Source organism: Delphinapterus leucas, chromosome 3 (genome assembly GCF_059928025.1).
Source record: "Delphinapterus leucas isolate spDelLeu-1000000601 "Yukka" chromosome 3, BTC_Dleu_Yukka2, whole genome shotgun sequence".
Classification (NCBI taxonomy): Eukaryota; Metazoa; Chordata; class Mammalia; order Artiodactyla; family Monodontidae; genus Delphinapterus; species Delphinapterus leucas.
Window position 1 is genome coordinate 161,809,368 of NC_143131.1, and position 72,089 is coordinate 161,881,456.

A 72,089-nucleotide genomic window follows, 5' to 3' on the forward strand; every position below is an offset into this window, starting at 1 on the left:
ACTGAGCAGGTTGAATATGTCACACAAGTAAGCAAGTTTTGCGACCCATTCTGTGTCACTGAAATGTGCTGCCAGTGGTGACTGTTTTTCTAAAAATCTCTGGAGCAGCTCTCATAACTCAAAAACTCTGGCCAGTGATCTACCTTTAGGAGCCATCTCACTTCTGTGTATAAGAGAAGACGTGTGTGCTCTGCATCCATCTCCTCACAGAGCTACATGAAGAGACGTGAGTTAAGGGCATGTACTTTAATGTGGTTGATGATTTTAATCATATCCTGAAAAACGTTGTTAAGTCCAGGTGACATTTTTCAGCTAGCCAGCATTTCTCTATGGATGACACAGTGCGTAGACTCACATTCAGAAGCGAACTCTTTGACCCAGGTAGTGAAACCAGGAAGCCATCCAGTCATGGCAGCTGCTCCGTCCGTGCATATACCAACACAAAATGACCAATTCAGTTTTCCTGATATGTAATCATTCAAAGACTTGAATAGTTCTGCAGCTGTGGTGTTGGTTAGCAACAAAAGTGCACATAACATATCCTGATGCACATCCTCCTGAAAAATATATTGCACAAAAACAAGTATTATTGCCTTGTTGTCAACATCAGTAGACCTGTCAACCTGGATTGGGTACCACGGTGACTCATTAACCCTAACAATTGTGCCTCAATATCCTCTGCTATTTCATCAATTCGTCTAGTTATGGTGCTAGCTGAAAGAGGAACACGTGCCACCTTTCGAACTGCAGGGTCTCCTAAAAGTTCACAACAAATGTCCTTAGCAGCAGGCAGGATCAACTCTTCACCGATAGTAAAAGACTTCTCAGCTTTAGCAATGCAGTTAGCCACTAAGAATGATCTCTCAGTGTAGGCACATTTGATGAAGTGGTGGCCTTCAATAATTGCTTCTGTTCTTCGTGTTCACATTTTTTTCTCTTGAAAAACCCCAAAGGCTTGTCTTTTAATGCAGGGTGCTTGGTCTTCATTTGGCAAAGCAGTTTTGAAGGTTTCATGGCTTCGCTGCATAGCCAGTCGCCACATATTATACAAAGTGGGCTTGGAGAATGTGAATCACCTGTTGCAATGAACCCATAATTTAAGTAGGACTCCTGGTATTTTCTTTTAAATGCAGCTTTCTTTTTGTTGGCGTCTTAGAGTCTTCTGCTGTCCCATCATTGGGTCTTTCCCCCTTTTCAAAGAAGCTCTCCAGTGACATTTGTTTTTTACTCATTTTGGCTAGGGTTAGCTTGTGGGCTTACCAAAACATGACTGAGACAAGTGTACAGTGTGGGAAAGAGGCGCGGATGGAAGTGGTAAACAAAATAATGGGCGGGCCATGCGCGGACTAAAATGTGTCCTATTCTGACTTAAAGTCTGCCAGCAGATGCAGCTGTACAATTGAAGTACATCAACTCACTTGCCACTATAAAGCCTGCCACCAGATGCAGCTTAATTGTCACTTGCCACTCACTGATAGGGTTTTGATATGAGTCTGCAAGCAATTGACTTATTATGGTCTCTGTGCAGTCAAACCTCTCTGTTAATGATAATCTGTATTTGCAGCCATCCCCCAGCGCTAGCATCACTCCCTCAGCTCCACCTCGGATCATCAGGCATTAGATTCTCATAAGGAGCACGCAAGTTATATCCCTCACATGCGCAGTTCACAGTAGGGTTCGCGGTCCTATAAAAATCTAATGCTACCGCTGATCTAACAGAAGGCGGAGCTCAGGTGGTAATGCAAGCGATGGGGAGCGGCTGTAAATACAGATGAAGCTTTGCTTGCTTGCCTGCCACTCACCTCCTGCCATTTGGCCCAGCTCCTAACAGGCACGGACCACTACCGGTCCGTGGCCTGGGGTTTGGGGACCCCTGGTGTAGAGGATGACTGGTTGAGGATAATTCCAAAGCTTTTCAAGCCAGATAAATGGACTAATTAGGATATTTCTGGACTCACTGTTCGGTATTGATGTCATGCATTTAAGTGACATTGGCCAGTCCCAGAGGAGTGACTAGGATGGTGATAGATACATCACATAACTGAATGGGCTGAGAATATTTAACTTGGAAAAGAGAAATTTGTACATGATGACTGTACACAAGGTTTGACACACATGTGAAAGAGGGCTCGATTACAGAACTTTCTTTTGTGTAGCTATGGAGGGGAGAACTCAAACCATGAAGAGAAAATACAGGAAGGTGTATTTTTGTTTCTTATGGGAGTCATTATAGAGGGGAATGATAATTGGAACAGTAATAATGAGTGTAGTGAGAGAAAGTTAGAAGGTCAAGAATAAAGTTATGGGCATATTTGACAACTTGAAAATATTGGATCCCAATGGTTGTCTTTCCCCACAAATCTACATCAATAAATAACTCCCAACATGGTTCCATAAATATTCAAGATATTTATGGAGGGCCTACTATATGCCAGGTAGTGTTCCAGGCATTGGTGAATACAGCTATGAACTGCCATATGAATTTCCCTAAAATAAGCTCTGGCTGTGTCATACTCCTGCTCAAAAACTGTCAAAGGTTTTTATTAACCACTAAATGAAGTTTACTCTCCTGATATGATATTAAGTCCCTTTTTCACCTGTTCCAACCTGCCTTTCCAGTCTGTTCTCTCCAACTCTCCACTAAACTGGATCAAGTTATTTAACCTCTAGTTCCTTAATTGTAAAATGGAGGTACAATATACTTCAGTTTGTTGTCATGAGGATCAAATGAATAGATATAAACTGCTCAGAACAGTGCCTGTACAACATAAGCACTGCATAAGTGTTTGCTTTTTTTATTGTCAAATGACATGAGCAAGTCAGGGAAAATAATTTACTTCTGGAAAACCCAGTAGATTTAACAAGGGTAGAAATAATTCTGACATTTGAGTAAAGGCTGTCCCTTTTATCAACCTTTGTTGGTAGACCCTATTTCTGGGAGCAGCAAGTATTCAATCAGATTTTTTAAAAAACAGCTTTACTGAGGTATAATTGACATACAAAATTTCAGATATTGAAATGTAAAGTTTGAAAACTTCTGACAAACGTATACACAAATCAAATCTTCCTAACAATCAAGATAGAAAATACATCCATTACCCACAAGTTTCTGTGTGCTACTTTGTAATCCCTCCTACCACTCCCCTAGGCAACTACTGATCTGCTTTCTATCACTATACACTAGTCAACTAATATGTTTAATGAGCAACTGATGGTGGTATTTATTAAATATTTGACTGATAGTAGGAAAAACAACATAAAAGGTAGTTTCTACTGGTAGAAAAAAACAAACTAATAAAGGTAGCTTTTAAACATGAAGGTAACAGAGTTTTTGTATGAAGAAATTAAGTTACTAATAAAAGAGATGAGTTGTGATGCTACCTAGTAATTGGTGATGTTACTAACATCTTTATATGGCTTTCATATTTCATTCATTCGTCAACAGGGGTTGATTGGTTGTTTATTTGTGTCAGGGACTGGAAAGCGGTACACTTGTGGTGGGGAGAACATTGATATTGTGCTGTCCAATATATTAGTCACCAGCCATGTATGGCTGTCTTAACTTAAAATTTTAGTTCCTCAGTTGCACTAGCCACATTTTAAGCTCTCAAGCACCCCTCACATGGCTAGTGGCTACCATATTGGACAGTGTGGTTACAGAAATTAGCATCATTGCTCAAAGTTCTATTCTACAGAGCTAATTTAGAAGATTCTTGAGGTATATTATCTACAGGGGAGGTGAGGAAGGTCTAAGCTGAAGCAATGGCAATGAAATGGAGAGGAGGGATCTCTCTGAGATACTTAATGTGATGCAGAGTGAAGACAGGGGGATTCATTTAGGATGTCTTCTAGGTTTCTCCTTGGAGTAAATAGGTAGATGATTAGAACCATTCACCAACAAAGTAAATATAGAAGCAGCAGCAGGATTTGGGAAAAGGGGATGAAATCAGATTTGTACGCAATGAGTGAGAGGCAGCCATGGACTGGCCATTGGTCTGAGAAGCTTCTGGATCTCAGAATGTGATCTGTGGGGATTCTGGGTAGAGACAGAGGTCCAAGGAAGAAGCAGTAGCCAGGGGTAGGAGTCAGAGACATGCACTTGGTTGAGGGCTTTCAGAGAAATTAGGCTGCATGTGGTAAGAGGCTAGCATCAGGTCCTGGGAAGCACCCTGGGAAGAGCAGGGTTTTCAAACTGTGAGTGGCTCATGAAATCAACAGGTCTCCACCAGCATTAAAAATAATAGTATAGTAAATATTAATACGGTTTGCATATTGAGTAAAGATCTTTTCCTGAAACTTTTGTTATGAATATATTTACATACATATATGTATACTAGGTTGCAAGGTAAAACATATTTCTGAGTTGTGATTAGTTTGAATATCACCAATTTATAAAATGAGCACCACAGACTATAAGTTACATGCTGCTAGTGCCTGGCATGTAGCAGACACTCAGTAAACACACTGTATGAAGGAATTAACCAACAGGTCAGAGAAGTAAGAGGAAACCCAGGACAAGGGTGACTCAGAAGCTAACCTCTTGCTACCTGAAACATTATCCAAACTCAGCAGAAAAACCGCTGGGGATATTACAATCTATACATGATGAGATCACTTTTGCTCTTGGTGAGTGAGAGTTAACCCTGGGGGAGGCCAGTGGAGACATCAGGGAGGCTACTGAACCTCAGGATGTGATCTAGGAGCAGTCTGGGCATTACATGTATTTAAGATGTTTTCCCACCAAATGCAACAGATATGTGACAACTTGAAGCTCATGCCTGCTAAGGAATGAATGCACAGGCAAAAGACGCTGTGCAACAAAATATAAGGATAATAGATATTGTAGTAGTGCTGAACAGGAAAGGTTCAGAAAATTCAGGTTAGGGTACACAGAAGATGGTAGGTTAAATAGAACCATTACAGTGAAACTCCAGTTTTGCAAAATTAATGAGACTGGTAGACAACAAATAAGTAGTTTCTGATTTCTGTATGTAATTTTCATGGTTTTTGTACGGCACCTTAATAACAAAAAGGAATGTGATATGTCTGAGGCATCATTATCCATCAGATCTGTCTACTTAGAACTGTTAGGGTCTCGCTGATTCACTGGAGAAAAATCACTTCTGGAATTTAAAAAATAAAATTTCCAATTTTGTTGAAAAACATCTTTTAAATCACTTAAAAAATATATTTGGCTCTACTTCTTTAAAAAAATTTTGTTTTTTTTTTCCTGATGTGGTTATTCATAGGGCAAGGGGATGGAGGGAGGAGTTCCAAACGGAAGAAGGAAAAATTCAGTCCATTTGACTCGTTCACCTCAGAGGAAGTTAGGTCTTTTGCAAAAATAAAACATCCATCCTGAAGCCTTCCCCTTAGGCCTCTCCTGGCGACACTCAGAAGTGATGAATTTAGGTCAGGTCATTTCATTGATACACAAAGCCATGTAAACAAACTCCTCCTCCTCGCGGGCTTTTGAGCAGGGTGCAAGAGAGCACTGAGTTCAGATTAACTAAACTTCTAATCAGTGTTCATGGGGTAATCAGTGACCCCACTGCAATGACGTTCAGTGGGACAGGGCCTGGCTCGGGAAGGGGCTGGCGAAGTGCAGCGCTGGGGGCATGGTGGGAACGCCGGCAGGAGAGATTTACCTATCAGAGCTGCCGTTTAGACCCCGTTACGAACTAAGGGCACCGCTGACTTCACTTGAGTGAGGACAGTCATTCCTGGAAAACTACCCCTCGTCCCATCAGCAGAGTCATCTCGCACCTGCCTTGAACGACGATGACTGCTACGGCCGGAAGCTCACAAGCCCACAAGCCCACTTCCGACTTCCTGGGCAAGGCCGGAAGTGGCTTTGGTTGTAACCAGAACCCAGCGCCGTAAAGTAAGATGGCAGCAATCTCTTTGAGGCGATTGTCCAATCTCCGTTTTATTTCTAGCACTTCCTTACTCACCAGGGATTCTCGACTTCCATTACCCACCCTAGTTTTTCTCAGCACAACCCTCTCATATTTCAATGTCATTTATCAGTAGTGGAGGATGGGCCGGAGGCAACGTCAGGTGAGCGTCAGCGCCGTGAGGCACCATTTTGTACGGAAACCGAAGGCCGGGCGGGGATGAGTGCTGGGGGAATCCAGATGTGGCCTGGTTAGCGGGCGAGCGTGAGGGGGAGGGGCGAGAGGGCAGGAGGGCGTTGCTACAGGATGATGTATTTCCGTTTCCTCGCGGCCTTGTTGTACTTGGTTGGACAGGCTTGTTGCGGGAGGGCGGGGGAAGATTGTTGGCAGTGGAGAAGGTCCGCGCAAGGGAAGGTAAACTGAGGTAATGCCGAGAAGAGGGGTGCCTTTGCGCCCGGCTGCGTAGGAGGTCTGGGGCTAGGGTCCTTGGGATTTAGGAAGAGCGGGGTTGGAGATGGGAGGCTCGGATTGTCCACAGGGTTAGAGAGAGAAGAGGAGGTGGGGTGGGGCTGGGGGTTACAAGGTGATTTGCAAAGCTGGGTGGGGGTGGAATGGGGCGGCCAGAACAGAAGCGGGGAGGGTTGGAGGAGACGGTGGAGAGGATGAGAGTGCGGAGGGAAGTCTGGAAGGCGCTGGTGGGGGAGGGGCTGGGGCCCGAGAGCCTGGAACGCGGGAAAGAAGTTGAGGGGGTTGGTCGGAATGTGGGGGTGTGGGAGGAAGGGAGCCGGGTTCTTCGGAGGCTGGGGGGTTGGAAGGGGCTGGTGGCCGACGTTCGAATGCTGACCATGTACTTGGCCTTTGTTTCCCCAGCAACTCCCCAGAGACTCTCATCCAGCAGCCTCTGCTCAGGCCCAGCCTTCTCTCTCCAGTTGCCACCACAGCCTGGAGGCGCCTGCCTCCGCCCTCCCGAATGGTGCTCCTCCTCGCAGGCCTCGGCCCAGGATCCAGGCCCCCTTTGCCTCCTGCCTCGGAGCTGTTGCTCCGGGTCTCTTCTGGTGGACTCCCCGTGACGGGGAGGGAAGGACTTTTGCACATACAAGGCTATAGCTCTTGGGACCCCACCGGCAACTTGAATCTCGGCCTCTAACCGAGTGTGAGGTTCTTCCTGTGCCCTCTTTTTCCACCCTTTGAGAAGAGAAACGCTTCTTCTTGCCACCCAGAGCCCAGGAAGCCCCAAGCTGGGGCCCTGGTCCCAGCATGTCAGTCCTCTTTTTTGTATAGGGCTGTGCCCTCTCCCCATCAGCATGGCTGAACTCAGGCAGGTTCCAGGGGGGCGGGAGACCCCGCAGGGGGAGCTTCGGCCTGAGGTTGTAGAGGATGAAGTCCCACGGAGCCCAGTTGCAGAGGAGCCTGGAGGAGGTGGAAGCAACAGCAGTGAAGCCAAATTGTCCCCAAGAGAAGAAGAAGAACTGGATCCTAGAATACAGGTCAGAAGACTGAGGTGGGGGAGAGATAGGGAGATTAGATTCCAGCTTTTCTGAAAAGCTGTCAGATAAATGAGGGGTTAGACTTACTCTTTTCCCAGCGCACGGGCAGGAAAGGAAAACAAGTTTGTCAACAAATCTTTGCAGTATAGTGTGACAAACGCGAAAAGAGTTGTGTGCGGTGTGAGTACAGAGAAAGGCCCGGCCTGAGTGCCTGGGGTGTGTTGCTGAAGGCTTCACTGATGAAGTGAAGTGACAAATTGGCAATAGATGCAGGAAGCACACTTTAGGTCAGTAGAGAGTAGAACTGTTGTTTCTTTTCCAAATAAGCAAAGGGGCTGTTGGCTCAGAGATGTAGCATGAGTGGGATGTGAGAGAAGATGGCTTTGAGATCGGGAGGCAGTTTTGAATCTTTTCCTCTCTCCTGCTTTCTCATCAGTGCCTCCCAGGGACATTCATATTTGTGAGAGGTGAGACCTTTCATGTCTTATAAAGGTGGCATCAGGCTTAGGCCTGTAAGGAAATCTGATGTGTTCAGAACGTTGTATCAATTGCAGTCAGTCCTTAATAATACAGATTTCTGGCTCTGAGGATGCTGGGTCAGTCAAATGAATGGAAGAGCTGATTTGTTGCCTTGGAGCATTTACAGGCTACTTGGTAGAAGGGCAGAACTTTGTGAAGGAGACCTCAGAGCAGTGGGGGAGGAGGACAGGCACCATGTGTAGTAGATGCATGGCCAAATGAGGCTGGATCTCAGTGTTTCTGGGCAGTGGCAGGGAAGGGCTTCCTGGAGAAGCTGTTTGGACAGGTGAGGGCCAGGTGCTCCTGTGTGTTTGGGGCCTGAGTCTGCCATTTGGTATGGTAGCATCTCCAGGATTCTGATGCGGAGGTGACTCACACCTCTGTAGGTGAGCAAGAGCGTCCTGGGGCTCTCATTCCTGGGCTTCTCTGTCAACAGACCTTTATTAGATTACTTCAGTGAGTCAAGGAGATTTCAAAGCTGGTCCTAGCATCTTTCCTGCTCTCTCTTGGTGGGGTTTCCCAGGATGTGTGTGGAGAAACCGTGTCTGTGCTTATAGTGGAGCAGTAATGAGCCATTTGTTTACTGACATGAGTTAGTAATTTATTTCTGCTGTGTTTTATGGGCACTGTATTGAGAACAGCTCAATTTCTCGTGCTAGTTCTATATAGATTTGTTGTCCACTGAGGAAACAAGTTGTGAAGAAAGCATTGGGCTGAGATTCAAGCAGCCTCTGGCCGGATGATTTGTGATTTTCATGTAAGTTATGTAACCTTACCAAGCCTCAGTTTCTTCATCTGTAAAGTGAAGGGTTGGTCTAGCTGATTTGCTCAGCTCATTTCTGCTCTGCTCTGACATAGTGCTATGATTCTTTTCTTTCACAAACTCTTTTGCCTGTCTTTTTTTTTTTTTTTTGCCTGTCTTTGATGAAAGTTCATAGGTTGTGCTTTGAGAAAGAGACCTCTGTCTGTTTGTCAGGGAGGAGGGCGTGGTTGTCGTCCTTCATACACCCCTCTGCAACATTCCTTGCCCCCTTCCAGAGGAGAATCCACTGCAGTTTCTTTGCTCGGTCGCTCCTGTGTATTTTTCCATTGCCTACACAGGCAAAGGTGGTAGTATGAAAAGGCAGCTTTCATGTTGTGCTGTCCAGTAAAGTAGCCACTAGTTGCTTGTGGATACTTAAATCAACTAGGAATAAATAAAAAGTAAAAATGCAGCTCCCCAGGTGCTGTTGGCAGTTGCAGATGTAGAACATTTCCATCATCATAGACGGTTCTGTTGTATGAGCTCTGTGAGGGTTGGAGACTACTGAGCAGCAGTAAGATTCACCTCGCCTTCAGTGAGCTTGCAGTGTTACTGGAGCAAGAGGGGCAGGCGGACCTTAGTCTCTCTTGCTAAACTGGAGGGCACATTGTGGAATGTTGTGGGCTACGTAGGGAGGCAAGGTCATGTTGTAGAGGCCTCCCTCGCTGATGAAGCTGGGCCAGTGCTCTGACCTCAGTAGGCATTCAACATATTCTTGCCATGTGGGAGAGGCAGCTTGGTGTGAGGGGTACCTTTCATGGAGGAGGCCGGTGGCATTCAGACCTTCTGGGTTTGGGCTCTTCTGGATGAGAAAGACATTGGGGTATGTGTCTTTTGAGTTTCTTTTTAGTGTTGACAGTGTACAAGATCATGTTATCCTGATACTATATTTCAGCACTTTGAATGGATCAGTGCATTCAGTCCATCAGAGCCTACCAGGGAACTTTAAAAGCACCCATTCCTGAGCTGTGCCCAGATATGTGAATTCTCCTTCTGGGTGGGGCGAGAAGTGCTTCTAATTGTGGCCTGTGAGAGTCCACTGATCCAAGGATATCCCAAAGGTGGAGACCCTATTCAGGTATTTTCTCAACTACCAGAAATGGTCCCTTAGGGCAAGGCTCTTTCTGATGTGGGGGGTGGGGAGTCTTGGCAGGCAGGCAGCTTGTGCCTCCTTGTCTGGTGGGATCCTTCTGGAAGTTGGAGGGAAGCCAGGTAGAGGCCAGCTCTAGGCCTGCGTGGAGTGTGCTGCCCCCCAGGGAAGTCCACTGGATGTGTCTCTGTGTCTTGACCTCAGCATACTTCTCTGAGGCCTCCAGGCTGGTCCTCAGCTTTCTGAGAGAGACAGAGTCCCAGTGGCAGGAAGGAATAAGGGAGGGTTGTACTAAGATGGGCCTGGGTCTCCTCTCCTATGACTTTTCTCAGCCCCCTTTATGATGGCACATTCTTTCCTCAGGTAAGTAGATGTGTTCACTCACCTGCTTCTCCTCAGAGTGACTTTGCAACCTCTGCGTCATCTGACGTGTCAGTTTAGCTTTCTCTGGGCAGTCATTTTTACCTTATTTCTGAGTCTTTGGGTCATGTATCACCCTGGCCCTGCTGATGACTGTGGGCTTGAGTGTTTTTCTTTTTAATTGAGATATAGTTGATTTATAATCTTATGTAAGTTCCAGGTGTACAACATAGTGATTCACAGTTTATGAGATTATACTCCATTTTGGGCTTGAGTGTTTTAATCGCTTGCACAAGTTGGGCAGGAACATCTGTAGCCCAAGCACCCGTGCCTTTGACTCAGTGGCCTGGCATCGTGGGAATGCGCCCGGTGTGCTCTGAGGAGGTCGCCCTCCCTGCTGGCTGCAGGCTCACTGATGGATGATGTACGCTGACTCAGACTTCATCCTTCTTGAATTCCATTTCAGCCGGGCGCCAGGAGTCCCCTGGTGGAGCAGGCCAAATGGAATGTGTTGCCAGCGGCCCAAAACAGAGCCCTGGCTGCTTGTTGGCTTCCTGCTCTGCTTTGCCCTGGGTCTGCCTCAGCCGGACTGCCCCCATCCCCCACCCCCTTGCCCACCTTGCCCTCCAGCCTGCTCTGCTCCCCAGTCGCTTTGTCCTGCTAGAAAGAGCTTTGTGACTCCGCGGGGCAGACCTCAGAGTCAACAGGAGGCCTTTTTTTAAATTGCTGGAGGTGCTTCCTGGATATGAGTTTCTGTATAGAAAGACATGCCTGCTTCTGTGGGCCAATAGCCAGAGCCTTTCACATTCCTGGATTTGTTATATGTTTCTTTCTTTGTGTTCTACCTTATACTGTAATTAGAGCACATAACTTGGTTTCTTAGATTCTTACTTGCTGACTCAAATTTTTTAGGGCTTGAGATGGGGTATAGAAATAGAAGGACTAAAGGGGGATCACACACTGGGTTGTTGGAAGGGCCAAATGAGGTGTGAGAGCAGTGATGGCAGTGTCGCTCACTACCAAGTGCAGGTTGTGTCTGGGCCATGGGCAGCAAGCAGACACCATGCTGGCTACTGCTGGCCTGTCCATGGGCTGCAGGGCTCCTGGAGGAGGATCCTGTAGCCGAGCATCAGGCATCTCTCTGGGTATTTCTCCTCCTCAGGAGTGTCATTGGCTCACTGGACCCCAGGAACTTGACCAAGGGGAGGGGAGGATACTCAAGGTCAGCACCCTCCCTGCTCTCTGCCACTGAAAGGCCTGGGTGGCTTGCTTCTTTTGCCAGCCCTGGGACCAGTGAGGCGTTCAAGCCAGCGTGTCTGGTGACTTCTTCCTGAGCCTCTCTCTCCCTCCCTCCCACAGGATCTACCTGGGGTCCTGTCACCACTGCCCAAGCAGGCCTAGAGGCCTCCTGAACCATGCGTTCTTCTCTAATCTTGACCTTAATTGTCCACGAAGCCCTAATGATTTTGCATCCTGTATTTCCCTGGGGTCTGCCCTCTCCTCTCCCACCTGGAGAACTACAGACAGCCTCCACTTTTGTCTCCCTGGCCCCTCCAAGCTTTCCCTACATTGCCTATCTCTGCCTTCCTAAACCACCAGGTGGCATTAGTCTCTGAGGGGTTCCCGCTGCCACTGGGAGAAGCCCTAGTATCCTGTCCTTGTGCCACAGCCCCTCTGGCTTCTCACCCAATAATCTGCCTTCCCTGGGCACCTGCTCTCCTTTTGATTCCCAGCCTCTACCATGCCCACCCCTCACCTGGCTCCTCACACCACTGAGGGCCTGTTGCTTACTTATTGGGCCGGAGCTGCCACCTCTTTGTGTTCTGAATCCTCAGGTCTCATGGTGATGAACTGTGATAAGTGTGTAGTAAAAGTATGCTGAGTGAGTGGCCCAGCGGGTTTGTCCTTTCTGGGACAGAGACCGTTAGCTCTGAAGGAGACTCCTGGCTGGAGTACGAGGAGGAGGTGGTGCAGTCTAATGGAGAGAGCACAGGCTTGTTGCCACTTTGCTGTGTGCATAGGAGTTTTCCATACTCTGAACCTCAATTTTCTCATCTTTAAAATGGGGGTTTAGAGGTGGAATTGTGAGGATTACAGGAGGCTATATATTATTCTGTCTGACAGGAGGCATTTGACAATGACCTCCTGCTGCATTTCTTCACTTCCCTGGTTGGCTGGGCTTTCCCTCTGTGTACTGTGCTCCTGCCCTGCCTGGTTCATGTGAGGCTGCTTACTTCCACTGCTCTAACTTTCTGCCCCTCTTTGGCAGGAGGAGCTGGAGCATCTGAACCAGGCCAGCGAGGAGATCAACCAGGTGGAGCTGCAGCTGGATGTGAGTGTTGCTCCTTTTCCTCACACTCCTGGGCTGTTTTCATCATTTTCCCTCCTCTTTCAGTACAGTGGCAGGGGAAGAGGCATGTATGGAAAACAAGAGGGGCTGGGACCCACACGTATGCCTCCCTCTGCCCATGTCCTTATCCTTTTGCCAGGAGGCCAGGACCACCTACCGGAGGATCCTGCAGGAGTCAGCAAGGAAGCTCAACACGCAGGGCTCCCACCTGGGGAGCTGCATCGAGAAGGCCCGGCCCTACTATGAAGCTCGGCGGCTGGCTAAGGAGGTATGACCCACATTCTGAGGTAGGGGCCGCATGCAGAGCCTGGCCCTGTACTCTTCTATCTCTGTATGGGGTGTGAGATAGATCACCATTCTTTTCCTCTTCTGTTCCCCTTGGTTCATGTCTCTCTTTTCTTTGTTTGCTCCTCCACTCCTTTACCCATTTCCTTCTTTTTAAATTTTTCTTTGCACAATTGCACAAATAATGTGGGCTCACTATTGGAAGGCTGTAATTGTAACCTGTAACTATAAAACAAGGTAGAAGAAGAAAACCGATATTTCCCCAAATCCAACCACGTGCATGTTTCATGATTTTTGTACCTGGGATTTGTTTAGTCAAGTATGGTAAGGTGACAGACACAGAGACAGCTGCCTTCAAAGAAGAATTTATGACTTAACAGTTCCTAAGAGAAAAGGACCTGCCACATGGGCTCTGAGTGGGTGAGGAGGCAGAAAATGTGAGGGGAAAGCTTGGCTTAGAGCTTTTATTGTAGAGCGTTTATTGTGGTTTTCATGGGAAGGAATGGGTAGGGCAGGGTAGGCAACTTTGAGCCAATTAAAGATTGGCTAGTTTGAATAATTGAGGCAGGTTCTGGGCTATAGGGGTGGTCTCTAGTTTTCTGGTCCTGGCCCTTCAGTGATTTAGGGCAGGGGAAATACTGGCTTGCTGTGTGATAGATGGGTTTTGGATTGGTTGATTTGCATATGAAAAGTGTGCTCACATTCCTAGGAGTGTGTCTCTAGGAATTAGCCAGCCCTAGGAGAGCCAGCAAGGCCTCCAAGATATCAAAGCATCATAAAACATAGAAAATAAAAAACGTGATTAATATAGCACAAATAATTCCTTAAATTTTTTTTGTATATATCCTGCCAATATAGGATCACATATGTACAATTTTTATTCCTTTATTATATTAGGACGTGGTTCCATGTCAAGAAATACCCATACTTGCCATTATTTTTAAGGGCTTCTTAATATTTCTTTATATTAGATGTACTATTATTCGTTTAACCAGTTCTCTGTAACTGAAAACTTAGGTTTGTTTCCATTTTTTTGTTTGGTAAATATGGTTGTGATGATATCTCCAAGCACTTGTCTGGTTATTTCATTCAGTTTACCTGCTGGACTGGAGTTGATGGTCTCAACCATCAACTAACCACCTTCCAACTAAAGGTTGTGGATTTTTCTTTGTTCTCCCTAGGGCAAAAGGCCAGCAGCCTTCGAGACTGCTGGATTTTACACACTCACCCTCCACTGGCAGTATCCTTCTTTTTCTACATATATTTCTTCTCTGAGCTATATCCTTGCAACATATTCTTCATAGAATTTTACTTCCTCAGCATTTATTCTTAGTGCAGTTTCGGAAGTGAAGCCAACATTGCAGTGGGCCTTCCTCCTTCTCTTGTCCTTGCCCAGGGCGGGTCTCCATGGGCAGCCAGGGGTCCTTTGAGGCTCCCTATCCTGATGGTCCTTTCCCCCCAGGCCCAGCAGGAGACACAGAAGGCAGCACTGCGGTATGAGCGGGCTGTGAGCATGCACAACGCTGCCCGGGAGATGGTGTTTGTGGCTGAGCAGGGCGTCATGGCTGACAAGAACCGGCTGGACCCCACGTGGCAGGAGATGCTCAACCACGCCACCTGCAAGGTGAGCCAGGCAGTGCCAGTAGGTCCCTCCTGCCAGTTCCTGTACTTCCTTTCCTTTCCCTGCATCCTGTCACCTTCCTTAGTCCTTTCTCTCCTCCACTCCAGACTTCCCTCCGTTTTGATTCTGTTTCAGGCAAAATCTGGTCCTTGCTCTCTGCCCTGTTTGGCCTCCAGTGTGTCCCATATACACTTCCTTCTGACTTAGAATGTCTTTCTGGGTTCTTCTTGAACCTTTGCCTCCAGATGTGGGACTAACCCAAATAGTTCATTCCTGCTGATTGCTCTGGATTCAACACTCTTTTGTTATGTTTAGCTGTGACCCCTTGCTTCTATTTGCTGAATGTTCTCCCTTTCTTGCTTTTGAGCTCTGCCAGTGTACCTTGGTTTTTGAAGTACGATTTGTGTATTATTTCCAAGCTACTCTATGGCTACCAGGGAGTGGGAGGATCCCTGGCATCAGCTCTAGTCTGCCACCTTCACCTTGTAAAGGGCAAGTGTCTTAGTCTATTAGGGCTGTTACAATAAAATAACAGACTGGGTGGTTTAAACAACAGATGTTTATTTTTCACAGTTCTGGAGGCTAGGAAGTTCAAGATCAAGGCATAGGCAGATTTGGTGTCTGCAGCGGGCCTGCTTCCTGGTTCCCAGATGGCCAGCTGTCTTTTCACTGTGTTCTCACATGGCCGAAGGGGCTAGGGAGCTCTCCAAGGCCTTTTTTATAAGAAAACTAATTCCATCTGTGAGAGCTCCCACCTCTTGACCTAATCATCTCTCAGAGGGCCCACCTTCAGGGTTAGGATTTCAACATAAGAATTTTGGGGGGGTAGAAACATTTAGTCTGTAGCAGTACGTGTCAGCTCCTGAGGAGTAGTCATGTCTTGAGGTTCTTTGTGTGCTCCTTAGTCCAGGCCCATGGCCTCATGCAGAGCAGGAGCTCCACTTCCACTCTGGAACTCACACAGAGGAGAGCATGATACCGAGGGAGGGGTTGTTGAAACTGTGTGTAGGCGGGGTCAGCCCCTTGGTCCTGGTAGATGAGGTGGCTGGAGCCCTTGCCTGCTACCTGCTCAGGCACAGAAACCTGGAGAACTCAATGCAGAGCTGTGGCTCCCCACAGTGAGGCTCCTCCCTTCCCCCAGCCCTAGCCTCCAGCACTGAGGGCTCTCTGAGGACCATGGGTGTGGCAGATGTGCTCACAGGTGGACATTCCCTACACGCTCACAAGTGGTCCAGAGGGCCCCGGCACCTCTTGGTAGCAACGAACCTGAGAGGCGGTTGGTACAGGTAACAATAGGCAGGTACAAGGACTCACTGTTCTCTTTTGTGTCTTGGGAGCTCAGTGCTCTCTCCAGGCTCTGCAGTGGGGGATCTCCCCCAGGGTAACATTTGGAGTGGCAGCCTGAGCAGGCTATAGGGGCAGGAGGGTGGGACCGAGTTCAGTGATGTGTGCCCTCCATCCCACCTGGGCCAGGTGAATGAGGCCGAGGAGGAGCGGCTTCGTGGTGAGCGGGAACACCAGCGGGTGACACGGCTGTGCCAGCAGGCTGAGGCTCGGGTTCAGGCCCTGCAGAAGACCCTCCGGCGGGCCATTGGCAAGAGCCGCCCCTACTTCGAGCTCAAGGCCCAGTTCAGCCAGATCCTGGAGGTAGCTGAGTGGGAGAGGGGGAGGGTGAGTGGACGGAGGATGGGGGAGGGGGCAGGCATAGAAAGGGAGGGCAGGTAGAGGGGACACCAATCTGCTTTTCTGGGCCATCCACCAGGCCAGTGCGGAGGAACAGGTGTGCTCAGAATGACCCCGCAGGAGTGGGAGGTGGGGTTAGGGAGTGAGTGCTGGCAGAGAAGGGAGGTGAAGGAGAAAAGGTGAGAATTGGGGGAGACCGGGGAGAATGGGGCAAAGGAATCGGCCAGATAGGGAAAGGGGACAATGGGGAGAGGGGGAAGAGCGGGTGGGAATGAAGACCTGGGAGGAAGGCCCCGGAAGGTCAGGCAGGATCAGGGAAGGTTGCTGGGGAAGGAGGATCCCAGGAGGAGGAGGAGTGGAGAGAGGCTGGGTGGAGCACTGCAGATGAGTGGTTGCTGGTGAGCAGAGCCGAGGGCCTGGGACGGGAGACCCCAGCGCAGAATATTGAGTGGGCCTGACAGGACTTGGCAGCTCCAGGGGCCTCGGATAGTTGCCCAGAGGGTCACCTGACTCTGACCCTCCCTCTGCAGGAGCACAAGGCCAAGGTGACAGAGCTGGAGCAGCAGGTAGCCCAGGCCAAGACCCGCTACTCAGTCGCCCTGCGCAACCTGGAGCAGATCAGCGAGCAGATTCATGCGCGGCGCCGGGGCCAGCTCCCTCACGCCCCGGGCCAGCTGCGCTCTTCCCCAGTGGGGGCCGAGGCCGGGCCTGATGGTGGCGAGGATGGGGACAGCGGGATCATCGAGGGGGCCGAGGGCGGGGGGCTGGAGGAGGGTGTCAGCCTGGGGCCTGGCCCTGCCCCCGACACGGACACGCTGAGCCTGCTGAGCCTGCGCACTGTGGCTTCAGACCTGCAGAAGTGCGACTCCGTGGAGCACCTGCGGGGCCTCTCGGACCACGCCAGTCTGGATGGCCAGGAGCTGGGTCCCCGGAGTGGGGGTCGTAGCGGCCGCCACCAGCGCAGTATCAGCCTGTAGCCCTGTGCTCAGGGTGGCTGGTGCAGTCTTAACCACCACTGGCCCATGGAGGGCCCTGCAGGCTCCTAGCTCCCTCTCCTCGGGCCCTCGCTTCCCCCAGAGAGGTCAGGTTGGCTGTGTCTTGAGTCTGTCCTGTCTTCCTCACCCTGCCCTGCCCCCGACAGGTGGCAGCTCTCTTTGCCTTACCCTTTCAGAAGGCTTGTCTTTGGCTCTCACATCTCCCTTCCGCCTGCTGGCCCCTCACAGTCTGATACTGTTTGCTGCCCTCTTTTTGACTTCTTCCATCTGTCTGGTTTTTCCCCTCAGGGAAATTTGTCTAGAAGGCACAGGGACACCATCAGAGAAGGTGGGCGCTGGACCTGGGTCCTGGCATCTTGGCCCCCCCAAGCTTGAGTGAATGGACGGGTGCCCCTCCCACCTACCCATCTCCCGAGTGGTCCCGAGTGGCAGGGATGCTGCCGAGCCCTCCTAGCAGCCCAGCGCCCCAGTCCTCTGTCCCAGCCTGCCTGTGTGTAACATGTAAGATGCACTGTGGGACTGTGTGACTCTGGAAGACACCACCCATCCCTTTAGTGCTCCCTCCTCATGACCTAAGCCACTTTGCTATGTGTGCCTCAAAGCAGGACTTGAGGGATACTGGTGTCAGGGAAGGTGAAACCCAATCTCATCGTTGATAAAGGGGGCACCACCAACTCCAAACAGACTCCCGTGTGTGTGGTGTTTCCCCAGCTTGGCTGGGTCCTTAACATTGCCAAGGTGCTAGTGAGTCCATGTTGGGGGATGGAGATGTAGTGAGGTCCTGATGGCTGAAGGCCTTGCCATTCCTGCTGTGGAGTTAGGTTAATTTACTTTTTCTGGGTAGAGGATGCTGAACCAAATCTCAGCATCCTCCTGCAGGGTAGAGTTGGGGAACTTGGTGCTCAATTGCTCTCCCTCGCTCTTCCCCAAACCAAACGGTACCTAGTCCATGATCCCTTGGGGGGTGCTCAGGTTTGGCTGCAGAGCCTCCACTGATATGGGGAAGGTTTGGCCTGGGGTGAGGGAACCCGCCCTCCGTAGGGAGCTGCTTCAGGTGTCTGGTGGTACTCCTGTGCTGCGTGGGGCGGGGGAAAGGTAGGGAAGCCACACTGGATCTAGGTGCCTTGGGAGCACCAATCCTCCTGTCCCACCCCAGGAGGGCTGAGAGCTGGACTCTGGACAGGAGAACTTGTGCCTAGGCCTGTGTGCTGCTGCCGTTGACTGGGGGAGGAGCAGGCCTTCGAATAGAAGGTGTCTCCCTGTCCCAGGGTTGAGGCAGTTTGGTCATGATGAGAACCGCCAGGTTTGAGGTGGCCATGGGGGGAGGGAAGAAGGGGGAGGACGTGGGCGTGCGTGCGTGCATGCATGTGCCTGTGTGTATGGGGGAAAAGGGTCTGCCCCTGATTTTATTTAAATAAAATAGTTTATGTAACAGTAATGTTTATTGTCCCTTTCAGGGAGGGAAGAGGAGAAAGGGGTGAGGATGGAGAGTGGGAAGGAACAGGGTGAAGCGGGATGCTCTTTTGATGGGGTAGTCAGAGGTCTCTTGGGAGGTGAAGGTTGAGATGGATCAAACCCAGGCAATGAGAGGAGGGAAGGCTTATGGCCACAGGGCTGGGGTGAATGCGCACCAAGTCGGTGGTGCCCTGCAACCCCCTACCCTTCCAGCTTACCCGCCAAGGAGGGCTCTGCAGGGTGGAGTGGGTGTTGTCAGCCACTGGTGGTACAGACAAGATGATGGTGCCAATCCTGGATGTGAGCATGAAGAAAGGGGAGGGACAAGTAGCGTTGTGGGATTTAGCAAATATACAGGATGCCCAGCTAAACTTGAATTTCAGATAAACGATGTTTTTGGCCCCTGCAGTGTTAAGGACATACTTAGATACTAAGTTGTTTGTCATCTATCTGAAATTAAAATTTAACATAGATAAAAGGTGACTCCCAAGTCAGGGCTTGACCTGTTGGTGGGTCAGGAGGGGTTTGAATACATTTGGACCCACTGCCTGTGAAACATCTGGTGGAATCAGGTTGGGGAAGAGATGAGAACTTCAGGAGCTGAGGAAGTGGAGAGTGAAGTCTCTCGACCAAACCTCACCGGGGTGCACCTATATTTATAGCCAGGTGAGGAGGGAGTCAGCTAAGGGATGGAGAAGGTGCTGCCAGGGAGGAGGAGGGGGAGACCCACTGGAAACCTGGTGGGAAAAGGGTGTCCTGAAGACCTTTAAGGGGCAAGGTGAAGGCCAGGAGTTGAAGGGACAGGAGGGCAGAAGAGTGACCCTGGTGACCTCAGGTGGTAGATGGGCCATTAGGAGCCTTTGTACCCTTTGACCAGACTGTCCAGGTGTGAGACTGCCTTTCCTGACCTGGCTTATTAATTGAGAAATAAGCAAAGTGTGATAAGGCACATGGGTGCCAAAATACTTCCTTTATCACTGGAAAAGCTGCTGTGACTGTATGTGTGGTCTGTGTCCTTGGGTAAGTGGGCTTTCTGAGATGATTCCCCAGGGTCATACTTCCCTACCCAGTCTGTGGCAGTGTGGAACCTGTAAGGCTCCTGGTGCAAAGGAACCCTAGAAAAGAAGGGCAGGCTGTGCCCACCCAGTTTCTCCATGCAGAATCACCTACCAGAAAAGGCAATAGTGGAGAGAGAACATGAGGGTTGGCGCTAATGGCTAACCATGGCAAATGTGCCCCCTAGCCCTATCGTAACAATAGTGGATTGCACTCACCCAGTGTGTCTCACATGCCAGGCATATGCATCGATCTGTTTAGTACCCATAACAATATTATGGGGTAGGTAGCACCACAGTTGCTTTCTTCCAGGTAAGAATACAGGCATAGTAGAGGTGCCCATTCTGCCCTTAGCCTTGTAGGAGGTAATGGAGGCAGTTGGACTCTAGAGTCTAAACTCTTCAGCCCTTGAGTGAAGCCCCTCACAGGAGCTAGAGTTGAGAAAGTAGAGGGAGTGTGTGTAGTCAGCTCTTAGGAAGTTTTACTGGGGAAGGGGAGCTGAGAAATAACAGGATGGTCAAGGAATTTTAAAGTAAGCAAGAGATGGTCAAGTTATGGGGGATGTGGAGTCTCTTCTCCCCATGTCATATGTCCTAGTGGTAATGACTTCTTTTGAGCTATGTCCCCCTCAAGTGAGCAGCTGGGCCTCAGTCTCCCTGGCACCCAGCTCACGCCCAGCACCTAATAGATGCTCAGAAAGCGCTTTTGCATCTCCCTTCTCCCTGCCCCGATCCAAATCTATACCAGATTATAGGTTGTCCCTGACCTATGATAGTTTGACTTGATTTTTTGACTTTACAATGATGAGAAAGCAGTACACATTCAGTAGAAACCGTACTTCACATTTTGAATTTTGATCTTTTCCTTGGCTAGTGATATGAGGTACAATACTCATGATGCTGAGCAGCGACAGCAAGCTGTAGCTCCCAGTCAGCCACACGATCATGAGGGTAAACGACTGATGCACTTAGAACCATTCTATACTCATACAGCCATTCTGTTTTTCAGTTTTCAGTACAGTATTCAATAAACTATGTGAGATATTCAACACTTTATTATAAAACAAGCTTTGTGTTAGATGTTTTTGCCCAACAGTAGGTTAATGTAAGTGTTCTGAGCACATTTAAGGTAGTTTAGGCGAAGCTATGATGTTCAGTAGGTTAGGTGTATTAAGTGCATTTAAAAAAAATATTTATTTAGACACGCTGGGTCTTTGTTGTGGCACACGGGATCTTTGTTGCGGCTTGCGGGATCTTTAGTTGCGGCATGTGAACTCTTAGTTGCAGCAGGTGGGATCTAGTTCTGTGACCAGGGATTGAACCCAGGCCCCCTGCATTGGGAGCACGGAGTTGTAGCCACTGGACCACCAGGGAAGTCCCCTAAGTGCATTTTTGACTTAGGGTATTTTCAACTTACAATGGGTTTGTCAGGATGTACCCCCATTGTAAATCTAGGAAGATCTGTACTTTGTTAGTACTGCAGTTAGGAGATAAGATCTGTATCCATAGTCCTAGGAACTCCATGTCTCCAAGTGGGGAGTTCCCAAATTTCTCTATGCTTCAATTTTATGACCTGTATGATGAGAAAATCTACATGTGCTTAGCACAATGCCAGGTTGATAGCCACAATGATGCATGTTAGCAGTTTTCTGAAGCTTCAGAATGCAGTGAAGTTCATGAAAGGAGGCCTCGTCCCATCTTGTGCTAAACAAGGAGGCTGTTTATAAAGACCCCACTGAGGGCTGGGTTTCCCTCTTTGGATATGATTTTGGAAGTCTTCCTTACTCTGCCTTGTGCATGGAGGGGAGATGGGCTTCTAGTGCTGTCATGGTCCTGCTCTGTCGGCAGGGGGCAGCAACCACCAGAAAGCAGGCGAAGTGAGATCTGGGTCTCCAGCTCTGTGGGCTTTACTGTGTTAGTCCTGCAGGACTATGAGGTTCACCTCTTGGACACTGGGCAGCAGGGCCTGGGAGCATGGTGGGGTACGGGTTAGGGTCCATACTCCAGAGTTGAACCCTGTCTGTCCCCACACAGACAGGGGCTTCTTGCCTCCCTGCATGTCACTGGAACCATCAGCTGTGTGAAAGCTGGGCCAGGTCTGCTGGGGCTGGTGTCATTTGAGACCAGATGTTCTGTGCCTGTGGTGTGCCCTGTCTCTTCAGAGCTCACCTTCTTTATTGTCCTCGCTAGTATCCTATCCCTTTCCCTTCCTCACCCTCCTTCCATTTTCCCCTCTTGGGAAATCCCATTGGCTTCTCCCTACCACCACTCCTGAGCCCCAGACTACCACCCTGTGCCATAGCCTGAACGAAGGACACCAGGGGACCATTTCACTGGCTGGCGAAAATATGTGTGGTTTATTAAGAAATATTTACCAGCATCTTTCAGATTGCAAAACACCGTGGTAGCGCTTGCTAGGAAGACCAGAAAATATAATACCGTGGGTGGGACATCCAGGTAAGGAGCACGGGGGTGCACATAGCTAATGGGTGATGCAGGGCAGTAAAAAAATAGATAACTAAAGAGGGATGCAATCAAGAGGGCTCTGGGAGGTTATTTGAGCTGGGGATACTCTCTGAAGCTCTGAACCAGCCCCTGGCCTTAAGCTAGAGAGGTGGTAGCAGGAATCCCAGTTCCTCTCCTGCCCCTGCCCCCCGTGACCCCCACCTCCAAGTGCTCCTGTCCCCATGCTTCACTCTTCTGAAATCTGGCATGAGCTCTTCTAGCCAAAGCCTGTGTCTGCCCGATCTTGGTGTTCTCAGGGCCTGGCATGTGGCACTCTCCACCAGACATCTGCCCACAGACTTGCTTTCACTTGTGCTACTCTTGACACAAGTTTCCCCCCTGCTTAACCTTTTAGACTTCTGCCTGTGGCTTGAGGCCCAGCTCATGTGGAATTTTGACCAAAGGCCTTTCTGGTTCCCCAGCTCTCCAGCCAGGTCTGAATTAATCCCACCACCCAAGTTCCCCAAGGTCATTTGACTTATTGTGGGGCTGGCCCAATGTCACCCTTGGGGTCTTCCCTGACTCCATCTTACTCAACACCTAACATGGTACAATAGACATTGTGACTATATGTCACTTAATACAGTGACTGTATGTCATGTATGGTCTAAAGTGGGACACTTGAGGGAATTCCCTGGTGGTCCAGTGGTTAGGACTCCGAGCTTCCACTGCAGGGGGTATAGGTTTGATCCTTGGTTGGGGAACTAAGATCTTGCAAGCTGCGCGGCCAAAAAAAAAAAAAGTACACTTGAGTGTGAAAGGGGACAGATGTAACTCAGGACTGAAACGCACTGACCACACTATCCAGAGGGCTGTCATTGACCTGCCTCTGCCACAAGGGGGTTGTGTGCACATTGGATGAGCCACTCAGCTCCTCTGGGCTTTGGTGTTCCAGTCTGCAAGAAGTGGGGCTGAACTGGGTAGATAACCTCTGAATGTTATCTAAAACACTAAAATTATATGGCCAGTGGAGGAGGTTGGGGCCTGTCAGGTGTTTTGGTGGAGAATGTGAGATAGTGGATGTGTTTGGGGTCAGAGCATGAGCACACCAAGGCTAGGGTTGATTAGGGCCCAGCCCAGAGGCAGTGGAGGGCTGCTGGACATTACTGCTTTGGGCATGAGGTGATGACTGTCCACTGTGGTCAAGGAATTTGGAATGCTGGGCAGTGGTTTCTCCCTCCTGATGGCAGGCAGGTGGTGGTCACGACACAGCAGGGATATACCCGCTTATTCATCAGCATAGCTGGGAAGAGGTGGTGGCAAAATGAGTTTCTTTCCCATTTAGGACAGAGGGACATTTTGATCTAGGCTGGAATGAAGATCAGGGCCATGGAGTTTGGCAAAAGAAGACAAACCCTTCCTTAGTTGCTGCTTCATCTCACATGCCTTGTGTGCCACCATGTTCCTTTTCCCCTCTCCTTATGATTTCCATGATAACATGCAGAAGGGACGGGTCCTCTCCACATCCAACAGGAGGGAATTTCAGTCATGCCTTCTCCAGAGGTGATGCAGGAATTCTTACAAGTGTTGGGGGGACTGGGGGAGGAGTGAGGGAGTAGTGGAAGCTCCTGGCATGAAGGGCTTCCTGGCAGGAGGCTCTTAGGGCCTGCTGCTATTTAGGGGAGAATGAGAGGCCCTCACTTAACATCACCTCTCTCTCCTCCTTCTAACCTCAGTGTTGCCGCTGTGGTTTCAGCCTCACACTCTCCTCGGAGAGAGAGGCCAGGATCCCACCTGCCCCTGCACCCCAGGGTGGGAGTGTGAATTCCCACTCTCCTCCCATTTGGCCTTCTTCCAGCTGATCCTTACCCAACCTCTGTTTCCATGTTGCACAGGATTTCCAAAGCCTTGAATCGCAAGCTATTGCTTCTCTCTCAAACAGTTGCACTTAGCAGAGGGACTGTGACTACCCAGTAGGAAGGGACCTGTCAATAACAAGAAAGTCATGAGGCCTTAGAGGAAAGCTATGTCTTCACAGAACCAACAAAAACCAAACTCAAGTTTAAAAAGAGAAAAAAAAAAATGCAGCCAGGTATTTAGTTAACCAGCCATCTTAGGTATACTATTCATTTTTGCTCTGAATTGAATTATTTTTTTTAAAATCTATTTTAAAGACACATCCAGAGAGTATGTGACAGGCAAAAAGGCAGAATCTGAAAGACAGGAAAATTGATCTGGACACATACATGGAAAGGGATAAGAGGAAACACTGCAACTAGAGAAATCACAGGAATTGGAGAAAGTGAAAGAAGTGTAGTAGAAGAGAGTAAGAGAGATGTAAAGATAGCTGTGTGAACCCAGCTGGGGGAGGGACCACAAGGATAAGAAGAGGAAATCACCCCCAGGTGACTGAGCTAGTAGCAAAGTTGGTGCTTAGAGGTGCCTGGACATTAATTGAGCCAAGTCAGATTTGTAGCCCTCCCTTATCTTGACCTGTCTTAAGGTTCATAGGGGTGGGACCATTCCTGGCACTGCCTACCTTCTGTAGCCGTCTGCTGGCCAGAGGTTTATGGCTCTGACGTCAGGGAAATTACTGATAAATCTTGTCTTAGACATGCACCACCCTCCATTGGCTCCAAAAGTGTTTGATATCAGTAATAGAAAACCAGATCCTGTGAGTTGTTAAAAAGCAAAATTCAGCTGAGTAAATTTTAAAGACCTTATTCAATGATTCATGAATCAGGCATCATCCCATGTAGCAGACGGAAAGGAGCTCCAAGGAGCTGCACAAATGAAAGACTTTTATAGGCAGAAGGGAGCAGGAACAAGGAAGACATATTAGCAAAAAATGGACTGGTTGTGACAAGGTCACCTTCCTTTAGGGGCTGCAGAGGTCTATCAGGCGGATTACTTCACTAGTGCTGACCAGGTAATTCCTGGTTGGTTTAAAAGTCCATTCCTGGAAGAGGCCAAAACTACTTTAAGTCCTTGGGGTTTAGCATAAGTGACTATATTTTGGGCCTGTTGTCTTGCTGTTAATAGAGTGAATTCAAGACATAGGCCGGGCCCATGGAATACATAGGGGAGAGGGGGGTGCCATCCTAGGAAATCCTTGAATTCTTTCTTGGAAGTAGCTATCCTATTACCAGGTAGCAGAGGACCAAGGGGAATGTGCCTTAGGACAAGCCCAAGGACCTCTTGGCAGCTCTGCACCATTAATTCTGTGAGGATCTGTGTGCCTGGAACCCAGCCAAAGCTGAATAAGCCTCTCTAATCAAAATATTGTTGTTTTCTTCAGGACTTGTGGGTTCTGAGAATTTTGTGCTTCTTTGTGGGATATACTCTTTCAGTTATGAGCATGAAAATCTCAGTGCAATGAGGACAGAAGAAATATTTGCTTCTCACCCATCCTTCATCTTAAACATGGCTTAATAGGGAAGCATTGCCCAGAGAATCTGGCCCAGAGAAGATTCTTCTAGAACACTGGTTCCTAAAGTATATCCTTCAGACCAGCAATATAAACATCACCTGAAACTTGTTATAAATGCACATTCTCAGGCCCCACCACCTTACACTAACCCCACCACTCCAGAGGTACTGGATCAGAAATTCTGGGGTGGCACCAAGGACCTGCTTAACAAGCCCTCCAGGTGATTCTGATGCTCACTGGAGTCTGAGAATAGGCAGGTATAGGGGATGTGGGAAATGCATACAGGGCGCCTAAGACTTGCACTTCATTCACTTTTTACTTGCCAAAGTGAGTTACTTGGCCTAACTTCAAAGGAGTGGGAAGTGCAATTTACAATGTGCCCTGGAAGAGGGAGTTCTGGGTATTTTAGGCCATAGATAGTGTTAAATAACGAAAATTAAACCGAGTAAATTTTCAAGATCTAATTGGCTTTATCGAACAAGTCATGAATCGGGCATCATCTCATCTAGCAAGTAGAAAGGAGCTCCAAGATTGGAAGAACTAATATTGTTAAAATGGCCATACTACCTAAAGCAATCTACAACTTTAATGCGATCCCTATCAAATTACCCATGACATTTTTCACAGAACTAGAACAAATAATCCTAAAATTTACATGGAACCATAAAAGACCCAGAATTGCCAAAGCAATCCTAAAGAAAAAGAACAAAGCAGGAAGCATAACCCTCCCAGATTCCAGACAATACTACAAAGCTACAGTAATCAAAACAGTGTGGTATTGGCACAAAAACACATATGGAACAGTGGAACAGAACAGAGAGCCCAGAAATAAACCCGCACATCTATGGACAATTAATCTTTGACAAAGAAAGCAAGAATACGCAATGGAGAAAAGACAGTCTCTTCAGCAAGTGGTGTTGGGAAAGCTGGACAGCGACATGTAAATCAATGACGTTTGAACACACCCTCTCACCATACACAAAAGTAAACTCAAAATGGGTTAAAGACTTAAATATAAGACATGACACCATGAAACTCCTAGAAGAGAACATAGGCAAAACATTCTCTGACATCAATCGTAGCAATGTTTTCTTAGGTCAGTCTAAGAAAACTTCTATCCCTACTTCCAAGATGATAGAAATAAAAGCAAAAATAAATAAATGGGACGTAATAAAACATAAGCTTTTGCATAGCAAAGGAAACCATAAACAAAAGGAAAAGACAACCTACAGTCTGGGAGAAAATATTTGCAAACAGTGAGACTGGCAAGGGCTTAATTTCCAAAATATACAAACAGCTCACATAACTCAATAACAAAAAAAAACAACCCAGTCAAAAAATGGGCAGAACACCTAAACAGACATTTCTCCAAGAAGACATACAGATGGCCAATAGGCACATGAAAAAATGTTCAGCATCACTAATTATTAGAGAAATGCAAATCAAAACTACGATGAGGTACCACCTCACACCAGTCAAAATGGCCATCATTAAAAAGTCTACAAATAATAAATGCTGGAGAGGGTGTGGAGAAAAGGGAATCCTCCTACACTGTTGGTGGGAATGTGAATTGGTGCAGCCACTTTGGAAAAAAGTATGGAGGTTCCTCAAAAAACTAAAAATAGAGTTGCCATCTCATCCAGCAATCCCACTCCTGGGCATATACCCAGACAAAACTATAATTCAAAAAGATACATGCACCACAATGTTCATAGCAGCTGTATTTACAATAGCCAAGACATGGAAGCAACCTAAGTGTCCACTGACAGATGAATGGATAAAGAAAATGTGGTGTATATATATATATGTATATGTATATATACACACACACACACACACACACACACACACACACACACACACAATGGAATACTACTCAGCCATAAAAAAGAATGAAATAATGTCCTTTGCAGCAACCTAGAGATTATCATACTAAGTGAAGTAAGTCAGAAAAAGACAAATACCATATATCACTTATGTGTGGAATCATGACAAAAATGAACTTATCTACAAAGCAGAAACAGACTCATAGACATAGAACAGAACAGACTTATGGTTGCCAAGGGGGAGGGGGTTGGGGAAGGGATGAATTGGGAGTTTTGGATTAGCAGATGCAGACTATTTTTATATATATATATATATATCATATATAATATATATGTGATAAATATATATATATAATTGAATCACTTTGCCGTATGCCAGAAACTAACACATTGTAAATCAACTATACTTCAATGAAATATATTTTAAAAAACATTACAAAATTTAAAAAGAATGGAGCTCCAAGGAGCCGTACAAAATGGAAAGCTTTTATAGACAGAAGGGGGAAGTGATAAGGAAAGAGCAGATTACGCCTTCCTTTTGGAGATGGAAAGGGTGTGTGTGGCAGATCACCTCTTTGGTGCTGATCAGAAAATTCCAAACTGGTTAAGACTACATTCCTGGGGAAGGTTGAAACTGCAATTAGGTTAGGTATTAAGCCATGGTTTGGTGATGTGGGCTTAGCACAAGTGACTCCATTTTAGGCCTGTTTTTTTTAACTGTAGGAAAAAACAGTAGCCTTGAACATTATCAGGGGAGGTGGCAGAAGCTTGGCTTTGCTCTTTCTATTTTCATAATGCATTTCTGAAAAATAGGGCCTTTGGAGCATAAGCACAGTGTCATTATAATTTCTTGGTTTTATCTATTAGGCCAAAGTAAAGCTTCCCCAATTACCTCATAAATGCCCCATTTACAGTGGGTGGTCTTCAGGGTCCAAACATTGCACTGGGGATGTTAAGTGGCTTTAGTGTGGTCTGTGTCTCTGAGGTTGTCATTTCCATGGATCAAGTGGGGACATTATTAACACACTGTGGAAAAAAATTTTCCACAGTATTTTATGGCAAGACAAGAAAAATTTAAACAACAAATTTTCTCTGCCCTTTGGCCTCTTCTCTCCTCTCTCTGTGCATTGTGTATCTGCATTATGCATCAACCAGACCTCTCCCATTGGCAGAAATACCTGCTCAACCCTAAAGAGCAACATTCTCCTAGCATCAACAAGACAACTGCTTAAAAGATAAACCACCTTCTTGATTTTGTAAGGGGTCACATGACCCACTACTTCATACTTGCAGATTTGGATTGTGTAAACTGTCGATAATACGTCATCTGATATACAGCCCTCTGTCTCAAAAAACTTATATAAATGTGCTTTGACTTCTATTGGGCAGAGCAGTTCTCAGAGCTTTCTGAGATGCTGTTCCTAGGTTATAATCCTCAATTCGGCTCATATAAAACTTTCCATTTCTTTCGTAGACTGACTGATTAAGTTTTTGTCGACAACACAGATTCTGACTTAGTGGGTCTGGGGCCAGAGTGTCTGTGTCACACTTGGAAGAGTGAGGCCTTAAGTCCTTTCCAGAGCCCTATTGCAATGCATGCAACAAAATTCCTGCTAGCAAGGAGCTTCCACCTAGCTGTGCACCATACTACATGGTTTATGTTATTAAAAAGACCTAGGCCTGGGGAATATATCTGTGGACAAAGAATGTCACCTGCCATTTCAGTAAACAAAATATGTTGTGGACATAAAGTCATCAGCCACTGCAGCTGCCCTGAAGGTACACCCTGAGGGGAACTGGAGAAAAACAGAACAGTTAAGGTGCATATCAAAGGAATAATTTCAATGAGCACAGACTTTTGCATCTTCCCATATACAGAAAAGCAGTAAAATCATTAACTTGAGATGTCTGTTTTTTGTAATTAGCAGTAATATTTTGATGTCCGACTACATTTTTTTTTTTTCAGCAAAAACTCCTATATATCCTGGCTCTTTCCTTACCTCTTTGGAACAGTTCCTCAGAGCTGTCTGAGAGGCTATATCTGGGGCTTAAAGTCCTCAGTAAGTCTGCCAAATAAATCATAATTCTCAGCTTTTAGGTTGTGCATTTTTTTCAGTCAACATATTGATTTTGGCTTTTGTGATATTGTGATTTATAAAATATATAGATATACATTGGTCTTCCTCCTGTTCCTGGCACACAGCCCCTAAAACTCTTGGAATTTCCTAAATGATAAGAGCTATAAACATGTCTTTCATTATATTGATGAGGTGACTTTTGGAAAGCCTCTAGGTAACTCAAGGCTGGGGGCCAGTTGCCAGGGGAACCAACCATGTGATTAAAGAGTTGGAACTTTTAGTCCACCCCCACCCCCAGTCTTCTAGGAGAAGAGAGGGGCTAGAGATTGATTGAGTTCAATCATCAGTGGCAAACCATGTCTATGTAAAGAATCCTCCATAAAAACCAAACAATGTTTGGAGAGCTTCCACGTTGGTGAACATGTGGAATTTTGGGGAGAATGGAGATTCCAGAGAGCATGGAAGCCTGCACCCCTTCCCACATACCTTGCCCTATGCATCTCTTCCATTGGCATTTCCTGAGTTATATCCTTTTCTAATCCAGTAAGTAAAATATCTATGTGTTCTGTGAGCTACTCTAGCACATTAATCAAGCCCAAGGAGGGACCATGGAAACCCATCTATAGCTGATAGGTCAAAAGCATGGGTGACAACTTGGACTTAGGATTGGTGTCTGAAAAGGAGGTGGGGGCAGTTTTGTTGGACTGAGCCCTTAACCTGTGGGACCTGGTGCTATCTTCAGGTAGATCGTGTCAGAATTGAGTTAATTCCTTAGTGATGTTGGAGAAAATACATATCAGAGAGACTTCCCTGGTGGTCCAGTGGTTAAGACTCCATGCTCCCAATGCAGGGTGCCCGGGTTCAATCCCTGGTCATGGAACTAGATCCCTCATGCTGCAACGAAGATCCCTCATGTGGCAACACAGATTCCACATACTGAAACTAAGACCTGGTGCAGCTAAATAAATAAATATTTTTTTTAAAAAAGAAAGAAAATACATATCAGAAGTTTGTTCCTCTAGAAATTATATTTTGATTTAGAAGAAGCCTAAAATTTTTCAAAATAAACTGATATATTAATAAAATTCTTAGAACCATGTTGATTCATTAAATAACTAAAAAAACCCCCCAATTTCTCGAATATATAGCAATATACTATTATTAAGATCCGTATCCTAGAAGACTTCTAATTTCAACTCAGACATGTAGAGAACTTGGAGTTCTTACAGTCCTATCCATACACTAAGAAAAAGCTGGACAAACTGAAAATCAATGACTTTTCTTGGACTCATCAGAGAAATGAGTTTCAGAGAAAATTGCCAACCCCAAATCTGGAGAGACAGGCAAATCAGAGGACATAGCCAAGATCTGTTAACCTGGAAGGCACTGGAGCCATAACCTGGTAGAAACACTTATATGGTATTTTTGATGAATTGCCTGAGTTTGAGTGTGGATCAGTGTGAGATTGAGAAACTCCTGGAGCCACAATCTCAGGGGACCCCTTACTCTTGCGGGCTTCACCTCCAGAAATCCCAAGAGGTTTGCCCAGGGCATTCTACATAACAGACTACTATCCAGGGAAAACACATTACCAGAGCTTATTCCACCAGGGGAAGGGCATTTTTCCAACCCCAGCTCTTTCTAGTTTTCCTATCTCACCTAAGGAAGGAGGGTTTTGAAGCTATAAAAGAAGAAACGTTTGTGAAGGTCACAGGCTCACTAAAAGATTAAAATTAAATTGGAAGATTATAGAATGCTCCTCCTCCCCACACCTTGCTACCACACCAATGTGCTCCAGTATACTATTCGTGAATTACAGTTAAAAGAGCTACAAGACAAAGGCTGTTTCTGAGGAGGAATACCTAGGGAAGCCCAAAGTAATAAAGGTCACAAAAACAAGGAAACTAGTGGAATTTGAAGCCTCTAGTATCTATAAATGTAGAATGCATTAAACAAAGCCCAACTCCAAAGCTCAAATCCTAGTCAGGTTAATTCAAGTCCTCATACTAAAGGATTTTCCTCAGTTCCTATTACTGGATAAAACATATTAAGATTTCTACAAAATGTTACATATCATGCAAAAAGGCAAAAAAAGAAAAAAACAGTCTAAAGGGACAAAATAAGCATCAGACCAGACTCATATGTTGAAATTATCAGAGAATTTAAAATAACTATTATTAACACATTAAGGGCTCTAGTGCAGAAGGTAGACATCATGCGAGAAGAGATGGATAATGCAGAAGAAAGAGGGAAACTTAAGAAAAGATAAAAAAGAAAGGCTAGATGTAACAGAAAATCCAGGAGAAAGAATAAAAAGGGAGAGTGGTGTAACAGAAATAAAGAATGGCTCCTCCGTAGTCTTGACAGGGCTGAGGGAATATGGTCTTCCTAAATTGAAATGCAACAAGAAAAAAGAATTGAAAAACATCCAGAACACCCAAGAACTGTGAGACAATTTAAAAGCATTTAACATATGAATATTTGGAATACCAGAAGAAAGAAGAGAAGGAGACTGGTGCAAAATAAGTACTTGAAGTAATAATGGCCAAGAATTTTCCAAAATCAATGGCAGACATTAAATCATAATTCCAAGAATCTCAGCATCAAACAGAATAAATACCCAAAATAACTACACTTAGGTATTATATTCAAATTGCAGAAAATCAAAGAGGAGAAAATCTTGAAAGAAGTCAGGAGAAAAGAAAACAAAAGCCAAACCAACCTACCTTGACTATAGAATTACAGCAGGCTTCTAATCAGAAACCATGCACGCAAGAAGAGAGTGAAGTGAAATATTTAAAGTTTTGAAAGAAAAAAAACCTGTAGAATTCTATATCAACAAAATTATTTTTCAAAAGTGAAGGATAGATGAAGACTTTCTCAGACAACTGAAAACTGAGGTGATTCACCAGCAGAAATGTTAAAAACATTTTCTCAAGGTAGAAAGAAAATGATAAAGGATAATGAAGGATAATGAAACTTGGATCTATATGAAGAAAACAAGAACACTGCAAGAGAAATAAATTAAAATAAATCTTTTCTTGTAATTTATCTAAAATATAACAATTTGTTTAAAATTATAAAATAGCAACAATATATTGGATGATTAAGCATATGGATAACTGTCATCCATGTTCTTGCACTATGTATAAAGTGGAATAGTGTCATTTGAATGTGGATTTAAATTATTTAAAAATGTATATTGTAAGTTCTACAGCTAATTTTTTAAAAATTTATTTTTGGCTACGTTGGGTCTTCATTGCTGTGCACAGGCTTTCTCTAGTTGCAGTGAGTGGGGAGCTACTTTTCATTGCAGTGCATGGGCTTCTCATTGCAGTAGCTTCTCTTGTTGTGGAGCATGGGCTCTAGATGCATGGGCTTCAGTAGTTGTAGCATGTGGGCTCAGTAGTTGTGGCTCACAGGCTCTAGAGTGCAGGCGCAGTAGTTTTGGTACATGGGCTTAGTTGCTCTGCAGCATGTGGGATCTTCCCAGACCAGGGCTCAAACTCATGTCCCCTGCATTGGCAGGTGGATTCTTAACCACTGCACCACCAGGGAAGCCCCAACAGCTAATTTTTTAAGGAAGTAGAAATGAGAGAGAAGAGATCAAATAGAATTATTTCAAATGCTCAATTTACACCAGAGAGGGCAGATAAAGAAACCTCTAGCAATGAATAGAAAAAAGTTACAAACATGGTTGATATTAATTTAAATATGTCAATAATTACTTTAAATGTGAATTATCTTAGTATGCCAACTAAAAGACAAAATTATCTTTTGGATAAAAAAAAAAAAAGACCCAAATATGTACTAACAAGAAACTCTTTTTAATATAAAGACCCTGATGACTTACAAAGTTAAAAGTAAAAGAGGGAGAAAGATATAGGATGCTAACACTAATCAAATGAAAGCTGGAGTAGTTATATTAATTTTAGACAAAGAGAATTTAGAACAATGAAAATTATCAAGAATAAAAAGGAGTACTATTATTAATAATGATAATGGGGTCAGTTCTCCAAGAAGACAGCAGTTTTAAACACGTATGTCACAAAAGAGTGTCAAAATGTGTGAAATGAAAACTGATAGAACTAAAAGAAATAGACAAATTCACTTTTATAGTTGAGATTCCAACACCTGCTGTCAGTAAGTGACCAATCAAGCAGGCAGGAAATCAATAAAGATATATTTGACCTGAATAGAACTATGAAGTAACTAGATCTAAGTGGCATTTTTTGAATACTCCATCCAACTACATGTCAAACTTGGGTGGAATATTCACTGAAAAAGACCACTTCTGGGTCATAAAAATTACCTTTCCAGCAACTCCACTACTGGGTATATAGCCAAAATAATTGAAAGCAGGATCTTGAAGAGATATTTGCACATCTGTTTTCAAAACAGCACTCTTCACAATAGCCAAGAGGTAGAAGCAACACAAATGTCCATTGACAGATGAATGGATAAACAAAATGTGGTATATACAATACATACAATGGAATATTATTCAGCCTTAAAAAGGACATTCTGGCACATGATACAACATGGATTAACTCAGAACATTATGCTGAGTGAAATAAGCCAGTCACAAAAGACAAATACTGTCTTATATGAGGTACCTTATGTGAGTAGACAAATTTATAGAATCAGAAAGTAGAATGGTAGTTTCCAGGAGATGGAGAGAGGAGAAAATAGGGAGTTGTTATTGAATAGGTATAGAGTTTCAGTTTTGCAAGATGAAAAAGTTCTGGAGATTTGTTGCATAGCAATGTGAATATGCTTAACAAAGCTGTACTTTACACTTAGAAATGGTTAGATGGTAACTTTTATGTTATGCACATTTTAATACTAACAAATTTGAAAGGGTAGAAATCAAAGTATAGTTTCAGACCACAATTTGTAATTATCAGTAATCAATAACGGGAAGCTGGAAAAATCTTCATATATTTGAAAATGAAACAAAGAACTTTTACCTATAAGGGCAGAGAATCTGAAGAAAAAAATATATATATATATTCTGAATTGCTGTGCTGTACACCTGAAACTAACACAATATTGTAAATCAACTATACTTCAATTAAAAAATTATCATTTCAAAAAAACAATCAATATATTAAGAAGTCTAAAGATAAATCAAAAATGTTTTTGTAATAAATGAAAATAAAATTTATCAAGTTTTGTGAGATGCAGTGAAAGTAATGCATGGAGGGAAATTTATAGCATTTAATGTATATATTAGAAAAAAATCTAAAATCAATAACTTAAGGTTTTCCCTTAAGAAACCAAAACAGACAAGCAATAGCCTAAAGCAAGCAGAACAAAGGAATAATAAACTATAAAATTAAAAATGGGAAACCAGTAGAAAACAAAATCAAAGGAAACCAAGCCTGGTTCTTTGAAAAGATCAGTAACATTGATAAACCAGGCTAACCAAGAAAAAAAGGGAGGAGACACAAATTACCAGTATCAAATGTTCATTACTGATGATCCCATAGACATAGGAGGGATAATAAAGCAATACTATGAAAAACTCCATGCTCACAAATTAGATGATTTTAATGAAAAGAACCAGTTTCTTGGAAGATACAAATTGCTAAAACTCACGAAGGAGAAATAGATAAGCTGAATAGTTCTATATATATTAAAGAAATGGAACAAATAATTATTAAACTTCCAAAAAAGAAAACACCAGACCCAGATGGTTTCACTGGTGAATTCTAACAAACATTTGAGAAAGAATATATAACAATTCTCCACAGTCACTTCCAGAAAATAGAAGCAGTGGGAACACTTCCAAACATATTCTATGAGGCCAGCTTTATCCTAATACTAAAACCAAATAAAGACATCACAAGAAAGGAAAACAACAGACCAATATCTCTCATAAACATAAATTCAAAAAATCCTCAATAAAATAGTAACCTATCAAATCAAACAAGGTAGTTATATACCACAACCAGGTGAGATTTATTCTCAACCAGAAAATAAACAACTCAATTTAAAAATGGGCAAAAGATCTGAACAGACAGTTCACTGAGAAAGATGGCAATTATTTGAACATATGAAAAAGTACTTAACATCATATGTCCTTAGGGAGCTGCAAATTAGAACAACAATAAGATACCACTACACACTTATTAGAATAGCTAAAATGCAAATAACTGATACTACCAACTAATGGAAAGGATGTGGGGCAAAAGGAACTCTCACTGATAATGAGAATGCAAAATGGTACAGCTTCTTTGAAGACAGTTTGTCACTTTCTTACAAAACTAAACGTAATCTTACCATATGACCCACGATCATGCTCCTAGGCGTTTACACAACAGATTTGAAATTTTATGTCCACACAGGAACCTGCATGTGAATGTTTATAGCAGATTTATTCATAATCACCAAAAGTGGGAAGCAAGCAAAATGACTTTTAATAGGAATGTATAAACAAACCGGTACATCCATACAGTGGAATATTTTTCAGTGATAAAAAGAAATGAGCAAAAAAAAAAGAAATGAGCTACCATGCCAGGAAAATAAAGTATAAATCTTAAATGCATATTGCTAAGTGAAAGAAGCCATCCAGAAAAAGCTAAATAACAAAAATTTCCAACTGTATGACATTCTGGGAAAGGCAAAATTGAGAGACCTTCAACAGATTAGAGGTTGCAAGGGATCTGAGGGAGGAAGGAAGGGTTGAATAGGTAAAGCATAGGAAAATTTTTAGGCTGGTGAACTTCTGTGTTATATTGTAATGGTGAATAAAAAACAGTAAGCATTTGTCAAAACCCATAAAACTATAGTACAAAGAGCAAACCTTAATGTATAAAAAATTTTAAAAATAATTTAGGAGATGAGGAGAACCCCTAAAAGAAATTAAGATTGTTACAAAGTAATCTAAATTTATTATAAACGTATGAGGCAACATCACTGAAGGGGGTGAAGGAATAAGGTGCTGACCTAGATAAGTAACTTCAGAAACAGGTGGAGTCTGTAAGCCTAAGGCAAAAGGAACTGTTCACAAGCACTCTACTCTAGTTGATAAAGCGGTTTTTCATAGGGATAACAATTCCAATACTGCTATACATGTTTATATTAGAACTGAACAATTAAGAAAAAGGATGGCCAATGGTGGGAGTCCTGTTGTTGGACTAGGAGCTTACAGATAAGAAAGGGAAAGAGGCTAGTATGATCTACGTGTTAATGGAGTAGAATTTGAGACATCGGTGTGAACTCACGTTTAGCTTAATATAGGTACTGACAGTTACGTATAGAAATATTTATGGATATATGTATATACATGTGTTAGTACACACACATGTATCTCCTTGTTTTGTTAGCTGAGAGAGTCTAGTAGCAATGACATGCCAGTATTAAAGCAGAGTCACTCACTGGTGAGACTCTAGATCTTGGCATGTTCCTTCTGATGCATGAGATATCCTTGCGGTATAAGATGTAGAAAATGACACATACATCAGCACAAGACTCCTGGCTACATCCTCTATTCTGACCCAGCTTCCCCAGAAAATTCTCCATCCTTAAAGCAAACTGAAAGCCTTTCATGTGTACCTCACTCCCATCCCCATTGCTTTACAAGAGAAACAGCTGCCTAGATAACTTGGCACCAGCTTACAGAGGGATTCTGGGATGAGAAAATGAGAAAAGCCCTTTCACCAACTCACGCAGCACCAGCTCAGGCAGGAAGAGGAAACTGCTCAGTGGGAGCTTCTTTTCACATTTTAGCTGAAGCATCCACTCTAGCAGATATCACGGAACAAAGAACTTAGGAGTCTTAGTGCAAGAAAACTTCTCATGGCTTGTAAGTGACATCTTTTAACTTCTACCAATTAAAGATAAATAAAACCTGAGGGTCAAATATCTGCAGAGAACCCTGTCATAAACATTCTGCGAGGAGGCTCCAAACTGTTGATTTTTTGTTGCTATTATTTTCCTGCTAGGTAGTGCTCTAAGTGGTTAGAGGGAAATTTAACATCTCTACTGTCATTGTGGAAGACACCCAGGAAAAATATGGGAAAAATTAGAATTTATGAGGACATTTGGGGAAAACACCACATTTGCTGAATCCCATATATTTGGTATGTTGTGTGTTCATTTTCATTTATCTTAACTATTTTCTAATTTCTCTTTTGATTCTTCTTTGACCCATTGATTATTTAGGAGTTGTTTAATTTCCATGTATTTGTGAGTATCCCAAATTTCTTTCTGTTATTGATTTCTAATTTCATTTCATTGTGGTCAGAGAACACACCTTGTATTATTTTTAGTTCTTTAAATTTATTGAGGTTTGTTTTATGGTCTGGCATATGGTCTATCCTAGAAAATGTTCCAGTGCACTAGAGCAGAATATATATTCTGCTGTTGGTGGTGGAGTGTTCTATAGAAGCCTATTAGGTCTAGTTGGTTTATAATGCTGTTTAAGTCTTTTATTTCCTTGTTGATCTGTCTAGTTTTTCTATCCATTATTGAAAGTGGGGTTCAAGTAGAAGTTTCCAACTATTATTGTTGAATCATCTATTTTTACTTCATTTCTGCCATGTTTTTGGTGCTCTGTTGTTAGGTGCATATGTGTTAATAATTTTTATATCTTTCTGATGGATTGACCCTTTTATCACTATAAAATGTTCCTCTGTATCCATGGTAATACATCTTGCCTTAAAATCTACTTTGTCTCTTATTAGTGTAGCCACTTCAGCTTTCTTTTGGTTTCTGTTTGCATGATATATCATTTTCCATCCTTTTACTTTCAGTCTCTTTGTATTTTTGAATTTAAAGTATGTCTCCTCTAGACAGCATATTGCTGGATCTGCTTTTTAAATTGAGGCTGATGATCTCTGCCTTTTGATTGTATTATTCAATCCAATCATGGATATAGTTGAATTTATATCTGCCATTTTACTTTTTGTTCTCCATATGTCTCATATCTTCTTTGTTCTTCTATTCTTTTTTACTACTTTATTTTGCATTAAGTGAATATTTTCCAATGTAGTATTTTATTTAATGAATTTTTCACTACATATTTTTCTGAATTATTTCCTAAGTTGTTGTTATAAGGCTTCTTATGTACATCTTAATTTATCAGAATCAGCTTTGTATTTGTGCTAAATTCTATTGATCATAAAAACATTACTCCTATGGAAAAACAAATACCGTATGCTAACACATATATATGGAATCTAAAAAAAGCATTAAAAAGTGGCTCTGAAGAACCTAGGGGCAGGACAGGAATAAAGACGCAGATGTAGAGAATGGACTTGCAGACACGGGGAGGGGGAAGGGTAAGCTGGGATGAAGTGAGAGAGTGGCATGGACTTATATATATTACCAAATGTAAAATAGCTAGCTAGTGGGAAGCAGCTGCATAGCACAGGGAGATCAGCTTAGTGCTTTGTGACCACCTAGAGGGGTGGGATAGGGAGGGTGGGAGGGAGACACAAGAGGGAGGAGATATGGGGATATATGTATGTGTATAACTGATTCACTTTGTTATAAAGCAGAAACTAACACACCATTGTAAAGCAATTATACTCCAATAAATGTTTAAAAAAACACAAAAAACATGACTCCTATGTAGTTCTATTGTGTTTTACCCTCATTTTTAGGAACTACTGTTATATGTATCATATTGACAAGTGTTAGAAACATAAAAATACATTTATATAATTTTTACTTTGTATAACTTCATATCCTTTAAAAAAGGGAAGAAATGAGAACAAGTACATATTTATGTTTTATCATTTGTTTCTCTTGATTTGTTCTTGTAGATTTGAATAGCCATCTTACTACATTTAGATATGTTATAGGCACAATAATACATTATATACATATTGGTTTTGTTTTTATTTTTTTTTTAGAAAGGAAGTTTAATTAATTAATTAATTTATTTATTTATTTATTTTTGGCTGCGTTGGGTCTTCGTTGCTTCACAGGCTTTCTCTAGTTGTGTTGAGCAGGGGCTACTCTGTTGTGGTGCATGGACTACTCATTGCAGTGACTTCTCTTGTTGTGGAGCACGGGCTCTAGGTGCTTGGGCTTCAGTAGTTGTGGCATGTGGGCTCTTGAGTGCAGGCTCAGTAGTTGTGGTGCATGGGCTTAGTTGTTCTGCGGCATGTGGGATATTCCCAGACCAGGGCTCGAACCGATGTTCCCTGCATTGGCAGGCGGATTCTTATCCACTGAGCCACCAGGGAAGCCCTACATATTGTTTTATACCATTGCTTTTTAAATTACTTCAGAGAAAGAAAGGAAAATAAATATGCCTTTATACTTTAATAATTACATAATTACACTTACCACTGTCCTTTGCTTGTTTTGTTTTTTGGATGGATTTCATTAACTGTCTGGCATCATTCACTTGCATCCTGAAGATATTTCAGTATTTCTTGTAAGGCTGGTCTGCTAGCAACAAATTCCTTCTGTTTTTGTTTACCTGGGAATGTCTTTATTTTGCCTTCATTTTTGAAAAATAGCTTTATTGAATATAAAATTCTTAGTTGACAGTTGTGTTTTTCTTTGAGCATTCAAATATGTTATCTCACTGCCTTCAGGCTTCTATTGCTTCTGATGAGAAGTCAACTGGTAATCTTATTGGGGTTCCCTTGTAAGTGACAAGCAGCTTTTCTCTTGCTACTTTCAAGATTTTTCCTTTATCATAGTTTTTCAGCTTTTTTTAAAATTTAATTTTTAATTTAATTTTTATTTTTTACTACTATATGTCTGTTTATGGATCTCTTTGTGTTTATCCTACTTAGAGTTTATTAGCTTCCTGTATGTGTAGATACATTTTCAAAAATAAATTCAGGAAATTCTGGGACTTCCCTGGAGGTCTAGTTGTTAAGACTCTGTGCTTCCACTGCAGGGGGCATGGCTTCGATCCCTGGTTTGGGAACTAGGATCCCACATGCCACGTGACCAACCAACCAACCAACCAACAAAATAAATAAATAAATTCAGAAGTTTTCAGCCATTATTGCTTTGAATATTTTTTCTGCTTTGTCCTTTCTTTTCTCTTCTCTAGCTGCTCCCATTATGTGCATGCCTGTGTGCTTAATGATGACCCACATTTCTCTGCTACAGCCTTCATTTTTCTTTATTTTAAAATTGTCTCTGATATTCAGATTGCATAATCTCTATTGATCCATCTTCAATTTGCTTTCAACTTTGGCCAGTTCAAATTTGCTGTTGAACCCCTCTTGTGAATTTTTTCTTTATTGGAGTATAATTTCTTTACAATGTTGAGTTAGTTTCTGCTGTACAATGAAGTGAATCAGCTATATGTGTATGTATATCCCCTCCTCCTTGGACCTCCCTCCCACCCCCCTATCCCACCCATCTAGGTTGTCACAGAGCACCAAGCTGAGCTTCCAGTGATTATAGCATGTTCCCACTGTCTACCTATTTTATGCATGGTAGTGTATATATGTCAATCCTAATCTCCCAATTTATCCCACGCTCCCATTACCCCCCTGTGTCCACATGTCCGTTCTCTACATCTACATCTCTATTCCTGCCCTGCAAATAGTTTCATCTGTACCATTTTTCTAGAGTCCACATATATGCTTAAATATGAGATACTTGTTTTTCTCTTTGTGGCTTCACTCTGTATGACAGAGTGAAGGTCCATCCACATCTCTTACAAATGACCCAATTTCACTCCTTTTTAAGGCTGAGTAATATTTCATGGTATATATGTACAACATCTTCTTTATCCATTCATCTGTCATTGGACATTAGGTTGTTTCCTTGTCCTGGCTACTGTAAATAGTGCTGCAATGAACACTGGGGTACATGTGTCCTTTTGAATTATGGTTTTCTCAGGGTATATGCCTAGTAGTGGGATTGCTGGGTCATATGGTAGTTCTATTTGTAGTTTTTTAAGGAACCTCCATACTGTTCTGCATAGTGGCTGTATCAATTTACTTCCCCTCAACAGTGCAAGAGTGTTCTCTTTTCTCCACAACCTCTCCATCCTTTATTGTTTGTAGATTTTTGATGATGACCAGTGTGAGGTGATACCTCATTGTAGTTTTGGTTTGCATTTCTCTAATAATTAGCAATGTTGAGCATCCTTTCATGTGCCCCTTGGCCATCTGTATGTCCTTCTTGGAGAGATGTCTATTTAGGTCTTCTGCATATTTTTTGATTGGGTTTTTTAGTGTTTTGATATTGAGCCATGAGCTATTTGTATATTTTGGAGATTAATCTTTTGTCTGTTGCTTCATTTACAAATATTTTCTCCCATTCTGAGGGTTGTCTTTTCATCCTGTTTATGGTTTCCTTTGCTCTGCAAAACTTTTTAAATTTCATTAGGTCCCATTTGTTTATTTTTGTTTTTACTCATTACTCTAAGAGGTGGGTCAAAAAGATCTTGCTGTGGTTTATGTCAAAGAGTGTTTTTCCTATGTTTACCTCTAAGAATTTTATATTGTCCAGTCTTACATTTAGGTCTTTAATCCATTTTGAGTTTATTTTTGCGTATGGTGTTAAGTAATGTTCTAATTTCATTCTTTTACATGTAGCTGTCCAGTTTCCCCAGCACCACTTATTGAAGAGTCTGTCTTTTCTCCATTGTATGTTCTTGCCTACTTTGTCACAAATTAGGTAACAATATGTGTGTGGGTTTATCTCTGGGCTTTATATCCTGTAACCATTGATCTATATTTCTGTTTTTGTGCCAGTACCATACAATCTTGATTACTGTAGCTTTGTAATATAGTTTGAAGATGGGGTGCCTGATTCCTCCAGCTCTGTTTTTCTTTCTCAAGATTGCTTTGGCTGTTCAGGGTCTTTTGTGTTTCCATATAAGTTTTAAAAATTTTTTGTTCTAGTTCTGTGAAAAATGTCATTGGTAATTTAATAGGGATTGCATTGAATGTGTAGATTGCTTTGGGTAGTATAGCCATTTTCACAATATCAATTCTTCCAATCCAGGAGCATGGTATAACTCTACATCTGTTTGTGTCCTCTTTGATTTCTTTCATCAGTATCTTATAGTTTTCTGTATACAGTTCTTTTGCCTCCTTAGGTCGGTTTATTCCTAGGTATTTTATTATTTGTGTTGCAATGGTAAATGGGATTGTTTCCTTAATTTTTCTTTCTGGTCTTTCATTGTTATTGTATAGGAATGCAAGAGATTTCTGTGTATTAATTTTGTATCCTGCAACTTTACTAAATTCATTGATTAGCTCTAGTAGTTTTCTGGTAGTGTCTTTACAATATTCTATGTATAGTATCATGTCATCTGCAAACAGTGACAGTTTTACTTCTTCCTTGCCAATTTGGATTCCTTTCATTTCTTTTTCATCTCTGATTGCCATGGCTACGACTCCCAAAACTATGTTGATTAATAGCAGCAAGAGCAGACACCCTTGTCTTGTTCCTGATCTTAGAAGAAACGCTTTCAGTTTTTCACCATTGAGAATAGTTTGCTGTGGCCTATATTATGTTGAGGTAGGTTCCCTGTCTGCCCATTTTCTGGAGAGTTTTTAATCATAAATCGGTGTTGAATTTTTGCGAAAGCTTTTTATGCATCTATTGAGATGATCATATGGGTTTTATTTTTCAGTTTGTTGAGATGGTGTATTACATTGATTGATTTGCATATATTGAAGAATCCTTGCGTTCCTGGGACAAATCCCACTTGATAATGGTGTATGATCCTTTTAATGTGTTGTTGGATTCTGTTTGCTAGTATTTTGTTGAGGATTTTTGCGTCTATGTTCATCAGTGTTATTGTCCTGTAATTTTCTTTTTTTGTGGGTGGTATCTTTGGTTTTGGTATCACGGTGTTCATGGCCTTGTAGAATGAGTTTGGCAATGTTCCACTCTCTGCAAGCTTTTGGAAGAGTTTGAGAATGATAGGTGTTAACTCTTCTCTAAATGTTTGTTAGAATTCGCCTGTGAAACCATCTGGTCCTGGACTTTTGTTTGTTGGAAGATTTTAAATCACAATTTCCATTTCATTACTTGTGATTGGTCTGTTCATATTTTATATTTTTTCCTGGTTCAGTCTTGGGAGGTTGTACTTTTTTAATAATTTGTCCATTTCTTCCATGTTGTCCATTTTATTGGCATATAGTTGCTTGTAGTAGTCTCTTATGATCCTTTGTGTTTCTGCAGTTTCAGTCATAACTTTTCCTTTTTCACTTCTAATTTTATTAATTTGACTCCTCTCCCTTTTTTAATTGATGATTGTTTCTAAAGGTTTATCAGTTTTGTTTATTTTCTCAGAGAACCAGCTTTTAGTTTTATTGATCTTTGCTATTGTTTTCTTTGTTTCCATTTCATTTATTTCTGCTGTGATCTTTATGATTTCCTCCCTTCGGCTAATTTTGGGTTTTGTTTGTTTTTCTTTCCCTAGTTGCTTTAGGTGGAAGTTTAGGCTGTTTATTTGAGATTTTTCTTGTTTCTTGAGGTAGGATTATATTGCTATAAACGTCCCTCTTAGAACTGTTTTGCTGCGTCCCATAGGTTTTGGGTTGTCAAGTTTTCATTGTCATTTATTTCTATGTATTTTTTAAATTTCCTCTTTGATTTCTTCAGTGATGTTTTGGTTATTTAGTGGCACACTGTTTAGCCTCCATGTATTTGTGTTTTTTACAGTTTTTTTTTTCCCTGTAATTGATATATAGTCTCATAGTGTTGTGGTCGAAAAGATACTTGATATGATTTCAATTTTCTTAAATTTTCCAAGGCTTGATTTGTGACCCAAGATGTGATCTATCCTGGAGAATATTCTGTGTGCACTTGAGAAGAAAGCAGTATTCTGCTGCTTTCAGATAGAATGTCCTGTAAATCAGGGGTCTTTATTTTAAAGTCTACCTTGTCTGATATGAGCACTGCTATACTTGCTTTCTTTTGATTCCCAATTGCATGGAATAACTTTTTCCATCCCTACACTTTCAGTTTCTATGTGTCCCTAGGTCTGAAATGCATCTCTTGTAGACAGCATATGTATGGGTCTTGTTTTTGTATCCATTCAGCTAGTTTGTGTCTTTTTGTTGGAGCATTTACTCCATTTACATTCAAGGTTATTATTGATATGTATGTTCCTATTACCATTTTCTTAATTGCTTTGGGCTTGTTTTCTTAGGTCTTTTTCTTCTCTTGTGTTTCCTGCCTAGAGAAGTTTGTTTAGCATTTGTTGTAAAGCTGGTTTTGTGGTGCTGAATTCTCTTAGCTTTTGCTTTCCTGTAAAGTTTTTGATTTCTCCATCAAATCTGAGATCTTGCTGGGTTGAGTAATCTTGGTTGTAGGTTTTCCCCTTTCATCACTTTAAGTATGTCCTGCCACTCCTTTCTGGCCCGCAGAATTTCTGCTGAAACATCAGCTGATAACCTTTTGGGGATTCCTTTGTAGGTTATTTGTTGCTTTTCTCTTGCTGCTTTTAATATTTTTTCTTTGTATTTACTTTTTGTGAGTTTGATTAACATGTGTCTTGGTGTGTTTCTCCTTGGATTTATCCTGTATGGGACTCTCTGCACTTCCTGGACTTGGGTGGCTATTTCCCCTTGTTAGGGAAGTTTTCAACTCTAATCTCTTCAAATATTTTCTCAGGCCCTTTCTCTTTCTCTTCTTCTTCTGGGACCCCTATAATTCAAATGTTGGTGCATTTTATGTTGTCCCAGTGGTCTCTGAGAAATGTCCTCATTTCTTTTCATTCTTTTTTCCTTATTCTGCTCCTTGGCAATTATTTCCACCATTCTGTCTTCCAGCTCACTTATTCGTTCTTCTGCCTCAGTTATTCTGCTATTGATTCCTTCTAGTGTGTTTTTCATTTCAGTTATTGTGTTGTTCATCTCTGTTTGTTTGTTCTTTAGTTCTTCTAGATCTTTGTTAAACATTTCTTGTATCTTCTCAATCTGTGCCTCTATTCTATTTCTGAGACCTTGGATCATGTTTACTATCATTACTCTGAATTCTTTTTCAGGTAGATTGCCTATTTCCTCTTCATCTCGTGGAATTTTACCTTGCTGCTTCATCTGCAACATCTTTCTCTGTCATTTCATTTTTTGTAACCTACTGTGTTTACAGTCTCCTTTCCACAGGCTGCAGGGTTGTGGTTCCTCTTGCTTCTGTTATCTGCCCCTTGGTGAATGAGGTTGGTCCAGGGGCTTGTGTAGGCTTGCTGGTGTCAGGGACTGGTGTCTGCACTCTGGTGGTTACAGCTGAGTCATTTTCCTCTGATTGTCAGGGCCACATCAGGTGTTGTGTTTTGGGGTGTCTGTGAGTTTAGTACAACTCTAGGCAGCCTGTCTGCTGATGGGAGGTTCTGTGTTCCTGTCTTGCTAGTTGTTTGGTGTGAGGTATCCAGCACAGAAACCTTCAGGCAGTTGGGTGGAGCCAGACCTTGGTGTTGATATGGAGACCTCCAGGAGCACACACACTGATTAATATTCCCTGGGCCTGGGAATTTTCTGACGTTCTAGCCTCCTGGACTTAGTGCTTCCACACTGGAGGCCTAGGCCTGACCCCTGCCTGGGGAACCAAGAGCCTGAAAGCTGCACATTGTGGCCAGAGAAAAATGAGAGAAAAGAAAGGAAGAAGAAAAAAAGAAAAGAAAAAAGAACTGAAAAGAAAACAAATAGAGAAACAAAACCGAAGACAAATAGCAAAAACCAAAGCAAACAAACAGCAGCAAGAGCACAACACACACAGAGAGAAAAAAAATGAGAACAAACAAACAAACAAAAGAATTAAAAAATAAGAATGGTCAATATGGACTAAACTAACAAAACAAAAAATGAAAAATAACACAAAAACAGAATGCAAACAGAAACAAGCAAAGAATGCATAAAATATACACATAAAAACCATTAAAAGAAGAAAAAATAAAACAAGAAACATAGAACAAAACAAGAAAAAAACACAAAACAATGAAAAATAAAGTAAAAATAGAAAAATAAAAAATATATATTAAAAGTAATAAATATATAAAAAATATTAAAAGCAACAATGCCAGCAACTGAACAAAATGAAACAAACAAAAAAATAATAGTAATAAGAATATTTTTCTGGGCCTCTTTGGTCAGTGTCCTTTTTCCCACAGTGAGCCAGAGCCAATCCCTGCCTCACCAGGAGGCCTTCCAATACCTTTAGGGTGGTCTCTGGCCTTACTGTGGGCACTGTGGGACCAGCTCAGACTCTGACCTGACCTGACTCCCACGTGCACTTGCCCCTAAATTCCACTGCTGCAAAGGCTAGACCAGTCTCAATTGTGGGAACATTCATTGTCTATTCAGGTATTTCACAGATGCAAGATTTACCAAGTTGATCTCAGGGATTTAATTTGCTGCTCGTGCAGCTGCACGGAAATATTTCCATTCCTCTTCCTTAGTCACACTGCCCTTGCATCTTAGCTGCACCTCTGCATGTGCACCACCCTCAGGTGTCTGTTGCTTGCCCATGCAAGAGGGAGAAAAAACATCGGCTGATAGGTACACACTTACTCACTCAGGCCAGGGAGAGGTACGGCGGCCACAACTGGGGGGCAGCTACAATTAGGGTGTGTGTGAGGTGCCTGTGGCAGCCTGGACCAGTAAGCACTTGCAATAGACTGTGGCACACTCGCTCTGTTGGGAGTCCTTCCCAGTGCCTGCAGAAGCAGGAGCTGGCATGTGAGGGTGATGGCATCCCCACCCCCCGTGCTCCACTCAACAATGGCACCTCACTTTCCAGGCAGACCGTGCTTCCTCTAGGGGCATTCCTGGCCATGCATGACCTCACTCCAGGCCCCTCTGCTGTAACCGTGCAGCTAACAGCACTCCTCTCTCCAGCTCCATTCTCCTAACTGCATGCTTTAGCACTCAGCCCCCACCAGCATTGGAGGACTCCCGTCCCAGGCTGGGGTGCCCAGGGACGATTCTTAAAGAGGCTTTGGGATGGGTGGCCCTCAGGCCCCCAGAGCCCATGTGGTTGGAGGAGACCCCAGCCCAAGGGCTGTGTGGCCCCCTCATATGGAAACCCCTCCCAGTGCCTGCAGAGGGTGAAGAAGCTGGCGGGTGGGGAAAGGGGTTGTAACTGTAGGCCCGCCCCTTGCACGCTACTCAACAATGACACCTTGCTTCTGTGGTGCTCTGGACTTTTTCCGAAAACTTTCCTGGTTGTGGAATGCGTTACTCCTGTCCCTTCAGGCTGTCTTTTCACAGTTAACAGCTGTGTCCTCCCTGGGTCCATGCTCCAAACCCCACTTTCCAGCACCCAGCCCCCCTTCACAACAGGCAACCCACGACTCAGGCTGGAATGTGCAGAGCTGTGGTGTAGACCATATGTTTGCAGTTCTTACTTTGTCCTGCCTTCCACAGATCATCTGCTGCGTTCTCCTTTGGTCTCCCGAAGGTCCTTTTCTGTCCCAGCTGATTTCACCATCATGAGGGAGTTTTTCTGAGTGTGAGGACTCACCACTCACTTTCAGCTTCCTGCCAGTTTGCTGGTCCCTTTTTTAACTCCTCTTTTCTTTTTTTCTTCTTTCTTTCATCCTATCCAGTTGTGAGGGGATTTTTCTTGTCCTTTTAGGTGTCTGAAGTCTTCCACTAAGGTTCAACAGGTGCTCTATGAGAATTGTTCCATTTGTAGATGTGTTCTTGATGTACTTGTGAGAAGTGATGAATTCTGGGTCCTCCTATTCTGCCATCTTGATTCCTCTCCCCATTCATCCATTATTGACACTTAGGCTGCTTCCATGTCTTTACTATGCTGCTATGAATGTGGGGGTGCAGATATCTTTTTGAGTTAGTGTTTTAATTTCTTTTGGATAATGTTTTCATTTCTTTTGGATATATTCCCAGATGTGGAATTGCTGGATCATATGGTAGTTCTATTTTTAATGTTTTGAGGATCCTCCATACTATTTTCCATAGTGGCTGTACCTCTTTACAATCCCACCAATAATGCACAAAGATCCCTTTTGTTCACATCCATGCCAACATTTGTTATACTTGTCTTTTTGATGATGGCCATTCTAGCAGGCATGAAGAGATATCTCACTGTGGTTTTAATTTGAGTTTCCCTAATGACTAGTGATGTTGAGCTTCTTTTCATGTACCCGTTGGTCTTTCATTTATCTTCTTTGAGGAAATATCTATTCAGGTCCTTTGCCCATTTTAAAATTATGAACCCCTAAATTCTGATGACTCTTCTTCACCAGTGGAAGCAGTCTTCCAATCCCATCTGAGATTGATCTTGCATTGCCTGAGGAAACTATAATCGCCTGCCTGAGGGACTTGCATTGCAAGACCCTGCTGATTCTCCTTAGGACCCACCCCACTTACCACTTACCACTCTTTATTTCTAGACCTCTAACTGGACTGGAGTCCTAGCCCCTTTAGACCCCTAAAGGTGAAGTATGAAGTGTAATCCATGAGGAGGTGTGCTACACTCTAAAATAAGTACTTGATTTTTCCAATTTATAGAGACTGAAATCTGGGGAATGTGTGTGGTAATGGATATAAAGAGTATGGGATAATGGTGGAAGAAACATAAATTTGGATCAGGTCAAGTTTACTGATATGGGCCCACTAAGCAGAGATTATGAATTAATGTTGCAGCTTAGGGAGTTAGAATGGGCTACAAAATTTGGTTGGTTGACTGAACCATGGACCGAGAGGTGGCCCACAGTGAGTGAACTTGAAACATTAGACCTGCCTTGGTACACTGCAGAGAGAGTAATCAAAGGCTTATGGTGCTTGGAATGTTAGAATGGATTTGTCATCTAAGACCTATCATCGACCCTGGGAGAGTTCAGAGGACACACTTTTCACCATGACTGTGAGAAATAAATTTGTGAGGGTTGCCCCAGCATCTTGAAGAGCTCTGTTACCACTCTTCTCTGTAGACTGGGAACTTAGTGAGAACTGTTGCCAGTGAACTGGGAAAACTAAATGTAATGGGTATAATTGGATCAGGAGGTGGCAGGGGCCATGTGGCTGCAAGGTGGGTGTGGTTACCATAATGAATAGCAGATTTAAAGCGGAAATTAGAATAGCTTGACTTTCAGAGGCCTTGTGGTATTGGCTAGTTGATCATGGTGTTCCAAGAAGTGAAATAGGTAGGCAGTCAACAAAATTTTTACTTTATCTGTATATTTCTAGGTCAAGTAAACAAAAATCTAACTTGAATCATAAGAACATAGAGTCATGACCCCTCAATCAATTCTCAGACTTGATCCTGTTTACAGGTCCAGAATTCCTTGAAGGAAAGAGAGGCCAGGTTTCCTTGAGGAAGAACCATGATATACTGCCAAAAATTTATACTGTTAATCTTCCTCCCAGCCATCCCCAGAGAGACATACAGCCTTTTACAAGGGTGACTGGGAAAAAGGAAATAATCAGACCTTTTGGGAACTACCAGACACTTACTCTGAACTCACACCGATTCCAGGAGACCCAAAATGTCACTGTGGTCCAGCAATTAGAATAGGGGCTATGGAAGGCAAGTGGTCAATGGAGTTTTAGCTCAGATCTATCTCACAGTAGGCTCGATGGGTCCCTAACCCCATTCTGTGGTTATTTTCCAAGTTCTGGAATGCATAATTGGAATAGACATACTCAGCAACTGGCAGAATCTCCACTTTGTTTCCCTGATCTCTGGAGTGAGAGCTATTATGGTGGGAAAGACCAAGTGGAAGCACTAGAACTGCTTCTACCTAGAAAAATAGTAAACCAAAAGCAGTACTGCACCCCTGAAGGGACTGCAGAGAATGGTACCACCATCAAAGATTTGAAAGTTGCAGGGATGGTGATTTCCACCACACCTCCACGATTCGACTCGCCTATTTATTCTGTGCAGAAGAGAGATGGATCTTGGATAATGACAGTAGATTATTGTACGCTTAACTGGTTAGTGACTGTACTTGCAACTGCTGTACCAGATGTGGTTTCATTGCTTGAGCAAATTAACAAACCCCTGGTACCTTGTATGCAGCTACTGATCTGGCAAATAATCTTTTTCTCCATCTCTGTTAGTAAAGACCACCAGAAGCCGTTTGATCTCAGCTGGCAAGGTCAGCAGTACATGTTCACTGTTCTACTTTAGAGTTATATCAACTCTCCAGCCCTATGTCATAATTTAGTTTGTAGGCTTGCCTTTCCTTCCATAAGACATCACGCTACTCCATTACATTGATGACACTGTTATGATTGAACCTAATGAGCAAGAAGTAGCAACCGCTCTAGGCTTATTAGTAATACATTTTTGTGTCAGAGGGTGAGAAATAAATCCAACAAAAATCCCGGGAACTTCCACCTCAGTGAAATTTCTAGAGGTCCAGGGGTGTGGAGCAAGTCGAGATATCCCTTCTATGTGAAGGATATGTTGTTGCATCTGGCCTCTCCTATTACCAAGAAAGAGGCACAACCCCTAGTGAACCTGTATTTTTTCTTGGCCATGCCATGCAGCTTGCAGAATCTTAGTTCCTCAACCAGGGATTCAACCCAGGACCATGGTAGTGAAAGCAGTGAGTCCTCACCACTGGACCAACAGAGAATTCCCCTCTAGTGAACCTCTTTGGATTTTAGAATCAACATAGTCCTCATTTGGGTGTGTTACTCTGGTCCCTTTACCAAGTGACCCAAAGCTGCTAGTTGTGAATGGAGCCCAGAACAAGAGAACATTCTGCAACAGATACAGCCTGCCATGCAACCTGTTCTGCTACTTAGGTTATGTGATCCAGCAGATCCAATGGTACTGGTGTCACTGGCAGATAGATATGCAGTCTGGGTTCTTTGGCAGACCTCTATATGTGGATCAGAGCATAAACCCAAAACGGAGCAAAGCCCTGCCGCCCTCTGTGGATAACTACTCTCCTTTTGAGAAGCAGCTTTTGGCTTTCGATTGGTCCTTAGTAGACAGAATGCTTAACCATGGAAAACCATACAATGCGAGCTGCCCATCGTGAACTGGGTGTTATCTGACCCACTATACCATAAAGTTGGGTGTATACAGCAGCACTCCATCATCAGACAGAAGTGGCGTATATGATATTAGCCCTGGGAAGGCCCTGAAGTCACCAGAAATTTACATGAAGTGGTGGCCCAAATACCCATGGCCCCTACTCCTGGTACACTGCCTTCTCTTTCCCAGCCTGCAAGTATGGCCTCATGGGGAGTTCCCTGCCATCACTTGACAGAGAAAGAGAAGACTTGAGCCTGATTTACAGATGATTCCTCACAATATTCAGGCATCATGCAGAAGTAGACAGCTACAGCATTATAGCCCCTCTCTGAGACATCCATATAGGACATTGGTGAAGAGAAATCCTTCCAGTGAGCAGAAATTTGGGCAGTGCACCTGGTTTTTCACTTCGCTTAGAAGGAAAAATTGCCAGTTGTATTATTATATGCTGATCATGGGCTGTGGCCAAAAAGAGTTGGCTGGATGGTCGGGGACTTGGAAGGAACATGATTGGAAAATTGGTGACAAGGAAGTCTGGGGAAGAGGTATGTAGATAGACCGCTCTGAATGGATGAAAAACATGAAGATATTTGTGTCCCATGTGAATGCTCACCAAAGAGTGATCTCAGCAGGGAAGGATTTTAATAATCAGGTGGATACCATGACCAGTTATGTGGATGTCAGTCAACCTCTTTCACCAGCCACTTTTGTCATCGCCCAATGGGCTCAGCAACATGGACTTTCATTCATCAAGGTTGACGTGATTAGAGCCACTGCTGAGTGCCTAATCTGTCAGCAGCAGGGACTAACACTAAGTCCTTGATATAACCTCATTCTCTAGGGTGATTAACCAGTAACTTTGTGGACTGTTACCACTTCCATTGGGGAAGGGGCAGTGTTTTGTTCTTACTGGAATAGACACTTACTTTAGAAACAGATTTGCCTTCCCTTAATGCTATGCTTTTGCCACAACTACCATCAATGGGCTTACGGAATGCCTTATCCACCATTATGGTATTCTACATAACATTTCTTCTGTTCAAGGAACTCACTTCACAGAAAAAGAAGTGTAGCAATGGGCCCATGCACATGACATTTACTGATCTTACCATATTCCCCACTATGCCGAACCAGTTGATTTGATAGAATTAGTGGAATGGCTTTTTAAAGACACAGTGACAGTGCCAGCTATGTGACAGCACCTTGCGGGGCCAGGGCAAGGTTCTCCAGAAGGCTGTATATGCTCTGAATCAGTGTCCATTATATGTGCTGTTTCTTCCATAGCCAGGATTCGCAGGCCTAGGAGTCAAGGTGTGAAATGGAAGTGGCGCCACTTACTATCACCCCTAGTGACCCACTAGCAAAATTTTGCCTTCTTGTCCTCAAGACCTTATGCTCTGCTGGCCTAGAGGTCTTAGTTCCTGTGGGAAGAACAATTTGACCAGGAGATGTAACAACAATTCCATTAAGCTGGAAGTTAAAATTGTCACTTGGCCTCTTTGGGTTCCTCATGCCTCTGAATCAATAGGAAAAGAAGGGAGTTGCTGTGCTGGCTGAGGTGTTTGATCCTGACTGCCAAGGGGAAATTGAACTACTATTCCACAACAGAAGTAAGAAAGAGTGTCTTAGTTCAGGCTACTATACTAGAGTACCGTAGACGGGATGGATTAAACAATAAACATTTATTTCTCACAGTTCTGGAGGCTATAAGTCTGAGATCAGTGTATCAGCATGGTTGGGGTCTTGGTGAGGACCCTCTTCCTGATTATGTCCTCACATGGTCTTCCTTGGTGCATGCATTCAGAAAGAGAAATCCCGTGTCTCTTCCCCTTTTGTAAGGGCATTAACCCCATCATGATGGCTCCATTCTCATGACCTAATCTAATCCATATTACCTACAAAAGGCCTCACCTCCAAATACCAGCATACTGAGTATTAGTGTAAGCAGATGGATTAGGGGGTCTTTGGAGAAAGCGAACCAGGAATGGCTTTCTTGACATAAGAGAACCCAATATGGCCTAAGACATTTTGTGACCTAAACCTGGCTGCAATGCTTGCCCTTGAACAGGTCTCAGTAATTAACAATCATAAGGGGAAAGAAGAAATGCAGGAACAGAGAAAAGGCAGTCAAACAACAGTACAGTGATAAAGCAGAGTCCTAGCTCCTCCTCAAGGGATATACATAATAATATATCTTTGAGTTCTGCAGGAGCTAAGGCTCCCACCCAGGTGAAGGATGGAATGATGATGTTGACCCTCCGGACTTCAGCTAAAGCTCTGACTCTGTTGACCTTTACCCAATTCTATGCTGAATTCTCTCTCAAGCTCCTTCATAAATGTGCACGTACCCTTAGATTCAAATTTCCCCAATTCTGCTGTTTGGGAAAATACTGCTTTGGGAAAGAGCCCCAGTATTCTCCTTATTTGTTGCAAGTAATAATAAATCCTTCCTTCTCCCATGCCTTGGCTTGGTTGTATCTTTTGGCTCAACACCTACCAAAAGGTGAACCCAGTTTTCAGGTAACATTAGGATTTTAACCTGTGTACTTTGGGGGGACACATTCAGCCCATAGCAAAGAGTATGCCTGGAATCCCTTGGGGCATCTCTCAGTATTAACGTGTCCTGTGGTTAAAGTCAGTGGAAGATACAACAACTCAAACCGGACAGGACTACTAATGGCCCAGCAATGGAAGTTTGGGTCACTCCACCAGGTAAAGAATTAAAACAAGCTGAAGTGCCTAATGAAGGCAAAGGGAATGCTGAATGGGTAGTAGAAGAAGGTGATTATAAATACCAGCTACAACTACATGACCAGTTACAGAACCAAGGACTATAACTGTCATCAGTATTTGTTTCTTATTTTGTTATAAGTATGTGTGTGTGTTTGTGTATCTCTACATATTTATATAAAGCAAAAATATTTGTTTTCTTCTCTATTTTTCTTATCATCTTATCATATAAGATAAGATATATTGGCTTTACATAACAGTATTTAAGTATTGCTAACATTATATCATAGTATTTAAGTTATGGAATATCAAGGGGAAGAGTAAACATAACCCAAAGACTTTGTATCCTCTTCTGGAGAACAGCTTAGGGCGATTTTCCTCATATGTAAGATGGTTGTATCAGGTGGAAGTGTGACCTTGTTATTGTCTTTACTTGGAGATGTAGTATGATTTAATGAGATGTGTATGGGTGCCTAGTTGACAAGGAGTAGAAATGTGATAGTTACTTTTATATGTTGGGGACGTAGGAATAAATTGGGAGACTGGGCTTGACAAATACACACTGCTATGCAATAGATAACTAATAAGGACCTACTGTATAGCACAGGGAACTCTTCTCGATATCTGTAATGGCCCATATGGGAAAAGAATCTAAAAAAGAGTGGACATATGTATATATATATAACTGACACACTTCACTGTACAGCAGAAACGAATGCAATATTGTAAATCAACTATACTCTAATAAAATTTAATTAAAAAATAATAAAAGAAATACACACAATATCAAGTGGGGGTAATAAAATTGGTCATTATGACTTATCATAGACTTCTTATAGAATGCAATTTTACAATCTTTGAAGCAGTTTATTAGTGTCAATGACATTGGGAAATAACACTTGTCCTATTGTTACCAGGCTATTGTCCCAGAATGAGACCCTTGTCTGATTTTTATGTGTCAATTTGGCTGGACCACAGTACCCAGATATTTGGTCAAACATTCTGGGTGTTTTTGTGAAGGTATTTTTTAAGGTAAGATTACCACTTAAATCAGTAGACTTGGTGTCTAATGCAAGTTTGTGTGCCTGACACATTGTGAGGCCAAACAAACTGAAACACTGGAGTTTGGAGCAGAGAAAGTTTCATTGCATGACCAAGCAAGGAGAACACGTGGCTCATGCCCAAAAAATCCAAACTCCCTGATGATTTTCAGGGGAGTGTTTTTATAGGCAAAACTTAGGGTGAGGGCTGCAGGGTGTGTGACTTTCTTCTTATTGGTTGGTGGTGAGGTAACGGTGGTATTCCAGGAATCCTGTGCTCAGCGTGCAGTTATCATCCTCCACCTGGGTGGGGGCCTTAGCACCTGTAGAAGAAGAACTCAAAGATAATTGTTATGGATATCTCTTTAGGAGGAACCAGGACCCTGCTTTATTGAGGCACTATTGTTTCCTGACTGCTCCTCCTTTCTGCATTCCCTACAAACAGGAAACAGGGGACAAGGAAAGGCTTTTGTACTTGGAAAGTTCCCACAGAGTCCTGCTCAGTTTCAGACTGTTTAAAGCAGATTACGTACCATAATGTGGATGAATCTCATCCAATCAGTTGAAGGCCTTTTTAGAAAAAAACAACCTCCCGGAAGATGAGGGAATTCTGCCAGCAAGCATTTAGACCTGAACTGCAGCTATACCCTGGGCCTCCAGCTGGCAGCCTACTCTGCACATATTGGACTTGCCAAACCTCCACAATCACATAAGCTAATTCTTTAAAATAAATCTTTGTCTATGTACCAGTTAAAAGTGGTTACCTCAAAGGAGCAAGTCTAAAAGACAGGGAAACTCATTTAGAGGCCCTCATTCCCTCTCCCTTTCTTCTCTCCCTCCCTTCCTCCCTTTGTCGTTACACCTCTCCCTCTCTCTCCCTCTTTTTTTCCTTTCCCTCTCTCCTTCTTGCTCTCTCCGTCTTTTTTTAACTCTCTCTCATTAGCCTTTCTGTACTATTTTATATGTTAAACATGTGCAGTTATTTCTTGCATTACAATTTCATTAAAATATTTAAAGATTTGCTCAGTAAACATTAGAAATTAGATTACTCAAGAGAACAAGAGGTTTTTTTTTTAAGTACTTGAGGGTCACTCAATTATTAAGTGATATGCAAGTTATACAACATTCTTATCTATTTATTAAGGCATGTCCCCATGTACCTTAGGATATTCTTAATGTGAGTCATTATAGACACTTGTCTGCCCTTAGAAATACTAAAATTGCATTCTTTGAGATGATCCACCCACCAAAAAAAACCCCAACCCCCAAAGCAACTCTCCCTCCAAACCAAATTCTGTCTCCTTTGAAGAAATAGTTCCCAAAGTCAGTGTTTGAAATTTGTTCTGACTCCAGAGGCTCTTCATACCTTTCTCTTTTCCTGTTCTCTCTGTAAACCAGTGGACCTATAGTTTAGTCTGTATCTCCAATGAATACATCGTTTACTTCCCAGCTGCCTTTCACCACAACCTTCACTGTTTTTAGAACACCCTTAGGTTTAAACATTTCTCACTCTGTTGCAAATGAAGTCAGTTCCTTTGGGAAGATATTTGGAGCTCTCTGTTCTGTGGTTTGCTTTTTTCTCTGTTCTCTCGTATGATTCTCCCCCTGGGCAAAATTTCTGAGCAGTGACTCTGGTGCTGGAGGTGGGAACAATGTCAGGCTTCTCTCCGAGTGACACGCTTGCATTAGGAGCTGAGTGCTCGTTGGAGTGGTGGGCAACAGTCTCAGAACTTTTCTTGCCTCTCTTGGCATGGAAACTTGTTCCGTGAGCTGGGTAAGGGGTGATCAGGGCTCCAGTATTGGAGTATTCTCAAGGTAGAGCCTCCATCCCAGAAGTGTTGGTTGTGAAGAAGAAGGGAACCCCTACCTTTCAGCCACACTCCCCTGGAACTTATCCTTAGCAAGAAGAGGCCAAGGGCAGGATGAGAAATGTTGACTTCTGCCTTTCCCAGGAGGACAGTCCTCTGACTGGGAGGAAGGGTGAGAAGGAGCTCTGTGTTCTTGACTGTAACAGTATGGAGTAAAGTTTCCATCTCACTGAGCTGGGAGAGGGGATGAGCATGGATTTTGGTTCAAATAATGTTTCAACTATTTTTACTGAATTTTAGTAAATTTTCTTGAATAACTTTTAAAATTTACTATATGCCCTTAGGACCATTTGCAGAGACTTACATTTAAAATATAGTAATTTTCAGTAGTTGACTGGTCTGCAGAGCTTTTCACACTGTTGGGCTAGAAGTGGAACTCTCACCTGGGTGCCACTTTAATTTGTTCTCAGGAGTACCCAGAGCCTGCTGGAGCCAGGACATGCTGATTATATGTGAGCTCAGAATTCAACCACCATTTCCTGTTGTGGTTATGTATGTGGGAAAGGATGGTGTAGGGAGAGTCTTCCAAATGTTTATCAGACCCAGAGCATGGCAGGTGACTCACACACATGTGCATTGTCTCCTCCCTCCCTCCCTTCCTCCCTCCCTCCCTTCCTCCCTCCCTCCCTCCCTCCCTCCCCCCCCTTCTTCCCTCTTCCCACTCACACATTCACAACAACCTATCCAGCCACACCAGCTCATGGCAATCCTACCTCACCCTGTCACCCAAGTCCAGCCTTGTCATCCCACACACCACTTCTATGTTGGCCATAGTGAGAATGATCAAGTGGAAGAGGCTCCAGTGAGGATCCTATCCTTGGACTCCAGGAGAGGCCTCAGTTGGCTGAGCCCCTCATTGTCCATCCTGAGCCTCTCCCACTCCTGGCTGGGTGGGGTTGTGGACAGGGTTACAGGTCCCAGGGATTCTTCTATGGTTGTGGCCCAACATACTGGCTGCTACCAGAGCAAAGGGGGACCTGGGTTCCCCATGTCCCAGCGTGGAGACATATATGGAGATAAGGGTCCTTGAGTGATCAGGAATGGAGCATGTAGTCTCTTTGAACTCAGATATTCTTCTACCCTGGACACCTTAGAGGGTGGGCAGGGACCAAACCTCCTTCATTCATTTCTGTCCAGATAATCCACTGAGTCCTAGATCATCTTTCAGTTTCAGATCATCTCCCCTCACAGACAGGGACAGCCCTTAGCACTCTCCTCAGAGACTTCCATCTCCTGTTCAGCTCTCTCTCTATAAATAATTTTTGTGACAGAAATGTGTCAGAGCTGTTTGGTGTGGTAGAGAAAGAATGTGTCCAAGGTCAGAAGGTGGAGGTATAAGCTCCTTCCCCTTCCAAGTGTGTGGCCCTGGATACCAAATAAGGTCACACAATACCCTCAATGTCCATTCATGTCATCACAAATTTCCTTATTTTTAATGGCTGAATAGTATTCCTATATATAATATATTATATATCTCATTTTCCTTTCTTAAATAAAGTATTTTATTGAAGTGTAGTTGATGTACAATATTATGTTAGGTTCAGCCATACAACATAGTGATTCAACAATCAAATACAGTATGAAACGATCACCACAAGTCCAATAACCACCTGTCACCATGCAAAATTATTACAGTATTATCATATATATTCCTCATGTTGTACATTACATAACTATGACTTATTTATTTTATAACTGGAAATTTTTATCTCTCAATCCCCTTCACCTATTTTGCCCAACCCCTACCCCCTTCCCCTCTGGTAACCACCAGCTTTCTCTATCTATAAGTCTGTTTTGTTTTGTTTGTTTCATTTTAAGTGAGATTCTATGGTATTTGCTTTTCTCTGTCTTACTTATTTCACTTAGCATACCCTGTAGGTCCAACCATGTTTTTACAAATGGCAATATTTCATTTTTTTATGACTGAGTAGTATTCCATTGTATATCTATGTACCACATCTTCTTTATCCATTCATCTATTGATGGACATTTAAGTTGCTTTCATATCTTCGCTATTATAAATAATGCTATTATGAACATTGAGATGTATGTGTCTTTTCAAATTAGTGTCTTAGTTTTCTTTGAGTAAATACCCAGAAGTGGAATTGATGGATTGTATCATAGTTCTATTTTTAATTTTTTGAGGAACTTCTATACTGTTTTTCACAGTGGCTGTACCAGTTTACCTTCCCACCAACACTGCATGAGGGTTCCCTTTTCTCCAAATCTTCATCAACACTTTTTATTTGTTGTCTTTTTGATGATAGCCATTCTGACAGGTGTGAGGTGATATCTCAATGTGGTTTTGATTTGTATTTACCTGATAATGAGTGATATGGATCATCTTGTCATGTATGTTGGCCATCTGTATGTTTTCTTTGGAGAAATGTCTATTTAGTTCCTCTGCCCATTATTTTTTTTTTTGGCCATGCTGCACAGTTTACAGGATCTCAGTTCCCCAACCAGGGATTGAACCTGGACCACAGCAGTGAAAGCCCAGAATCCTAACCGCTAGCCTCTGCCCATTTTATAATTGAGTTATTTGTTTTTTGATATTAAGTTGCATACCACATTTTCTTTATCCATTCATCCATCCATGGACACTTAGGTTGTTTTCATGTCTTGCTATTGTGAATAATGCTGCAGTGAATATGGGGGTGCACATATCTCTTTGACACACTGATTTCATTTCCTTCAGCTATATACCCAGAAGTGGAATTGCTGGATCATATGGTAGTTATCTTTTTAATTTTTTGAGGAACCTCCATTCTGTTCTTCAGAGTAGCTCTACCAATTTATATTTCCAGATAGAGCAATTTCATACAGGAATGAGTGTGTCCCTGGGGGAGCAGTGCTTGCTGCTTGAATGGGCACCAGAAAGGACAGAACTGGAGGGATCTGGAGAGGGGGACTGGAGCACAGAGAGTGGGGAAACCCGGGGGTTATGTACCTGTTATGCATTGAGTTGTGTCCTCCAAGAAAGATATATTGAAGTCCTAACCCTTGATACCTTAGAATGTACTCTCATTTGGAAATAGGGTCATTTCTGATGTTACTAGTTTAGTTAAGATGAAATCATACTTGAATAGGGTGGACCCCAATCCAGTATGACTTGTGTCCTTATAAGAAGAGAAGAGGGACATACACAGGAAGAACTCCATGTGAGGATGAAGGCAAAGACTGGAGTGATGTATCTACAAACCAAGGATTGCTGCAGCCACCAGATGCCAAGACAGACTCTTTCTCAGAGCCTCTAGAGGGAACCAACCCTGTTGATACCATGGTTTCAGACTTCTAGTCTCCACAACTTGAGAGAATACATTTTTGTTGTTTAAGCCACCAAGTTGTTGGAACTTTGTTATGGCAGCCTTAGGAAACTAAGACAGCTACCTTCATAGTTTGAACCCAAGATGCCTTCCTGCCTCTTGCCTTCACACACCCACCACCCAGTCCAAACTGATCCATTCATAGCCCCCACATAGACCTTTTAGTTTTGACATCTAGACCTACTCCACCATCTGGAAAACTTCCACATCTCCAACCTAACTCTCTTTCAAGTCCAGTTCAAGTCCCCAGCCCACTTCAGCTCCTTGCATGTTTATGATGAAAGCCAGAAAGCACTTTCTCGCCCTGTGAATTAGTCAGTGGGGAAAAGTGCTTTGAAGCCAGTAGTGAGAAACAGCAGGGGTGACATTTTCTCTTTTACTCATCTCCTCTCATGTCCTCACAACAGCTGGATCCAGAGTCTCGGCTTCCATTGAGGAACAGTCTCAGGGAAGAAGACTGATATTGGGGCCCAGACTCCAGCCCGGACCTGCACTGTAACCTTGGTCTCCTAGGGTCTCCTTGCAGGGCTGCTGCAAGTGTCACAAGATAGGGCACTATGCCCTGCACATCAGGCCCTGCAGCCCTGCTCCTTTCCACCAGATGCTCTGCCGTACATCCTTACTTTGACTCGCTCACTTCTCAGATGAACAAATGTGGGCCTTGGGATGAAACCTCGCTCCTAGCCCCCAAGCTGTGGCTTTTGATAAATTCCGTCTCTACCTCTTGAACTAAAGAAAAAAGCTGGGACTCAGGGATGGGATCTTCATGGTTGGTCCAGTGGTTTCTTCACACATGACAACTGCCTCTTTATTTTCCCTGCAGGTCCCGGGAAGTGGGACTTCCACAGACCAAGGGCCCATGGCCCCATCTGAATCTCACTTATTCCAAGCCTCAGACTCAGACCACTCCTGCACATCTGTGTTCCTGGCTTATGAGCTCCATGGCAAATGATGGGTGAGAGCACTGTGGCAGCAACTGAAGCTAAACCTTCTTCAGACCTAGTCTTGCAGGTGCTGTTCTAGCTGCTTTGAACTCAGGTGCCCTGGCTCCAGAGTCCAGGTAAGAAAACTGTAAGCTTTTATATTTTCCTTATGCTCAGGATCTTACAAAGGGCATAATAGATATTGGTGGGTCCACCAGGGTCCCAAAGATGAGGGGGAGCTGCATAGTTGGTCACCCTTCTCTAGGGTGGACACTGCCTATGCTCAGCCTGACTCTATCACCTCTGGGCCCTTACCTGGCTCCTTAAACTTTGACCCAAGTCATTTTTCACCCATTTTACATGTTCAGGAAGAGTGGGACTTTGATGAGTTGGACAGCTGCCAGGTATATAAATGGGTACCATAAAGAGAGATTGAGTATGTTTGTAGAGCTCTTATTTCCTCCTCCACCTTCACATGACACAGATCTGTCTTTGAAAGAAGTGCAAACACCATCTGTCTCTTGTTACAGGTAGCAGAGGCCTTGGATACTCTAAGACCCTGTTCTCCTGGAGACAAGCTGCCAGGGATTGTGCAAGTGGTGGGTGGTCCCAGGTCAGGACTGGACAACTTGACACCCTCACATCTCTTTGATAGGGGTCTACCCACATGTTATCAGGGATAGATAGCAATAAAACCCCTGCCTGAGATGATAGTCAGTGATTCCCCTACCCTGGCTTTCCTCCTCCCTGTCTTTCTCTTTAGGTTGAGAAGATTGGATGTGACACCCTGTCTCAAAAGACTCCCTTCTGAAGAAAATCCTTTCTCAGCAGCCTGGAGGATCAGTCCTTTTCAACATGCCCATGCTGAAGAATGCGCTTGTTCAGTTGTATGCATTTGCCCTTGTTTTTCAGCTAGTTCCATTCCTGGTCTCTATCCTGCATCTTGAGATTTTAGAGGGTAGAAACAGTATCTTCTACTTTTGTTCAAGTCAGATGCTATGACATGGAACCTTCATGGTCTTTAGACAGCAGTGTGAATAGCAAGTTGGAGATGACAGTGTGTTATCCTGTGTATCAGCCAGGAGAGGTTAGGTGCTGCTGGAGTAACAAGCAACCCCAAGATGCTGGAAGCTACAATATCAAAGATGTATTCCTTGCTCATGCTAACTGAGTCAGTTGCATTTCCTCTCCATGTCATTTTAACCTGGGACACAGACTGATGAAGAAGATCCCATTTAAAGAATTGCTGGTTGTCGTGATGGAGAGAAAAGAGAGCATGGTGATTAACACCACTGGACTGTGCAATTAAAAATGGTTAAGAAGGGGCTTCCCTGGTTGTGCAGTGGTTGAGAGTCTGCCTGCCGATGCAGGGGACACGGGTTCGTGCCCCAGTCCGGGAAGATCCCACATGCCGCGGAGTGGCTAGGCCGGTGAGCCATGGCCACTGAGCCTGCGCGTCTGGAGCCTGTGCTCCGCAATGGGAGAGGCCACAACAGTGAGAGGCCCACGTACCACAAAAAAAAAAAAATTGTTAAGAAGGTAAATTTTGTAATGTGTATTTTACTACAACAAAATATGAGAGAGAGAGAGAGAGAATGGAAAACTATTACACACTAGCAAGTCATATGACCTGCCATCAATGAGACAGGGGAGTATAATCTACCCCAGGGAGGGTCCGTGAATCTCTGGAAATATTAGTATTGTCTCCCAGACCCTACTTGGATGCAAGAGCAAGCTTTTGGCTATCTATTCCTCTCAGAACTGGGGAAGTGGGGCAGCTGCAAGGTAGAGTGAGCCTTCTCTGGCTCTCCTGATGTTGATGGCAATTAGTGGTGGGGACGATGGGCATTAGAGGAAATCAGAAGACCTAGATAGCTCTCTTTCAGCATCAGCCAAGTTTTGTATCTTCTCTGAGCCTCAGATTCCTCATCTGAAAAAGAGGAGCTTGGACTCGACGAGTGCTAAGTCTGGTGTTGGCTGGAGCTGACTGCAACTATGTGAAGAGCCAAGATCTGTCAGGGGAGTGACTCATGGTTTGCCCTGAGATAGCAGAGTACAATGTGAAATAGCAGGTACTCTTGTCCAGGCCCTCACCAGCACATGACCCTAAAGTCTCCACCTGTTTTCATATCTTGGCTTACTTTTCCCCCAGCTTGGTATTCCCTCTTCTTTATTCTCTGCTTCTTCAAAATCTGTTTGTATCCCTCCTTAGAGAAATTCTACTCTCCCATGGCAGGGAGAGCGTCTCACAGTTTTCTGGTTCACGCACTCATGTCTTATCTTCCCAACTGTCTATAACCTTCTTGAAGTTTACATCTAAGTTCTGTACTCCTTTTCTTAAGCTCCTCCTACCCTGCTTCTTCCCCACCTCCTACCATATCTTTCACAGAGCTGGACTCAACTGCAGTTTTTAAAGCACCAACTATGGTTTGCATACATTACCTCATTTGGTTCTTATAACATTACCCTAAGGAAGATATTATTTCCCTCATGATAACATCCAACTCATAGCTCTTTGGTCAATCCAGTGAAATGTAAAATATTTAGTGCCATGTTTGGTATGCAGTGAATGATCAATAAGTAGCAGCTTCTGCTATTATTGTCACTACACTGATGAAAACGCTGAGGTTTGGAAAGGCCAAATCATGAGCACCTATTGCACAGTTAGGGGCTGAGTTTGAATTCAGATTCTTTTGATTCCAAAATCCAGTGACTTTATTTCTGTTCTAGCCCTCCTGGGGATATGTTGGATTGACATTCCCCACTCCGTGCAAGGTAGTATGACCATGAATCCTTGCTTCGGCAAAAGGTGACATTTGTCGCACTCTGCTGCCCCCATGAAGCGTGGACGTTCAGTTCTCAGAATCAAAGGAGAAAGCACTAGTGATGGGCTCACTGTAGGGCTCAAGTAACATGAACACTGATGTCTGTGTGTTTATTGTTTCAGGAAGCTTTTCCATCCCCTCAACAATGGCAGTCTCTCCTGTCGTTATCGTCACAGGGCACACACTAAACCATTCACAGCTCTGGTTCTCCACAGTTTACAAAGCACTTTGTCAGACATGTGGTGTCTCTTCGCTCTGCCCAAGCCTCCTGCAAAGGGTGTGCTTCTCCCTGCACAGTGCCGCTGCGTGCTGCTGCCTGGCCAGGTGAGGGGGTGTGTCTCAGGCTATGATCAGGGAGTGAGGCTAAGAACAGGCCCCTGCCTCTGCCTCTCAGGGCCTGGGCCACACGCTGTGTCCCTCTGTATCCACCTCATGGCATACCGCTGTATGCTGGCCTGGATCAGTCTCTCCTGGAGGTGGGAGATGGGAGCCCCTCTCTCTTAGAAACTTCCAAGCTGGAAGTCCATAGTGACAGGTGAAGCTTCACATGTGCAAGTCCCTGGGGCTGGGGGGAACTCAGTGGCTCTGATTAACAGTGGTGTGAATGCAGATCTCAAGTTGCTCCCAAGAGCAGTTTTGGTGGGAAGAGAGAGGTTACAGAGCTTCCATGGATGGGTACCCATGTGCGTGCAGCCAGCAGGAAGGATTGTATTTGGGTACTGGCTATGGGGAGCATAAACTGGAGGCCCTCGAGACAGATTGTTTGACTCCACAATGATACCCCTTCTGATGGAGCTTCCCCTTACAGATGGGTGCCTGGTATTTTCTTCCCCTGTTAGATTGTAGCTGGTGCTCACTATGGACATGGCTGTCCTCACCTTAATCTTCCAGGCTGGAAGCGCTGGCAGGCTACATGGGCACCCACTTCCCAGTTTGAGTAACTGGCCAGCATGGGGATTATTGCTGCTCAACTAAGTCTGAGCTCATGTCAGAAATGTGGGGCCGAAGGGGAGGCGGAGGGAGTGGGGCTGAGGGTGAAGAGGGCACCACAGAGTGGGTGTGGAAACCAAGAAGGGGACAGATATGTGCTAGTCTCCTTTGGTGCTGGAGAGAAGCTCTTTGATCTTCTTCCCTCATAAAGAGGTAAACCTCAACAGAAATTAGAACTGTGGTCTGGTGAGCTAGCTTGGGACTGTGTATGTCCCAGTTAAGAGGCCAGAAACATTAGTAGGAGATGGAACAATTTAAGATGACTCTGGTTTCTGGAGTGGCTGACTGGCTGGATTACAGTACCACTGCCTACAATGGGAGAGGGAATAGGAGAATAAACAGGTTTGAGAAGCCAAGTTGAACTTAGCTGGAGTGGTGTTGAATTTCAGTTCCCCATCAATATCCTGGTTGAGATGGAGACACCAGAATGGCACTCTGGAGAGGGAGAGTTCTGGACCTGAGGAAAAGGTGACCTTGAGTCCTCTTCAGTGGGTGGGGTGGGGGGTGGTTCTTCAGTTATTATTTATTAAAGTTTGCTTTGGACACACCTCAAAGCTCATTGGAAACCTGTAGAAAACACCATGTTTGAGAGGGGCTCCCCTGGGGAAAGGCTGAGTTTTTTGAGCCTAATGTGTGTGTTTGTGTGATGTTACTTTTTTTCTAGCTTATAGATGTCAAACCCAGCTGAGAGCAACCTTACCCCAAAGAACAGTTGAGAGGACTGACACTCCTCCCCCCCCTCACCACTTCTACTGAGGAAGCTGTGTTTCAACCAGGGCTCCATAATCTGATTGCAGGGTTGTTGCCAGGAATTCTCTGGTGATGGTCTTCTGTATGCTGAGGCCCATGAGTTTCACAGTAACTCCGTCATAAATGTACAGGGAAATGCTCTAAATGATTAAGCTGCTCCTTTACCTGCCCTTGGCTTTAACTGTAAGCAGATACCACCCATATGGAAATGGTGGGGGGAGGAGATGGGAGGGCCTGGTGTGCTTCATGAGATCTCCAGAGTGGCCTGAGATCTATGTGAAGGGTGGATAAAACATGTGTTGGGACCACTGTAGAAGGTTCTGGGGATCCAGGCTGTGTCTGCCAGGAGCATGCAGCAGTAGGACGGGTGATGGGGGCAGCTGTGGTCTTGGGGTTGGTTTGGAGTCAGTAGCCTTGTTGTTGAGTCCTACCTCTGCCCCTTCACAGCTTCAGTGAGCTCTGGAGGCCCCAAGCTGGTGCACATAGGGCAGACGGGACATGATATCTTGGATTTGATACCCCCACCCAGCTGCCTTGCTCTTTGAGCTCAGATGGAACCCCGGGAAGAATACACCTTTGAGAAGTTGCTGAGTGGGAATTAGGGTTAGGGGCAAAGAGGAGAGGCAGCACTTGGGACCTGTGTACCTCTCCCCACTTGCTCTGCCTAGAGAGAGAAACAAAAACAAAATCCAGTGTTCCACCCTCCTACCTACCCCACCCCAAGTAAGGATGATCCTGAGGCTCTCTCCTCCACCCAGTCACATTGGCCATTGCCTGGGTGTGGGGCTAAGTACAGATAAGCCTTCCGTTCATCCTTTCCCATCGGAACTCTGGAAACTCCCTTCCTCCTCCCAGCCTCTCTCTTTCCAAGAAGGAAAAAGTAAAGTTGTGTATCACACCTCACACCTCCTAGAGTTCATCAGTGGAAAGGAGTCTGTATTGCCTGAGGCCCGACACATGCTATTTAATACCCATGTCGCTAATCTTATGCTAACAATTAGCTTTTTTTAAACATAGCAAACAATCAGCAATCATCTAAATATCCATACTTGGGTTTAACAAATTACATTTCCCCAAATGCATTAATTGTAAAATGAACAAAACACTTCTACGTGTTGAATTAGTCACAGCCTGATGTGTCAGCTGCCTGTGAAACAATTTAATCCTTTTAGTGCACTGAGAAGGTATGCACAGCTTTATAGGATTGCAAAGTCCACCATTGTGGGGACACCAGCACTGCTTCTAACTGCTCTGATGCCAGGAATTGATGGATAATTGTTTACCTTTTCTTCCTTTTTGCCCTACTCTTTCTTAGGGTTTGCCTCCCTCAGGTCTCAGGAATATCACTATTCTTACTCCTCCCCATCATGCTGTAATCTTACCAGAACTTTAAAGCAGAAATGGTATCCTTCCAGCCACGTCCTTGGTCTGGGTAACTGAGCAGGTAGCTCTCATTGGGTCCTGACATACATATGTAGTTCCAGGTGATTCAAAACTACCTCTCTTAAGTGATCTCCATTAAACATGTCAGTAAGACTTTAAAGTCCACACTGTTCTCATAATTTTTTTGTTTTGTCTTGTTTTGTTTTGTTTTGTTTTGCGGTATGAGGGCCTCCTACTGTTGTGGCCTCTCCCGTTGTGGAGCACAGGCTCTGGACGCGCAGGCTCAGCGGCCATGGCTCACGGGCCCAGCCCCTCCGTGGCATGTGGGATCTTCCCGGACCGGGGCACGAACCCGTGTCCCCTGCATCGGCAGGCGGACTCTTAACCACTGCACCACCAGGGAAGCCCTCTTGTTTTGTTTTTACAATGTAGTCTTTCCCCAGTTGTGTTCTCTTGGTGTTGACTTGGCCAGTGCTGTGTATCTAAGAGCCTGATCAATGTGGTATGGAGACTTGACCTGCTAGCAGAGTTAAACACCCTGGAATCCTCCTCAGTATTCTGTTATAATCAGTGGGCCATGGAGGATCCAATTTCCAGGATGTGTAGGAGTCAAAGATAAATAAACCTGGACTAGCTAAAGTGGTAAGGACAGATTTTAATCAGTAATATACAATTTCAGTAGGGAAAAGAGTCCAGCATGAATTGAACTCAACTTTGATTTGTACAGGGGTGACAGGAGGTTTTAAAGAGAGAATGAGAGACTAGGGCTGGGGAATTGAGGGGTCCAGGGGCTTGAGCAAGGACAGGGAAGTGAAAAATTACAAAAATAGTGAAGAGGGGATTGGTCCATGTGAAGCCCATCTGCGTTAGCTAACTGGTGCTTATAGAAGTTAGGCTCCTGCCCTCCCACACAGGTTGGGAAACAGGTGCTGGCTGGAGCAGTCAATTCTTCTGGCAGCCTTGAGTTTTCTCAGTAGGGATTTTTAAGTTGGGTTCATCCTAGGGTTGTGATCTTGAGCCGTTAGAAACTATATTGGGGTTTTGTGCAAGTCTTTAAAGGCCAGGGTGCGGTCCAGTGGAGAAGAGGGCATTGAATCTAGGTGAATGAGCTTTCCTTTAGGAACTTGGCTCCTTCTTCCCTGTGGAACACACTCTTGAACCCCCTCCTCCTGGTTCATCTTGTTTTATCTGCTTCTATTTGGTACATTTAGAGTTAGATCCTAATCTTTTCCCCTCCTCCTGCTTATACAGAAAATGACGTGTGCAGATTTTCCTCAACTTACAAGGGGTAAGTTCCAATAAACCCACTGTAGGCTGAAAATGTCATAAGTAGAACATGCATTTAATACATCTGACCTACCAAACACCATAGCTTAGCCCAACCTACCTTAAAAGTTCTCAGAACACTGGGACTTCCCTGATGGTCCAGTGGTTAAGAATCCACCTTCCAATGCAGGGGACACGTGTTCGACCCCTGGTGGGGGAACGAAGATCTCACATGCCATGGGGCACCTAAGCCTGTGTGCCACAACTACTGAGCCCATGCCACAACTAGAAAGAAGTCCACGTGCTGCAAGGAAGAGTCCATGCACTGCAAAGAAAGATCCCACATGCCACAACAAATATACCATGTGCTTCAACTAAGACCTGATGCAGCCAAATAAATAAATATTAAAAAAAAGATGTGATATATATATATATATATACATTTATATACAATGGCATATTACTCAGCCATAAAAAAAGAATAAAATTTTAAAAAAAGTTCTCAGAATACTAATATTAGCTTAAAGTTGGGTAAAATCAAAGAACACAAGATCTATTTTATAATAAAGTGTTGAATATCTCTTGTAATTTATTAAATATAGCACTGAAAGTGAAAAACAGAATGGTTGTATGGGTATAGAATGGTTCTAAGTGTATTGGTTGTTTACTTTCATGACTGCATGGCTGACTAGGAGCTATGGCTCACTGCCACTGCCCAGCATCACGAGAGAGTATAGTACCACATATTGCTAGCCCAGGAAAAGATCAAAACTCAAAATTCAAAGTATGGTTTCTACTGAATGCATATTGCTTTTGAACCATTGTGAAGTCAAAAAACCATGAGTCAAACCATTGTAAGTCTGTACTTAGCAGAAGAAGCAAAAACCCATTTCCCGTGAACACTTCCTGTATCGGCTTTCTGTGGCTGCTGTAACAAATGACCATTCAGCTGTGGCTCAAAACAACTTAAATTTATTCCCTCACAGTTCTGGAGGCCAGCAGCCTGAAATCAGTTTCACTGGACTGAAATCCAAGTGTTGGTAGGGTCACAACCCCCCCAGAGGCTCTGGGGGAGAATCCATCTCTTGCCTCTTCCAGCTTCTCCTGACTGCTGGCATCCCTTGGCTTGAGGCTGCATCCCTCCAATCTCTGCCTTCACAAACACATCACCTTCTCCTCTTTTCTGTGTCAAATCTCTTCCTGCCTGTATCTTATAAGGACACTTGTGATGGCAATTAGGGTTCACCCACATAACCCAGGATCCCAATGCAGGATCCTTAACTTGATCACATTTGCAAAGTCTTTGCTATCTAAGGTAACATTCTAAGGTTCCAGGGATTAGGAACTAATATCTTTGGGGCCCGTTATCCAGGCTATTACCCTTCCCTACTTGGTAAACTGGATAGAAATGAAACATATTATCTTCCACTGGCTGAACTTTTCTCTTTGAGGGTCACTGTGAACTCATAGTCTTTCAGAGTCTTGCTTATATATTAATATTTGCTGCTCAGATTGTCATATCATGGCCAATAGGTTGGCTCCTTGGTCCTTCATATGTGACACTGACATTTGTGAGAAAATTTCTGCTTTCTGGACTACAGAAGTAATCCCAGGGCTGTTAACTTTCCTTTCTGACACACAGAAATGGACTCCTGCTTCCTCTGGGTCAAGCCAGCATTAGATTCAAATGCCTGGGCACTGTGAAGGGGTATGAATCAGGGGTGTGCGAAGCACTGCTGCTGGGGCCAAGGGGCCACTTTCAGGAGTGTCAAAGATGGAAAAGATGCAACTTTTTAAGGTTCTACCTTCCCACTGGTTTTTCTACTGTCACATGCAATGTCACTAACACCTTACTTTTCTCGTTGCGTGAGGTCTCATCAACACTGCAGCCTTCTCTGAGCCAATGTCAGCAGTGGTCCTTGGCAGGGGCCCTTGCAGAATGGCTCTTTGGCCCCTAGCTTTCTCCATTATGATAAGGCACCCCTCTCCCTGGAAAGAAAGTGAGAGCACTTCAGCAGACCTCCTCTTCCCTGACTGTAGGCTCCGAATTCTCTGTCTCTGGCCCTAGTTAGCAGAATAAGGAAATATGGCCGCTGACATATCCCCCTTTTATGTTATCATAAGGAGCAGCTTCTTCTTCACCAATGCAGCCTCTCCATTCAGTGAGCAAGGACTGAAAGGTAGCAGATGGTCCTAAGGTGTCCTGGTAAGCTGTGAATCACAGAGAGGGGATACTACCATGACGTGAGGGTGCAGACAGCCTGGTGACATCTGTGTGACAGGGTCCAGCTCTGTTGACTGCTCGCTTGGGAGCCTGCTCACACTGGCTGCAGACGCTGCCCTCCTTGGGTGCTGTGTGGCTGGGCAGCCTATTCAGATCTGAAGGTCTCAGTCCAGGTTATAGTATAGACTATGGTTTCTTTCTTTTTTTTTTTTTTTTGCGGTACACGGGCCTCTCACTGTTGTGGCCTCTCCTGTTGCAGAGCACAGGCTCTGGACACGCAGGCTCAGCGGCCATGGCTCACAGGCCCAGTCACTCCACGGCATGTGGGATCCTCCAGGACCGGAGCATGGACCTGCGTCCCCTGCATCGGCAGGCGGACTCTCAACCACTGCGCCACCAGGGAAGCCCCTAGACTATGGTTTCTAAACTACTGGCTCTGACCTGTTACTGAGTCATAAAGTCAATACAGTGGGTCTTGACTAGCTTTTACAAATAGTAATTATTGTCACTGTACAAACATGTAAACATTCCTCACTGTCAAGCTCTGTCTGAAGTGCTCTACATGCATTTCCTCATTTAATCTTCATGTCCACCCTATGAGTAGGGCTATTATTATTTCCAGTTTTCACAAGGGGAAACTAAGGCACAGAGCCCTTAAGTCACAGAGTTAATACCTGGCAGAACTGGGATATTTATTTATTTATATTGAAATATATTTGACATATAATATTTTGTAAATTTAAGAGTTACAACATTTTAGTTCTATACATTGATATGATTTCCATTGTAAGGATAATTAGCACCTCTATCACATTACATAATTATCCTTTCTTTTAAGTAGTTGGAATAATTAAGTCCTAGTCTCTTAGCAAGTTTGATGATTGTAATACAATATTGTTGTCTATATTCACTGTATTGTGCATTGTATCTCTAGGGCTTATTTACTACTTGTTGTAAGTTATAGCCTTAAACAACATTTGTCCTGTCTCTTCACCCCCCCCACACACCTGGTAACTATCATTTTATTCTCTGTTTTTACAAGTTAGGATTTAAAAATTTTTACATATGAGTGATATCATACAGTATTTGTCTTTCTCTGTCTGACTTATCTCACTTAGCATAATGTGCTCAAGGTCCATCCATGTTGTTTTTGCAAATGGCAGGATGTCCTCCTTTCTCACGGCTGAATAATATTCCATTATGTATATATAATATGTATATAATATCCATTATATATATAATATTTCATTACATGTTTTATATATATATATATATATATATATGTATAAAACATCTCCTTTATCCATTCATCTGTTGATAGGCATTTAGATTGTTTCCATATCTTAGCTTTTGTAAATAATGCTGCAATAAACATGGGAGTGTACATATATATTTGATATCCTGTTTTCATTTCCTTTGGGTATACATCCAGAAGTGGAATTGCTGGGTCACATATGGTAGATCTATTTTTAATTTTTTGAAGACCCTT

General features: G+C 43.6%; 1 protein-coding gene across 3 annotated transcripts; it reads left to right on the forward strand.

Moving 5' to 3' along the window:
• The first annotated feature begins 5,845 nt into the window (after positions 1 to 5,845).
• On the forward strand, positions 5,846 to 29,392 carry SH3BP5L (SH3 binding domain protein 5 like). 3 transcript variants are annotated; one of them, XM_022563313.3, is made up of 7 exons: positions 5,846 to 6,060; positions 6,768 to 7,384; positions 12,425 to 12,487; positions 12,645 to 12,773; positions 14,253 to 14,414; positions 15,885 to 16,058; positions 16,625 to 29,392. In XM_022563313.3, the coding sequence occupies exons 2-7, from the start codon at positions 7,202 to 7,204 to the stop codon at positions 17,069 to 17,071; spliced, it is 1,158 nt and encodes a 385-aa protein (XP_022419021.1). In that variant the 5' UTR covers positions 5,846 to 6,060; positions 6,768 to 7,201; the 3' UTR covers positions 17,072 to 29,392. The 3 variants fall into 3 exon arrangements, with proteins under 3 accessions (XP_022419021.1, XP_022419020.1, XP_030616410.1); XM_022563312.3 differs by lacking the exon at positions 5,846 to 6,060 and adding an exon at positions 6,216 to 6,321; XM_030760550.2 differs by lacking the exon at positions 5,846 to 6,060 and adding an exon at positions 6,235 to 6,311.
• The last annotated feature ends 42,697 nt before the right edge of the window (positions 29,393 to 72,089 follow it).

What these genes read in the sequence shown, in the direction of transcription:
- SH3BP5L (XM_022563313.3), top strand. Translation starts at nt 7,202, where the DNA reads ATGGCTGAACTCAGGCAGGTTCCAGGGGGGCGGGAGACCCCGCAGGGG. An exon ending in CTCGGCGGCTGGCTAAGGAG is followed by an intron (nt 12,774 to 14,252) that starts GTATGACCCACA and finishes CTTTCCCCCCAG; the next exon opens with GCCCAGCAGGAGACACAGAA. An exon ending in AGTTCAGCCAGATCCTGGAG is followed by an intron (nt 16,059 to 16,624) that starts GTAGCTGAGTGG and finishes CTCCCTCTGCAG; the next exon opens with GAGCACAAGGCCAAGGTGAC.